At 38.7% G+C, this 72,089-nt stretch overlaps 3 protein-coding genes across 6 annotated transcripts in view; all 3 read right to left on the bottom strand.

The window, feature by feature from the left end:
• DRGX (dorsal root ganglia homeobox) overlaps positions 1-409 on the bottom strand; it is a 16,034-nt gene extending 15,625 nt beyond the window's left edge. The window contains exon 1 of the mRNA XM_051618730.1: positions 376-409. Coding sequence (XP_051474690.1) covers positions 376-409 — 34 coding nt within the window. The remainder of the gene's footprint in view (positions 1-375) is intronic.
• A 13,517-nt stretch (positions 410-13,926) lies between these two features.
• Positions 13,927-18,718, bottom strand: LOC127383638 (bone morphogenetic protein 2-like). Its single transcript, XM_051616859.1, has 5 exons — positions 18,214-18,718; positions 17,879-18,018; positions 17,001-17,117; positions 16,034-16,235; positions 13,927-14,402 (listed from the first exon to the last, which is right to left on the bottom strand). Exons 1-5 carry the CDS (start codon positions 18,716-18,718, stop codon positions 13,960-13,962), a joined length of 1,407 nt encoding a protein of 468 aa, XP_051472819.1. The 3' UTR covers positions 13,927-13,959.
• Positions 18,719-24,009: 5,291 nt separating this feature from the next.
• ERCC6 (ERCC excision repair 6, chromatin remodeling factor) lies at positions 24,010-70,147 on the bottom strand. Of its 4 annotated transcripts, none has more exons than XM_051618745.1 (21): positions 70,109-70,147; positions 68,684-69,114; positions 66,032-66,152; positions 63,505-63,613; positions 61,565-62,291; positions 53,350-53,475; positions 49,703-49,861; positions 45,273-45,408; positions 38,258-38,428; positions 37,665-37,841; positions 36,196-36,312; positions 34,678-34,773; positions 33,507-33,725; positions 32,611-32,721; positions 32,079-32,198; positions 31,039-31,133; positions 29,026-29,171; positions 28,209-28,943; positions 27,394-27,595; positions 26,980-27,058; positions 24,010-26,534 (listed from the first exon to the last, which is right to left on the bottom strand). In XM_051618745.1, the coding sequence occupies exons 2-21, from the start codon at positions 69,106-69,108 to the stop codon at positions 26,106-26,108; spliced, it is 4,500 nt and encodes a 1,499-aa protein (XP_051474705.1). In that variant the 5' UTR covers positions 69,109-69,114; positions 70,109-70,147; the 3' UTR covers positions 24,010-26,105. The 4 variants fall into 4 exon arrangements, with proteins under 4 accessions (XP_051474705.1, XP_051474704.1, XP_051474706.1 ...); XM_051618744.1 differs by having other exon boundaries at positions 68,684-69,111; positions 70,109-70,143; XM_051618746.1 differs by lacking the exon at positions 70,109-70,147 and adding an exon at positions 69,658-69,721 and having other exon boundaries at positions 68,684-69,111.
• Positions 70,148-72,089: the final 1,942 nt, after the last annotated feature.

Genomic DNA, 72,089 nt, shown 5'->3' with positions numbered 1-72,089 from the left:
GGATCGCTATCCACAGAGGGGAGGCAGGTGGCAAAATTACGGGGGTGGGGGTGTAAAAACAAGGCCTTTCCAACAAGAACGAAATTAAAAATAAATAAATAAATAATGCAATCCTTTCCATCCTGACAAGAGGCAAATCTGAGCGCGGAGAGGGAGATTTAGGCTGTGTGTTGTCAAGGAAAAAAGATTATGAGCTTTTATATTCAGCTGTTTCTATAGATCTGAATCTTACCTCAGCACACATCTGTACCCCGACAGACCTCTCTTGGAGCAGGTCAGAGCTCAGTTTCCCCCTCCATCCCCCGGCGCACCACCCGCCCCCGCACTTTGAAGTTCAATTCTTGTACTTACACGTCTCTATGCGAAAACACTCACCCTCTAGCTGCGGGGGGCAGTGGAAGTAGAACATGGCCCTGCGGCTGGGCGGGCGCCCGCTGCCCGCCGCTGCGAGGCCGACGGCGGCCGGGGCCGGGGCCAGTCCGCAGGGCGCGGAGCTGCCGCGCACCCTCGCACGGACACCGGCTCCCCAGCCGGGCACCGCCAAGCAAGCACCGCCGAGGTATCTTCTGCCGACCTGAAGCCAGAGAGAGGGAGAAAGAACAGAATAGGTGAATAACCAGAAGAAAGCACCGGGAGAAACTCAATCATAGTCCGAAATCCCATCCCAGAGGAAGCAGAGAAAGTGGTGCCTAACACTGTGCAACGAACTGAAACAGCCAAAGGCAGAAAACTCCGTGGTAGGTGCACAGTAATCAGAATCAGTAAAACTTTGTTGCTTCTGTGTGCTTCTCCTTTTTTTTTGTTGTTTTTTTTTTTTCTTTCCCCCCGCCTCGAACTGCAGAATATTTACCTCTTGTTCTTCTTTCTTTCTTTCTATCTGTCTGTCTGTCTATCTATCTATCTATCTATCTATCTATCTATCTATCTATCTATCTATCTATCTATCTATCTGTCTATCTATCTATCTATCTATCCATTCATCTGTACAACCACCTATAAATTCATGTATCTATCTATCTATCTATCTATCTATCTATCTATCTATCTATCTATCTAATCTATCAATTATCTCAAGTTTCCTTTCCGGAGCAAATCATGACATAAAAAAAAAAAAAAAAAAAAAAGCTTATAGCTAAGAATGAACCCTTTAAAAATATTTTGTCTAAATGAAACATCAACAAAATCTAAAAGCTGTCTTCTTTTTAAAGCATCCAGCACACTGGGAGCTGTGTTTGCATTGGAAACCAATGTCCTCAGCAAGAAACTAAAAGAAAAAAAAATAGGAAAAACACCACCAAAACAAAACAAACACCAAAAAAATACTATTCAAATTTATATGCAGTCACATGAAAAAATCCAGAAGGCAAATAAAAATAATCCATACCTAAACCGAACAGAAGTAAAAATCACCCGTAAGGTTTGGGGGTATATTTGACTGGAATAAGGCGCTGTGAGTTGTTGGCTGCAGAGACAGAAGGGCTCTGTGGAGTTCTGGAAGTGGCCAGATGTCTTTATATCTGTCTACAGCATGCTCTGCCTCTCAGCACTTGCCTTTATAATCTCACGCATAATTGGCCTTAATCTGATTATTTCCAGCGCTGTCTACAGTGAGTAACTTGGATAGGTCTATTGGGTCCTACAAATGGCCCACGTGGTGCGCAGCGCAGGGAAAAAAAGAAAAGAAAAGAAAAAAAAGAAAAAAAGAAAAATATTTAAAAAAAGAACCCGTCATTTCTCAGCAAACACCAGGAATGTGAACAGCAGCAGCAAAATCCCGTTATTTTCTGAGCGCTTATCCTCCGAAGCTCGGCAGTCCCCGTGTCCCCCCGGGGGGCCCCGGCCAAACCCCGCCGGGCGAGCCCTGCCCTGCCGCCTGCACCCCCGCGTTGAAAGAGCGCCGGCTAATTGCTGCCGGATGGGTTTTGGGGGGCCGCTCTGCACACGCCTTGCCTTTCCAAGCGATCGTACCACGGCAAAGTTTGATTTTGTTCACAGCGAGGGGTCTCTGGATTTATGCTCGCTTCCCGTCTGCAAATGATATGCGGCGGGACCCTTTGCAATTACTTTTAAAATGCATCCGAGACACAGGCTCAGCGGAGAGACATGGCCCTTGCCTCAGCCCGGGTGAAAATTAGACTTTAAAGTACCCAGATGAAATTTTCAAGTCAGGGACGCGGGATTGGATCAAATCACATAAACTGCAAAAAAAGCAAGTATAATGGCGCATAATTGGTTCTGTAATAGCATTACACAAGGATAATAGCCTGTTATGGCCCCCTGCACATTAAGTGCTTCCCTGGCGTAAAGCCTTTATGATATTAAAGGGGGAATATAATGATATTTTGGTTATTAAATGCGTGTAATTAATTTATGCACCACTGAAAATAAAGTTGGTATTATGACCCACTCAAGATGCATCAGAAGATGTAAGTCAGACAACTGTTGATAAGTTCTGGTGTCTATGTTTCGTCTAGACTGCTGATTTTATTTTGGAACAATTGCTTCTCCGGCAGACTACATAAATTTAATATTTTATAAACATTGTAATGTTCTGTGCAGGAAGGGCGAGCAAATCTACACAGGCTCTCTTAGATCTGATGAGAATTTAAAGACATAGCATGTTCACACAGGAGCAAAGGAGATGGATGCGGGTGCAAAAATAGATAGAAATTAAAAAGAAGCAATATCTCTGCAAAGTTATTCTGCAAATATAATCCCATTAAATAAACACTAATAAGACTTAGAAATATCACCTGCTCAATCTGCCATCTATGCCACTAGGCATAGATGTGGAAATTCCCCCAATGTGTATTCAAGCTGATGTTATGTTTCAGTCCTGTAAAGAATTATCTCAGCAAAGCAAGGCAAAAATTAATTGTAACCAAGATACAGATTGATTCAGCCTGATCTTAACCACTCAACAATAATTTAGCATACTGGTGACAGATTTAGAAAACTGCATTCAAACATGTTTATATACATTTACATGTATACAGATACACATATATGTATATTGACATGTATACACACACACTAACACTTTAAGGGTTATCTGTCTTTGACAACAGATACTGACTTACCATCCAGGCAACTGTCTGAACAGCAAAGTATAATACGAATTGAAATGGCTTTTACAGTACCGTGCAAAATGCAAGACTGATGTTTTGAATCTGACTGCAGTCCTTAAAACAGCAGCACAAGCTTTAGGTCAATTAACCTTAAAAAGAGGAACATAAAAAAGAGGTGCTGTCTGGATCTGCCCTGCCAGTTTTTCCATCCCAAACTTTAAAATCCGTGCAGGACCAGTACTGCCGGATCCATTTGCACAGAGACAGATGTGTCTTTTTCTCTGATGTTGGGAACAGAGTGAGAGTGAGTGTTTTATCATAAGAACCCCTGATAAAATAATAATAATAACTTCTTTATGGTGCTCTCAGGCCTTCCTCTAGTCAGGGGGCTGCATTGCTGTTTTGGCTTCAAGATTCACTCTTCCCAGCATTTTTAAGCCTGCAAGTTCAGCGTATTGCAGGGGACAGAGGGTGAGATGGAGCAGGGGGAAGTGATTCAAGTTGTTTCCTTTTAAATAGAAGCAGAAGAACCCTGAGTGGGACGAGGCTGAACTTTCTCTGAAGGAGCAGCAGCTGCAAAACAAGGAGATAACTAAGCAATTATAGTCTCCCACCCCTTGCCAGTTGGATACCTGTTTAATTTTAATGCGCGGAACGCGGAGTTGACATAGTTAAAAGTTCCCGCTTTCAAGTCGCGGGTGCCGCTCTGGGGCGGCTGCAGAAGTTCAGCACCACGGAGAGCGCCCGCTGCTCCGCGCCCCCGCGCCGCGCCGCCCCGCACCGCCCCGCACCGCCCCGCACCGCCCCGCCGGGCACCGCACCACCGGCACCTCGCTGCCCACCGCCCCGCGCCCCGCTCACAGCACCGCCCGGCACCGCGTGGCAGGGCCCAGCCAGCTGGGGTGGAGTGCGGGCTCAGTCCCTTCCCCGGGGGAAGGCTGTTGTCAGGGCTGTTTCTACGTCTCTCCAAGTCCCCCTGACTTAAGTTCTTTCCTGCAAAGCTGAGACCACAGGGAAAAAAAACAAACCACAACAAGACAAAACAAAACAAACAAACAAACAAACAAACAGTAAATTGTTTTGGATCATGGCTAATACTTCTCTGGTAGTCCCTCTATCTAGCTAGCAAAGGCAAACACTAAAAACAAGCTGTAGTATCAAATTGCCTATGGAGGTGAGCTACAATATTTCAGAAAAAAATCCCTTTTTGTGCAAAGCCCTTAAAGCCTCTCTCACATACACTTATTATTATTGGTTTTGTTACTATTGCTACTGTTACTATTATTACATCCTTAGTAGTTCCTAGGTCTGCAAGGAAAAGTCTAAGTCATTAGAGATAGATGTGTGGCTTATTGTGTCTGTCTTAAAGCAGAACTGTTCCTGTGCTACACACACAAACACACCTCTGCTCATTTTTTTGGCATGACAAGAAAACCTAAGACTGAACTGACAAGCAAAACCACTGAATGGAGATTTCCTAGAGAGTGCTCTGCTTTGAAGGGAACATTTGTAAACTCAATAAAGTCTGAATGGCTCGAGTTTGATGAAACAGCTCTCTTTTCTTTCCACATACAAACACTGCCTTTCCCATCATTCTCCATACCTGACCACGAAAAAAAGGCTAGCAGCTAAAAGGTTATTTTACCCTAATTCATGTGCAGTAAAATGTATTTTCCAATTAACCAAATTTGCCGATTTGTCCCGCTTGGACACTCTTATAATTTATAATGTAAAAGTGTTCTTTCTTTATCTAAAGACCAAGGTGACTGCTTTTAATTTTCTGTAACCTCTTTACACTTGATGTTCACCAGACTCATAATGTTAATTGGCTTCATATACGGATCATCAGTTTAATGAAGGAATAAATCCTATGTTGCTTTATGTCCCTCTGTTTTAACAATGATTGCTTTAATGAAGAATGTGACGTGTTTGAAATCAAAGCTGCAGGAGACATTAGGGGGTTGGGTTGGTGGTTTGTTTTTGTTTTTGTTTTTGTTTTAATGACTGAAATGCTTATTTAAAGATAAAATAATGAGGTTTCCATATTTCAAAGCTTTTTAAAAATAATTTTCCATCACAAATAATGACACATTCTTCTGCAAATAACTTTTTTTTTTTCCTCATTGTGAGCAGAGAGTGAGAGTAACACAGTTTTGTAATATAGACAACCCAATTAGGTTATGAAAATACCTCTGAGCTGATTTTATACCACTGCCGTTTTCATGCAGAGTTTAAGTAACACTCTTAGTGAGTTTAGAAGAACTTATGCCTGCCTAAATAAAAGTATTTTGGGGTAACTAACACATCTCTTTGTCAGCTCACTGCATTTTCATTGTTCATGGTGTAGATGAAGAAAAGCATAGGAGAGAAAAAATTGTCAGCTCACACACAAAAGCTCTGCATTGCTGTAATCTATTTGTCCCCATGGGGATTTTAGGATTTCGGAAGCAAGAGTAAAATGTAATGAAACATGGGCTTGTAGAGGTAGGTGACTGCAAATCAGAGCATCAATTAGGCCAAGCTGGAAAGCAGCAATTAGACCCAACTGTATGTGCTGGTTATACTAGCTGCAGCAAGTTTAAAATGTACAAAGCAAATGCGTTCTGGTAATTGAACTTTTACATTGCCAGCCCCACTTACAATGAAAGTAAGTTTCTCCCCACCTCCTCTTTTTTTTTTTCTTTTTGTTTTCTTTTTTTTTTTCCCCCCCCCTCTCTAATGGGGACTACATATACTGAATTTAATTTTTATTCTTATTTGAGAGCTGCTATCTGCACTGAAATTACATGATCCTTAGATATGGGAACATGCAACACAGAAGAGGAAAGTCTCTAACCAAAGCCTGAGCAAGCAATGGATCTGGACAGAAATTTCAGGACATGGCAGAGAAATTGCTTGGGAGGGGAAGGATTTAGCTAAAATTACATACCACTGAGAAGTCACACAATGTGCCAGGCCTGATCCCATGACCTCTTGTGCTTATGTCCCCACAAATACTATATTTATTCAACCCATGCCACACCCAGCTTCAGCTAGATAAACCCACACCTTCTTTCCCCATCCACCATACAGCATTGTGCCTAAGAGAACTCTGTGTCTCCTTTCAGATCTGGCCGGGACTATAGTCTGGTAGGCAGAAATGGATGAACACCCAAAACACAGTCTATACACCATACTTTGTTTTCCCTCTCCACGGAGAATGGGAAGATACCCTGCAGCACCTCTAGTGGCACAGAGGATTAGACTGTCAGGAACCTTATACAGTAGCAACCGTTCTCTACCTGGAGCTATGCCTTTACCAAAGCTGTACCTAGCCCAAGGCTGCTTACCTTTGAAGTGACTCAAAGTGCAGGCTAGGACTATGCCAGGATTAGCTGAGGCAAAACAACTCTGTTTTTCAGGGGGATTGTCTGGGTTTTCTAGTGTTATCATATAAATATGCTTCTTCCCAGATGTGCTCTTTCCCAGTAAAATTAGTCCTCTAATCAAGATTTGTGAGAAAACACTTCCAAAGGAGCAGCTGTAAGAGTGAGAAAAAGTAGTAGCATTACATGAAAGTAGGAAAATGAGATGCTGAAAGACTAAAATATTTGCTTTAGAAGAGGTACTAATCTCAAGAGTGTGTAAGTTAATAACTTAACAATTTGACTTTGCCTTTGGAGATTTATTTTTTTTCCAGAAGCAGCTACTCTGGCTTACCAGAATCCAATGTTTTTGAAAACCAAACAGATCTCACATAAATGTTGATTATATGATTATTAATTTTATTTACTCTGGTCAAAGGCAGAAAAGTGATTTCCTATGGCCTAAAAGGTACCCAGGGCTACTAGGAGATTAAGAGCAATAGAGGTCAAAGTTAAAATTTGAAAGACATGGTATCTCAGACTTAGGTTTGTGCTTTATTTAGGTGGTCCTTATTCTCCCATGGACTTAACCAGTTTATTTGGTATTTTTTAGATGCTTGGAAGTCTGCAGAAACTGGCCTTTGAAATATACATTAGTTGTAATACTGCTTATACCTCATTTGTCCTAAGGGAACATATTTGGGAACAATGGAATATTCTCAAATATCCCTGCCCAACTTTAGGTTCCTGATTCATATAGAACCCCTAAAAAAATTACTTCCTTTTCAAACATGTTGACTCTTATCTGGAATTAACATCTGAAATACTGAAAACAGGTCACCTTTTCCAGAGACATGGTCTCTTGACTTTTCTGTAACTTCTTGTGTTAAGACAGTGGCATTGGCTTTCTGGCAGAATAAACTTGTCTCAAATCTCTGAACACAGAGTTTATTCAATTTATGCTAGTTAGATAGATATCTAAATGCTGTCATGGTCTTGTTCTTTGTCAAGTAGGATAAAGTAAAATATTTATTTTAGTATCAACAAGGTAGACTCTTGTGCTTTTTCTGTGAAAGAAAGGATTAAAACCTTCCTTTCCCCCTTTTCTTTTCCTCATGATGGGTGGATGACACAGTTTATGTGTAATACTTCCTCATTTCTCTGACCCATACTTCTAAGCATTCGTAAGTTCAAGCCCATTCCTGTTCCACCTCTTTATATTTTATTTAACAGGAAACTAGAACTAGGCCTTTTTCCATCCAAATCCCTCTGGAGTTATTTCCAAGGATCTGGATGCTCTGTGCTAGAGTATTTCTAAGAAAAGGCATCACTGAAACATTGATAATAAATAGTGTGCACTGATGCTCAGAGATTTGTTGATTCAGATAGTAGGATGGTACCATTTAAACAAGCTGAATATTACATAAATGAAGAAAGAATAACATTGTAATGAATACTCTGGGCTGAAGAACCAAGCAATACAGGATCATGCAAAACTTAGGGCGGGGTCCTAAAGCATTTTAAAAAAAATTAAGCCCCAGAGATGTTGTCATATCTCCATCTATTGAAATATACATGACTCACCTAGACAGGGCATTGAGCACCCTGCTCTGACACGGAAAGTTGCTTTGACCAGAAAGTTGGACAAAGATGATATCTGTGTTTCTATTCTTAAGAATCAAGAATAATAATAAAAAATAAACCAAGCACAGGAGTATTTTATGAAAGCAAACTAAATCACAGCTTCTATTCCCCCAGCATGGTGGATGGTCTTCTCTTTGTGGTACAGAAAGCAAAATTCTTGTAAGGTATTGGTTGATCTAGTTAAGTTAGATATCAAGTAAAGTATTTAACAGCTTATGTTTGTTTTGGGTTTTTTTTTCAGACAGAGACAGTATCTTAGCTCTAACAGCAAATGTTTGTTTCCACAGCCAAGACATCAAAGATTTAACTCCTACTGCTCATTTCTGTTTCTTGCAACATCATCTGTTTTAATTCTGATTTTAAAACTCTAAAACCTTGACACCTTCCAGTTATAGCCTGGTCTCCAACAGTGAAATGGGAATCCTGTGAACAGCAGTGGTAACCCAGAAAATTTTGTTCTGGAAATTGTGATAATTTATTCCCAGCAGCACTTTGGCCCATGGTGGTTTTCCTGTCAGGAAATGCTTAGCTTGATTTAAGCCCACAGAATTTCAGACATGCTTTGGGAAATTATATTTAATTTTTTGTCTATGGCTTTTAGAGAACAGAGATCCCTAGTCACCAACACTGGCTCAGCACAAACAGCAGCAAATTTGACATGGACGAACAGTGGATTCCTATGTGGATTCCTACGTGGATCAAGCACAGAGCCTATACGGATTTTTAAGTTCACATACAGGTTTTATGATGCCCGACAACTCCGTTTAACCTGATAGTTAAACAAGCAAGACTTTTGTGAGCAGATATGAACCCCAGTACTGGGATTTATGCCACAAGACCTCTTTGTCATGAGGTCTGGATTTACAGCACCATCAAATCATGGCTTCAGTTAAAGGCAAATCACTTCTCAGTAAGAGGTCATTTTCCCACTTACAGGCAAAGCTTACAGCTTTTGTTTACCAGAACCAAGAGAGGCTGTGATATAGCTCTGAATTAAGGCAGTTAGTATCTGCATGAATCTATAGCTGCACATATCCTTGTGACAACAGAAAGTTAGCTGTCTCTTTTAATCTGCTAATGGCTTATCGAAATAAACACAGTAGAAAGAAAGAAGGCACTTAATTTGCTGCTTTAAGGCACGATTGTCTCTTTCACCAAAGGTCAGTTCACACCTGCTAACTACTCTCCTTTGAGGTGAGCTACATTCAACACTACAAGGGGAGAAACGACCTAGGTGTGACATACTTTTGCACAAAGCCATTGAAATGCACCCTCTGGATGTGGCAATGTTCTCAAATTGGCCCCGAACACTCCACCTCAGTTATGGATGAGTAGCACCGTCCTTCCGGAAGCAGTTTGGAATGAACCAGGAGAGAGGCTGCTTCAAAACATGAATGCATGTACCCATAAGTATATATCAGAAATAACCCACGAGTATACAAGCATCTGCGGGTATATAATTTGCATGTGTGATCTTAAAGAGACTGGAGATAATCTGGAGGATTCTGTATCTGTGGGAAATCTCTGGATTTATGATAGGTACACAGCTTCTCTCCTCTCTTTTCAGGAGACAAGCTCCAGTGCTATGAATGGGTCTTTCAAGTAAAGTACATAAATGCCCCATTTCCTACATGTAGAACAGGAACCATATTGATTACCCCAGGCAGTCTGGAAATAACTAAGAGTTCTCCTAACTGGACTTCACATACTGAACATAATTTTCAAGCCTGAAGACATAAGAGAGCAGAGACTGCTTACAGCACTGTTGTGCTCCAGCTTCCTCAGGGCAGGCACATTTATGTTATCACTCCTCTCACAAAGAAAACCATCACAGTCCAATTTCCCCAAGCCAATTTCTTCAACTTTACCCGCCCCAGGATATCCCCAGCATATCTCTCTCCGCTTCAGAGCCAAGTAGCACTTTTCCATCATCTATACCTCGTGACAGGAGCACCACAGAAATCCCTCAAAACAAGCATTTCTACAAACAGGAGAGCATGAAAGTCTGATCTCTTATGCATTTATGCTCTTAACTGTTAGCTCTCCCCCACACCATACTCAGATCCAACTGCCATCCCACTGGAGTGTTGTGGTAGCCAGGTTTAGTGTGTCCTCCAACCTTACACCTTACAGAGTGAGTGTACATACTTCACATACCTGGACCTCTAGTTCCAAACCTGAGCCAAACCCTTTATAATGGGGTTGGTTGGATTCTTCTCCTTGATATTGTCTGTCTTTCTGCCTCTGAAATCCTGCTTTCTATGTGCCTGTGGGTACAAAAGACAAGGTGTGTTATTTACCAGAGCAGAACCACATTGATCGAGTGCTATGGGGAAGATGCAGAGACCCACGAGCTGTCAGAGAATTTAAGCCAGCAGACCATGAGTTGCAGAGCTGAGCATTGTACAGATGCACTACCGTGAATGGCTAGTTCAGGATCTCTCCCTCTGCTTCCAGCCACCAGCTGAGCTGGCTCAGAAAGCCCCACTCATGCTGTGGCTGTGCCCTCAGTGAGGTTTGGAGCTGGAGGCAGGGAAAAGACGCTGCAAGGCTCTCAGTCCTTTAATGTGGGGGTTTTCCTCTGTATACCCATGAGTTCCAGTCTCTAGGGTATCGATGCTCCTGGTGGCATCTAGCAGATAAAATGTACAGTCATTCCTTTTTGTTTCAGGAGAGCTCTTCAGGGCCAAGTGTGCTCCTCATTGGTTTCTTGAGCTGATCACAAGAGGGTTTGCTACCAGCCTTGCTTTCTTTTGCTGCTATTATGATGCAACACAGTACACCAACACAAAATGTGAGTCACCAATCCTTTTCCAGATTAACCATATTCCCTCCAAAACCTTGCTGTTGCTTTTTGATATGCCATCTTATTAAACCAAGACACTAAAGTGGAACATTCCTTATTTTGGAATTCTTACTTATTTCAGTCAATGAATAAGAAAAACAACAACAGAAAAAAAAAAAAGGTGGCACACTTGTGCTTAATTGTTATTCTAATTACAAGTTCTGGCGTACTGTAAATTTTTTCCCTTGGCATCATTATGAACCTAATTTCCTTACAAAGTCCAGGATAAACAATTCTAATATATTTTGTTTTAATTATCATGGCTTAATGGGGCATAATGAGACTAAGTTGAGTGGTGCAGAAAAAATAATTTAATGTGTGCAAAACTACTGAGTACTCCTAGCTTGACTATACATATTTCACCGACTGTAGGACAGCAAGCACTATGTTAGCTATCATGCCCATCATTTATTTATTAATCATACTTGCTTTTCAGTATAATTTTTTTTTCTTTTCCTGCATCTGAAACAAGAAACCCATTAAGATATCCTGGAAAAAACGGACAATTCTCTGAGCTGAGCAGTGAAGGATGCAGCTGATACACAGCTGATGGTACAAGAAGCATTTGTCATGTCACAGACAGAAGACTGCAGTATGTTGGACACAGAACCTGCCTCAGCCTGTATGTTCCAAATGCAGTCCTCCCACCAGCGTTATTTGGCAGTAAAAACTTCTGGCTTCAGTTCTTATGGCCCCTACCAAAATATGCACAAACAACACCAGCTGAAGTCTCCATGCAGAAGTCACTTTTTCTGGACTCTCACTATAGACATATTTTCCCACTCTAAAGGTATGGTTCCTACAGATTTGAAACACCACAGGTAATTCTGCAGTGAAAACAGAAAAATGCAAAACAGCAGCCTGGGAAATAAGCCAGTAAAGTGAGATTACAACCTTTTATGCTTTCCGAGGTCTCCTTGCCAATGGCACTGAATCCAATGGCTGGGCGTGGCTGATGGCAGCAGTTAGCACCAGCCTCCTACAAGATAGATTTATACTCTACTTTTCCAAGTTGATCATATACTAGGATCAAAACACACTCCTCTCCCATCACACACACCCCCACACCGAAGTTTTACACAGGCAGAGGAAGATTTTTGCCTTTTGTTTGGGAATTCTGAACACCAGGCAGTGTAGTCAGCACAGCGATGACAGGCTGTTTGTAGAAAGGACAAACACTTTTGCTCGCAGGGCACACAGAGCAGGTTTGAAACTTTCGGTCTTACTGGAGTCTCTCTGTGCCTGGACTGTACCGCTCACACACACACAGTTCAAAATGTGGTCTGCTGGACGGAAACAAACACAGGAGCCCTACACATATGGGGCACTGCCTTCTCTTCCATGTATTAGAACTGTGAATAACAATATTTCTTTTGTTCTGGCTTCCTAACTTAGGGAAAGTTTAATTAAGGCATCCCAAGATATCACAATCTACATTAAAATAAGGCTTTACACACCAAGAAAACTGAAACCATCTCAGGCATAATAAACTTAAGATCTCCATGAGACAGGTTTAGTGATGAACTCCACGAGACCAACCCTGAAGGGCTTTAATTTCTATGCCTAACTCAAATGAGAGTTACAAGAGGCTTCAATGCAAGTTTCACTTCAGGAATAATTACTGGATCTTCCCTGAAGGGAAACAGATCTATTCTGCTTATCTATTTACTACTTGACATGGAGTCAGAGGACTCGATACAGTACCCACTGAAGCTACTGGGAATGTCTTCTTTTCTGGAAAAGTATTTGATTCATAACTCTAAGAAGCAGGTTCAATTACAGCACAAAAAACCCACAAACTAATCAGCATTAAGTTATATTTATTTGAAAATTAACATTTTATAATACAGGTTAAATTAATATACTCAAAGTATTTGGGTTTTAAATAAAATAAATTTATTACAAACATCAGTATTTACAGAAAAACACATTTAAATATTTTTTTTCCAATTTCACTGGAGGAAAAAAAATCTCCATTAAGTTTCTTCCCACAGGAGTCAGCCTCCTTCAAGGATTAACGGAGACTAGAAACCTAAACAGGCTTAAATCACAACTGAGTTGGCTGAGGAACTGCAATGGGCTGGTTGCCTGCATTAAACTGTAGCAAGACTGAAAGACTTTCAGGGGACCCCTTCCAAATCTGTGTGCTGTGGTTCAAGGAAAAATGAAAGGGAACCAGTGAGTACCTTTCATTAAACTGGCCTCAGATGCGGGACTAGGCCACCATCCAGTATGTTCTCACAGACCTCCAAAGGTTATTTGTCATTTTTCTTCCTACTAAACTTATGGGAGTTCTGACTCCAGCTTTGAATCCTATTGCACAGCCACTGTATAAAACCACACACAAGGGCAATCTCTGCCTAACAGCTGCAACAGACCATGGTGGAAGAGAATGCTTTTTACAAAGAGGGGGACTAGATGACCTTCCATCATACAGAGGTGCAGCCCTGAGTCAGAAGCCAAGTTTGTTGATTCCCAGAAAAATGTTGACTTGTGTGTTCCCTCAGATTGGCTGTTAAGTGCCATGGGGACTTTCAGGAAGGTCTCTGTATTTGGTGGAGCTGCAGACAGACTAGGGGGAAGAAGCACATTTACAGGTAATGCATAAACAAGGCCTCTGGGCTAACTTTAGGCTAACACTTACCCTGAAAGCAGTCAAACCAAATAAAGTTGTGTTATTAAAGACCTGCATGCCGGTCCTGAACTGAGGTAGCATGCTATGCCCATTACCTCTTAAGAAATCCCAAGTCTCAACATGCAGAACAAGACCTTAATGTCAACGCTCATCTCCTTCACACAGAAAAGTTCTTGTTTTTAATGGTATCCTCTGGTGCACAGAGCTCTCCCTGCAGGTCAGCATATCTTCCCAGAGCTCTTTGAAAGCCAGTCTCAAATACCTTTCCACCTAGCCATGACGAGGGAAGAAGTATTTGAAGCAGAGTTGGGTTTCTGGTTCTCCAGCCTTGTAATCTGAAATGCCATTTCCCCTTGTATCTTCAGCAGAAAATGGGAAAGTGAATCCAGTGAATCTGCCAAATGCAGACAAAATAGGGCCCTGCTAATGACAACCACACCTTGTTGCCACCATGTCTTTATAATTTTTAAGGACCACATTCTCTTTGTCATCAAAGTACAGAAGATTGAGGGACTTCAATTCATCTGGCACACAGCAGGGTGTGCTGACATCTTGAGACAGTTTAAGTGTATGGACTATGGACTGAACTGTAGCATGGTTTGTTGCATTTAGACTTTCTCCCAAAGGGAAGAGACAGGTTCCTCTGCAATAAAATGCATTGTATCCACTTGGGTAAATAATCCATCCTGACCAGCCAATAGCACGGAAGTCAACGTAGAGTTCCCTTCGATGACACGTTGTTATTTGGTTTTTGGCAGAAGGGATTGCAGCAGCTCGAGGTCTCCTGCTCATGCCTGCATTGCTGTTTTCGATAACCTGAGTTTCATGAGGTACATGTGAAGCATCATTTTTGGCAGGGTTCATCTCTGGTTCTGAAAGAAAGGTGTGTGTTAATCTGTCTCAAATAACATTAATTTCCTAAGTACAGTATTCTGCATGAAATCTTCAACAAAGTCTTCAGATTAGGTATTAAATTGACACTTAAACTGTTAAAGTACGAGAAGGGATGTGCATTCAATTGCCATTTCAGCCACATTTAATAAACTGCCAGATCTTGAGTTTCACTCTGTGGCCTGGAAGGGCACAACTTACCAGAAATATGAAGGAAAAGCTCAGTGATATACTAAATACAACCTGTGAACTCCACAGGCCCTTTATAGGGCTGAATCTTGTCAGCATGGTATTTACAGTCTTACTGTGGCTACTCCACAACACACATCACACTGAGCAGTGCTAACAGAGTGTGAAGATCACAGCCTCTTTCTCTCTCCAGTATTCTCCCAGGAACACCACCCATTTACTTGCAAAACAGAGCATGTAGTTGTAGAGTAGCATTTTTTAAAAATATTTTTCAATTTTTGGATATGAAAAAATACCATCAAGTTTATGGAATTCTGCTTGAGAATGAACCTGATGGACAAGGGGTTTTCTTTCTTAAAGTATCTGCTGAGAACCCTTCAAAAATGGCCATGGAGACCTCAAGATCCAGGTACACAGGCTGAAAATCACAGATATACTGGCTAGTAGAAGAACAAACAGCACAGATTCACTGACCACAGACAACAGCTAAGTCTAGGGAGTTTCTTCATTGAAAAATGGGAATCAGTTTATCGATCCTGGCACAATTTCTCACACAAAGCTTGATGGTCATTAAACGGAGATCTAGGATTTATTGTAATAATGTTATTTGCAAAACAAAAATAAACAGGCCACCCTCATTTTTGTTTTAAATTAATTCACCACCTAGATCTTAATATTGATGCATGTCCTACCTACTTTATTTCCAAGGTGAATATGCAATAATTTACCAGAAAACCCTACAAATCCAGAACAGAATAATTTTTGCCCCTTCTCCCAGTTTTTGCTTTTTACTTTTATCAGGCTCTAAAATCCACCCTTAGCTGGTTTTACTGGAAGACCAATGGAAAAGGGTAAAACACTGGGCGTTGTCTTCGATAAAAGCAGCCTTTAGTAGCAATGCTAATTAGCCAAGGCCGTTAAATAGGTGCTTAAAATCAAGCCAAGAATGGGGAAGTATAAATCGCTTATTTAACAACCTCTTCCACTCTTGAAAGCTGCACTTAACTCTACAGTTGCTTTACCAGCATTTCCACAAAGTTTTCCAGGTCACTGAGGTTCTTTTTTTAGTCTTAATGGAATGTATCAATTTTCACACAAATTTCACCCCCCAAAAAAGTAATACGAATAGTAAATAATAGAACTCCCATGCCTTTACAAACAAAACCAGACTCCCCCTACACTTTATACAATTGTATTTCCTGCAAAGACAGGTTCTTTGAGGACAGAGGTGACAAAGATGTCAGGCAACCCACTAGCAAGAGCTATCAAAACAAACTGATCAGTGATGAAGCTGAACTTCAAACCCATTGAATGCTGAAAATGAATAGAGATTAGGTATACATGAGGCAGCAGAAGGTAACAGAAGATGAATTAGGAATTAATATTCTAAAACAGTGGCTGCATCGTGTGAACTTACTTGTGGAAGAGGCTACAAAGCTGGAAGACCTTCGTTTGTTACTTTTAGTGAAGAGGACAAGGAGAGCATTTCTACTCTCCTGCAAAGTGCCCAGGCTCTTGGCAAACTTAACCAAGTTGTGCTCAATTCTATCGTTGAATACATGTGTTGTAGTTATCAAAAATCCATGGTTGGAGCTGCTGTTTCCAACCCACTTGGAAACCTGGTAATGAAAAAAAAAAAAGTTTCAATATTCTTATTACAGCATTATGAGTAAGCAATGTTTGTATTAGAAAAAGGGAACAAGTAACAAGCTACGAGAATCTAAGAACATATTATTGTGACAAAAGTGAGGTAACTGTGTAGCTGTATTTAAAAATAGAAAATACCATATGCATTCCCCAAAGCTACATTTACAGGAAGATAATTTCATATAATTGATTAGGGAATAGATGAGTCTAGGGAGTTAAAATTAACATTAAAATGAATCCTCTCTGACTTTACCCAGGAATTTACTTTTCACTACAATCTTAGTAACAGAAAATATGAACTCTTCAGACTCCATACCATTAAGACTCATTTAAATATAACAAACATGGCATTTGAAGAAATTAACTCTCAATCAAGGAAATTTACTTAATCTAATTGTTGTAATTACAGACTAATAAGATAAGGACAGCCATTCTCAAACAGGGTTATAATGCCTTAACACAGAACTCAAGCAATCATCTATGCATGCTGTTCAGTCTGATGACAAAGCTTTGGCAATGAAAAACACTGTTCAAGATTACAGATTTATACCCAAGAAACCTTATGTTTTAAACCATGTTTGTTTTGTTGGTTTTTTTTTGCTATGGAAAGGCATCTACATACTGTTGTAATTTAAGGATATCTGCAAAATAAACCTTGAAACTAACAAACAAAGAAGTCTACAGAGGAAGTTAAATGGAGATGTAGCATGAAAATGAAGTCAGAATTCTCTGCTTACTGTCTGTGTGACATTGAATACTTCCCAGCCTTCTGTGTACAGGGACAATAATCTTGATGCAATTAGATGTTTTTTTTGTGGATTACTTCCACTCTCTAAGAGCTCATACACTTCCACCTTGATGAGAACAATACAACAAAGTAATAAGAGTTAAAACAATTGTTCTACCAAAACAATGAGAATTAATGTACATTTTTGTCACATCATAGCTGGAAAAATCTACTCTCATTCCAAATCAAGCAAAAAGTAGTTTTTAGACAGTATAACAGAAAAACAAGTTATCAGTATATACATCTACTCATCTATGTCCTGAAAGGGAGGATACTGGACTGCTTGATACCATTACCAGACTATTTGATACTATGAAATAAATACGCTGACCATTCCTTTCCATTCTCTTTTGAACATCTGACACTGCTGAAGTCTTCTGCTCCTTCACATCTTTGCCTTCAGGTTTGCGAAGTCTGATCCTACCTGATGCCAAAGGATCAAGTACTATCAAGAACAGAGTCCTCACCTGTCTTGTTTTCCTACGTATCCCAGATTGCTATTACCATTACCATTTTTTTAGAGTGGCTCAAGCAGACAATTATATTTGAATTTAAAACATTTGAAACCCCAGGAAAGTACGGCATGGTTTAAGAAAGGTCTGACACACATCTCTTTAGGGATAGCTCACTGCCACAGCGTGCAAAGGACAGCATACTGCCAAAGCTAAAAGCTCCCATCTACTTCTTTGTGCACTGCAGGCAACGAAAAAGGACAACAATCGAATAAAAATAAAGCAGGTTTATTCGGCAAATGGTTGTACTGCTCGTTTGTGCATAATTAACAATGAAATAACCAGTGTTTAAGTGCCAGAACGTTTCCCCACTTACTCTGCAAAAGTGTTTCGTGTCAGACCTTCTAGACATGTGTGTCCTTTTCAGCTTGAAGACCCTGAACTCCGCTTTCAGCATCTGCTCTCCCCTCTCCATCGCGCTGATGTCGAAGTAGAAGAGATGCTGGTCCACGTGAACTGGAAGAGAGCCTCCTTTAGCAAGGGCGCAACCCCCCGCAGGTTAAGCTGCACCCCCGCGTTCTCCATAGCAGCGGCGGGGTCTGCTCACCCTTGCCGGGGGGCAGGGAGGTGAAGGGGCTCCGCAGAGGGCTCGGGGCCGCTCGGCAAAGGCCGCCGCGGCTCCTTCACCTCCCGGCTAAGCCCCCGGCCCACCTCGGTCCTCGAAGCTGCGCACCACGTCCCCCTCCAGCAGCCCCGGGGCGCGGGTGATGCCGTTGGCGTCGGCCACCTTGTTGAAGAGATCCACCATGAACTGGGGTGGCTTCTTATGGGGTAGGACGTCGGGGGGCACCTCCTCGATGTCGAAGACCTCCCGCAGCCGCTGCAGGGCCGCCGCCAGCACCTCGTCCCGCGGGCCGGGGGCCAGGGGCAGGCCGCTGGCGGCCGGCAGGCTCAGCAGCCAGGCCAGGCTCAGCAGCCGGGTCGCCATGGCCCGCGGGGCTCGCTCGGGGAGGCGGCGGCGGGTGCCCGCGGCGGGATAAGGGGGCCGCGGGCCGCCGAGGCCGAGGGCGGCGAGGACAGTGCGCGGAGCGCTGGGCAGGGTGCTCAGCCCCGAGGGCCGCTGCCCCGGGGGGTGGGCGGCCGCGCCCCGCACCTCGCCCGGGCCATTAAGGCCCTTCCAAGGCTCAATGGGGCATCGCCGCTCGCTCGTTAACATCCGCCGGCCGCGGCTGGGGCGTGATCCACAGGGAGGGTGGACCAGGATAGCTGTTCGTTTCAGGGAAAGCCAAATGTCTGCAGAAAAAGTCGCACTTGTGAAAATTTGGGCATTGCAGATCCCAGGTGCTGTTTCGTATCATTGTCGCAGCAATAAAACGTACATTAGAAAATGAGCATGAGCCGCCGTATCTTCCATCTCCACAGCCTGCAGCGCTCCCCCTGTGCGGGCCCAGGCACCGGCGGGACCCGGGCGCTGCAGGACAGTTCCCGAGCTCGGGGTTTCTGTGATTCCAGTGTAGGGAGAGCATCCAACTTACTTCGAAGTAATTAGGGATGTGGGGAGGCATACACGTTCCGAAAAGCTATTTTAAAAGGTTTAAATAATCCCCAAACTGAACCAGTGTTCAAAAATTTGCTTCCCCCCCCTTACTCTGGCTGATGATTTTTTCCCTCAAAAAAACACCCCAAAAAACCAAACCAAAACCAAGCCCAAAACCATCTTTCATACTCGTAATTTTTAAGGCAGTCTGGCAACTTGCTGAGGAGCAATTATAGATTCCTGATGGTCATGAAGCAGGGCCTGTTTGCTTGTGCCACATGGCCCCAAGTTCCCTTTCCAGGCAGGAAAGCAAAGGGAGGTAGGTTATGGGACAGGTAGAAATGTCCTCTGGCTCCACTTCTTAGGCACACTGTTAGACAGGAGTCCTTGCTCTGAGCAAGCATGTGGGTCTGTAAGTGAATGAGGTGCTGACAAAAGAGATTACAGATCCACATGCTCCTAAAAAGAACAGTCGAAGGAAAAAAAAAAAGTTTAATCTGGATTGTTCAAACAGCTGTTTTACAGGAAGCACTCACCTTTTGCTGCTCTAAAGCTGAAGTTCCTAGTGCACGGGGCCATGCAGCTCTTTGCTCCAGACTCCCTCCTACCCTCACTTGTTCAGCCTTCAGCTATTGCAGCCACGTTTGAAAAAAAAAAACACAACAACAACAAAACAACACTTTGTTTAATGGATAGTTATTATTGCTGTGTTTTTTTTTCCACCAAGAGACAAGTTTGCCAATCTAGTTTGCCACATGAGGTGCAGAGGACTGATGGAGGAAAGTGAGAAACTATGATGGGTTAATTAGACCAGTAAAAAGTGCACTGTTGCTGCACATAAAGCTATAGACAGCTACAATCCTCAAAACTCTCCAGTTGTTTTCTAAGGACTGTAGGTATCTCAGCTCATGGCTTGCAACAGTATTGGATAAAGTAGTATCTATTCAACTACCTGCCTGAGAGTACCAAGAGACTAGAAAGACATGAGAAATCATCACTACTTTCAGTCACCCTAAAAGCTTTGCTTCCACTCCACTGCTTCTTTGCAGGCTTATCCTCGCAAACCCTACCCTGCCCTTGGGCCTCTTCATTTACTCCTGGTATCCTCCCTAGGCATATACCTCCATTTTTACTCCCATGGTGCTGCTTCCAGACATTAATGTCTGGAAACACATAGCTAGGGTTCCCAAACAACCTTAACTCTGCCCTAGAGGCAAAGATTTATGAAAAAATCCTCTCTGTTTAATATAAGCTGGGACCACAAACAACGAAATGTCTCAATCATGGTAGTACAACTTCTGAAATTCCAGCCTACTGTTAGCCAAACATAACCCACTGAGTGCTGTGTTCTTTTATTTTCATATTTCTGATTAGGCAAACAACATAATGAAAGCCTCTCTCCCTATCCTTCCGTAAGGCTGTATGACTCACCACTTATGTAAGCCTTATGCAGGAGCTGGTCATAGCTCCACTGGTGATACTACGTACTGGTTTGCAATTAGTGCAAGGCTTCAGCCTCCCTGTTCTGTACAATAAAAATAGGTTCTCTCAACTTGCATGTTGCGAGCAGTGTGGCTTTGGGAGTCCAAGAAAAGTAAGGAATCTGCAGGGAACTATGATAAATAGTTAACAAGTTAAATTTTAGGTGATTTCTTCAAAGAGTTCAGTACTGGCATCGTTTTTCCTTCTCTCAAATGACTGGATAAACAGCTCAGAGGGTCTGAAGAGTTCAAAATAATCTGGCTTTCAGGTATAGTTTACAAGTAGGAATAGTGGGATTTATTATGTAGCCTGCCACATTGATTTTAAGCCATTATAATTAATATGGGACAGCAATATTGAAAAAAAACAAAAACAACCTCACAACGTTGTTATCACATAGTATCATTAGTAGGCACAGCAAAATTTACTTAGGAGCTTTCAATAGGCATTTCAGAACCTTAGCAAGTTTGGACTTAAATGCAAGTTTGGACCTACCATTCAGAAATGAAGACCTCAGCTCAGAATATGCTCTCCCTTCTCCCATTAAATTCATGTTAGCACATCCAATAAGAAACTACTAGACAGAGCAGGCTGGAGGTTGCTTCTTTCTCAACACAGATGCCTGACCCTTAATGACAGTAGAGGCAGCAAAACCAGGGTCACTAACAAAAGTTAAGAATTACTAAGGAAAGCTTAATCTTCTAAGCCTCAGCTGACGGAACAGGACTGTACCACACCGGCAATACCATGTGAAGTAGGAGCATTGACGTCACCCCAGACCTAGAATAGCAATCCCTTGAGGGCTGAGTAGATGGAGAGAGCCACTGAGTTAGCAAGCATATATTCAGCATTTAGCTTGAATGTTGTAACAGGAAAATTATAAATGGCCTTAAGTAGCAGAGAGTGTTTTTACCATGAATATAATATATAAATACCTCTCCCAGAGGAGATTAACTCCCAAGTGCAGACTTGCTGGCACATCCTGACTCCAAAACATGAGCCCTACTGAAGCCCTTCATAAACTGGACTCTCAGCAATTTTGTATTATAGTTTTGTGTAAGCTACAGTTGTTGAATTAATGATCTAGACAATAGGATGCTCTATTATTTCTGTTTTTCTAACCAGGTTTTCTTTGCACTGGGTTTTAATTTCCTGAAGCATTTCCAAAGGATGCCTGCCTGGACACTTTTGCCACTAAGAAAGCATGGTATATAATTATATGTTACACATTGAGATCCACATTTTAAAATCTATTGGAATATTCCCTCCCTCCACACCAATCCCATTATGAAGATTCCACCCTCTCATGTTCACACTGTTACCCAGTAGTACCATTGTTTACTGAACAGATTTTTTAGAAACTGCCAAACATTCTCCCCCTGTGAAGAACATTTCCTTTACATACTAGAGATAGAGCATTACAGCCCCTGGCAGTTCACTACCAAACTGAATTAATTGGTAGGTAAGGACAAAAGCCCTGATTCAACTGCAAACTAACATCAGTCTAACCAAATGCATTTCATATATAACTTTAACTGGGGAATCTATACACAAAGATCTCTTCAGATGGCTGCTAAAATAATTGCCATCACCTACCTCCATAGTTTTTGAAAAACATCTCAAACTAGATCTGGAGTTCAGCCAAAATGGAGCCTACAAGATCATTATTTATGAAAACCAACCAAAAACCTGTGCAATAGTCTGTCATTTTCAGGGGCACAACTCACCTCTAACTATCCTTTCCATACAGCAGTATTAATAAGCACACCAAAACTGGAGAAAGGCCAATCATGTACTTGCAGCACCCCAGATAACACACTTTTTGGCTCTGATGAACACTCGTAGCAGAAGGTACGTCCTTGAGGAACAGCATCAACTCATCCATGTCAGTGAAGCTGCATCTATAACAGCAGAGACTGGAAACTTCTCCTAATGACTAAGTAGCTCAAAGAATCGACATGCTGCAGGATTTTATGAACAACAACAAAAAAATCCCATCAAGTCCTTCTGAAATTCTTGTCCCTTCTGTTGTATCTTCCTGAAAAGCAGAGAATTGCAATACTAGGAGACAGTAAAAATTACCCCAATTTAGGAATCTTGGACTCAAAAGCAAAGTCAACCATGTGACTGGAGTACAACTGTCTACAGGTGACTCACCTGAAGCCAAAACTTACAGATACAAAAGCCCAATTATCTACAGTCTTACTTGGGAGGATAACATTTATTTGATGTAGAAGACTCCATTCTCTACATGGTGTAGCCCTTAGGGAAGAGGTTGAGCCATAGTATGAGCTTCTGGGTTTAAAAATACTACTCTCAATTTTTAATCACCATTAATATCAATCTATCCATTTAGCACTTTGCTGTTGTTTCTTTTGTGGCAGGTCATTATTGTTCAGAAGAGTCAACCTTTAGCAGAATGTCTTTTCTCTGGGTCAGAATTTAGTTCTTACACCAGAGATGAGTGGGTTGGCTATACAAGACTTCAGTGTTCAGCAAAACGATGAATTAACACCTGGAAGAATATAAGAGGACAGGATAATGAGGGGGGACATCCTAATAAACAAGGCAAGAGGGTTCTTACCACCACTGCTCCCTGTTCCTTTACAAATATGGTTTGAAACCAGAAGGAACAATTACAGAAAGCTTTAACCCCTGCTGTCAAAATACCAGAGTAGCACATTTTACCCACACAGTTTACAGTCCCCATAACCACTTAGAGAACAATCCAAGTTTTTGCTTTCCAGTTTTTTGTGCATCTGCATTTGTCTTGTTGAGCTGTGTGGGTAGTAGGGTCACATCATCTACATTGGCATGACATTTTTGGAGTAGCACAGTGCTCAGCTTTTGGCATCTTTACAGGAAAAAAACCCGATTCCTAAATTAACATCTGTATTTTGATTGTTGTCTCCTTTTTACCAAGGTAAGAAAACAAATTCTAAAACCACAAACATTCCAGTTGAGTGATTTTTTTTTAATCATGCACAAATAAAGTACCAACTACTTAACTGCAGCACTGAATACCTAGAAACTGAGAAGGCTAAAATACAAGCTTGAAAAATATTACATATCTATAAACTATTTAATGTTAAACATGTTTGACTATGCAATATAATTAAGCTGGATTTGTTGCAGGTATTTTTTTAATATGTGAAAGGAATTCACTTAGCATAGGTAAAGTTAAAAAAACAAGTAACTTTTACCTATAAATCAACCTGCAGAGCTTTAATCACATACTCTTTTAAGGCTAAGTACTTATATACTTTTTTAGTATTATACTGATATTTATTCAGTCTTTTACGCATTTAAACAAAAGCTAGTACTGGAAAATATCTAGTTGTTAGGGTGCATATTTTGAAGTTGTATGAAAAATGGAAATGTACTTAAAGGTAATATGAATCATCTAGTCAAAGGCAGACAATACAGGAAAAGATGGCTCTCCCACCCCATTCTTCCCCCTGTCCCCAAAGACGACTTGTAAAACAGACTTTTGGTTTTGTTTTTTAATAAGTCCATAAAAGCTAAGGATTTATAAAAAGAACATGCAAGTCTATTTACATTAACAGATCAGTGAGAAGCTGCAAACTTCTTCTGTACAGGAACTATATCTTTGAGATTGGAAGCAGTTAACAAAAGAGGACACCAGAACTGTGGTGACAACAGCAGCTTTGCTGACAGCTGAATTCCTGGCTTGCTCCTGAGGCATAGGGATGCATGGATGCATGACACACAAAATCAATTAAAATTCCCCATAGCTTTGGAGAGAACAGTAAAATTGGTTTATTTTAACTCACTACTGAACCTTTTTAAGTCATAGCAACAGATTTACGATTTTTGAGGCGTTTTGTAATTGCAGCCTAGATTCTTGTTTTCATTTGTCTCCTGCAAGAGGGAATGCAAGTGAATATAAATGGGATCAGAAAAACAGATGTCAAGAAAAGGTGCAACAGTACCAACTTCAGATGCCATGAAGAAATGGGTTATTGGAGTGTCTGCCCTCTTCAACTCCAATTTGTGAAAAGCTAACTGACCAGTTATTGAAACAGTGAGGCAACACTTTCTGCACATCTCTGAGCAAAACCAAGAGGAAAAGCCATTGGAAGCATCTTAAAGGTTTGGGGTTTTTTAAGATAACAAAGTAACAGTTTGTACTCTTGCTTCACCATTCATCTTTCCATATTTGTACTTTCACTTGAAGTACACAAGATCCTGTTACACTGAACAAAAACCTAAAAGTACCTCAGCTTTTCCTCTTCTCAAGAGCTTAGGGATAGGAAGAAGATCAGGCATATATAACTGTTCATACCTTAATCCATACAGTAATTTAAAGTTGCTGCAAGACTGGGGTTTCCTTCTCAAAATCTAACCTTTTTTTTTTTTACCCTCCAGATTTCCTTAATGCAGCACACTAGTACCCTGGAGACAGACCCAACCTAGTACCTGGGTTTGCTACAAATAAACCAATTCTTCCTTCCTTGGAAGAAAATGGGATTAGAATTTGTCTGACTGTCAGGAAGACAGATTTTACCTAGCTACAGAATAGCTATGACCTAAAACTTCAGTATATGTTTCAATTATATCTCTGGCCAAAAGCAATTATGTTTAGTAAAAGAAGTGAAACCATTCCACATCTGACCAACTAACACCTCAGCCTTTGTCAAGGTATACAATTTTTAAATGCTAAGAGGGAACTGGAAAGTTTTTTATGTAAATTACAGTGAGATCCATGAACATCTCATGGGATTTCAATTATCAGTCGCAACCTGTGACAAATGTAACAGTTACTGTCACCTGAGTGGTAAGAAATACTGTACTAAGCAATTGCCAGTGGTGTATGGGACTGTCACTGAATTGATCATTATGGTGTAAGTGGTTTTTCTGTAATATAATAAGTTTTCAATAATTATCAACTGTCAGTCATCTCAATATCCTGCTAGGCTTTCCATTTTTTATGATTAAACCTCCATAGCAGTAGAATTATTTCCCTAGTTAATTAGTGATGTAAGTTAGGATGCAAATGTTAGATGGTGGTAACAATGAAAGCACCTTCATTAAACCAAAATTCTCACTGCTGTTAAAAATGTCATACAATCATTTTGATGCACTTGTCAGTACAAGCCAGTCTCTCAAGCTGACCACTATCATTGCCCCTGTTTTGCCTTTTTTTTTATGGTACACTGTGTGCCCCAAGATCATTCAAGTAACATACAGAAAAATTGAAAGCTAAGTTGCTGGAATTTCACAGAAATCAAATAAAAGTCTTACAACCCACGGCAATATCCATGGTTCCTCTTGCAGTAAAAAGTCATTATGTGTTGTTCATTCTATTTATATTAAGATTTCTTTCAAAGAAAAGGTGCTGATATTTTGTATTCGTTCATCTACGAGGTAGGTGGCACTTTCATATATAGTGTAAATCAGAAATTAAGTTAGCTGTGAACCTGCAACAAGTGCTGGACCACTGACTGCTCAAGTCAATTATTAAATAATGAAAATGAAATAATTCGTCATTTTAAAAGACAAACAGTGTCTTTGAAAGGAAAGCAGTGGTAGAGCACAGTCAGGTGCCTTCCCTTGACAAAAGTCAGCGGAATTCTGGCTTTAGCCTCCAAATGCCTTCACCGTTTGGGTTCCTATGGAAGGTGCAGACATTGCGGAGGAGTTCTCTGAAGACGCAGGACCGCGCTGCAGGCAGTTTGGACTCAAATTCATGCAGCAGCTCCCGAGTGCTGGCCTCGCCATCCACGTGGGCCTGGAAGGCTATGAAGTTACGCATGTCCACGAGCAGCTCATCATATTCTGTTGAACCTGGGGCTGGGGTGGGTGCTTGCTGATGATTCCCATCTTCCTCATTCGCTGTCTGTTGTGGTAAAACAAGGTGGTTTCTTGCCCTCATCTTAGCTAATAAAGATGAAGAGTCTAGTGCACTGGATGATGATTCTCCAGATTTTCCATCAAAGTGCCCATTGGAACTACACTTCTTCACATTTTCTTTCTTTATTGTATTTGCATCCTGCAAATAAACATACAGACTATGGAGAAAGTTGCATTTAGAGATCCACAGAATCGGTTAAACAAAATCTGCTTGCTGTTTAGACTTCAGCAATAAACCTGAACATGCAGAAGCTAGGAATCTGAAATCCACAATAAAGAAGTATTATGTTCTGGTCTCAACCGTAGGATGTAGGAAGTGAAAGAAAAGCAAAGCATTACTGGTGTTGAGAAAGATAACCAGACCATGTTGGAATTTTTGACTGTTGTATCAAATGAGACTTTATCATGATGCTCTATCAAATACATGAGAAATCAAATTAATAGGTGACTAAAAATTCTAGAATTTCACATCATCATGTGACCAATGGGTATGAGACACATCTACAGTACAGATTTGTTGCATACATTAGAACATTTCACATACATCAACTATTAAAAGAGAAATGTTATTTTGCATCTCTTACCTTGCACTTCTTTGCAGGTGATGCACTAATGGAATGTGAAGAAAGCAGCATGGGGTTTCTTTTTTGACCAAACCGACTCCTAAAAGCCCACAAAAAGAATTAACTCCATAAAACATCCTTCTCAAAATGATTAGGACAGTTTTGCTGAAGACACTTTCTGGGTTTGCATTTTAGGGTTCTCAAGAGCCCTCTGCCAAATTCTTTCCCCTCTACTGTGCAACAATAATGCTTTCTTTGTAATTCAGAATGGACTTCCTAGGATTGTAATACACATTCATATCTTCATTAAAAATAAAACATGAAACTCAACTTTGATACATGTTACTGCACATATCAAGTGCAAAAAAAGATAAATCCTTAGCATCCTAAGGAGCTGTTCTGTTTTTGGAAAAGCAGTGTGAGAATTGAACTTACTTAATCGCTGATGGTGCACCTGAAAGACCACTCATGCCTGTCCAGGTTGGCACACCAGAAGCAGCTCCTAAACACCTCTGTCGAGAGACTTTTAAGGCTCTTAAGGCATCCTGTGCCACTCTGTTTGCTTCTGCTTCCACCAGCACATAATCTGCACTAGAAGCTTCCATAATGGCATCATGCTTCATAACACTGTGTACTCCTAAAAACAAGAAGATACAAGAAAAGGTGAAGGAGGACATCCATTAATTTACATGGCTATCTGTAAAATTAAATATTCACCATTTAAGTGAATGCCACTACCACATTTCCTCTTTCAGGTTGATTACATTCAGCACTTCAGCATAATAATTTCTAAGAGAAACCCGTTCTATCAGCTAGGCAATCAGTTTGACAGCAAACCACTTCTGGTGTGCTGATGAGATCATTATTCACAACAGACTCTGCAATTATGTGGGTAAATTGATCATTCCTATCGTTAGGGACAGGACAGACAGAAGTGAAATCCTTGTGCAAATGAAGGTTTGTTACATCCTTATTTACAGAATACACACTGTATTACTTCCATATCCAGAAGTGCTTCTGGAAGGTTACAGCTCTGTGAAACGTCTGTGCCAAGTTACTTAGCACATTCAGAACCAGAGCACTTCAATGATAACATTTTAATGTTTCACCATAGCAAGAGAATAAACACATTTTCTATTGTAGCTCTAACCATCAGAGTAGTTGAACTGTTCCTTCCCTCACCTGCTTAAGTTTTATATACCTCTGTTTAAATAGTCCAACACTGTTGGTGGCCAAATAACAACTGTTACCTGATTTTTTGAAAAGTTTCTCCAAGACGTAATCATCATTTTTTTTCGAGTCTTCCTCCTTCTCTTCACTGTTCTCCCTTCTGTATCGCTTTTGTTTCACTAGATGAGAAATGCGCTCTCCTTCAAATCTGGCATCTTTGTGATGTTTCTTCTTAGGCTTATCTTTGTGGCTCTCACGTGACAACATATTCACGCTGTGCTTTGTTTTTGAGGTACACTTATAATGATTACTATTTAACTGCCTATCTTCAGTTTTATCAGCCTGCTTTTCCCATGAGGCAGCTGCGCCACATGTAAAACTAAAATCTCCCTTGACGTTTACATTAGCTGCTCCATGTACTTCAGCAGCTGTAACAGTGTTCAGACATTTGGCATTCTCTGAAGATCTTGCATCATCTGGCAATGTCTGGGGCACAGATTTGTCAGCTCTTTCCAAGCTTTCCTCCTTGCTTTTATTCAATGAATTTATATTAGTATCAGCTTGTACATTATCATCTTTTGCAAAGCTATTTTGGTCAAAGTCTTCCAAATTTCCCTTGGTTTCCTCACTTGTCTCTATTGCTTTAGAAGAAGAATCTGTCATGTAGGCAGCTGAATAGGAATTGGATGACTTGCTGTACTTAGGTGAGCTGCCTTCTGTAAGATGGAGATCACCTTTAGAAGTGTTGTTATCAGGTGGCTTTTCCAGTTTCCGTTTCAGCTGGTGTTTTGAAACTTGAACATCTGAACCAGTACCTGAAGGATGAATGCAATTAGTATCCATTTATAAAACACTTCAAACATTTTTTCTATTAAACAAATAGAAAAAAAATTGTACCTGCAAAAATTGCACTCGTTTCTGTCCCCTGAGACACATCTGGGCTGCTCAGAGTAAAAAGTTCATAAAGGTCATTGGATTTGAAAAAGCGCCTCTGCTTAGGGTCTTTCAGCACTCTGTTTGTTAAAAACTGCTTGAAGATTTGTCTAAAAAAGGAAAAAAAAGTAACTTTGTGCATGAAACAACATCTAACAATGTTTAAGTACTGAATACAGTACTTTAACAGCAAACTGTATAAGCAAAAATGTTACCCTGCTGAACAATTAAGCAGTGGGAAGATGATGTTAGTTTCCAAAACACAATCTTGAGTTTGTAATTTTCAAACAGCCAACTAAATTGTTAAACACAGGGATATATTGTTTTGCAACAGCCCCATAACACAACAGGTAACCACCATCCTGAAGTGTCCTATGAGGCATCCCTTAACTAAGCAATAAATAACTTCACAGCTGTTTTTTTTTTTTTTTTTTTTTAATCCATTACAGTTGTAAAGCTTGCATATGTAACAATAAAACTATCATAAACCTCCTTGAAAGAAAAACAAGAACTTGTTAAAATGACAACATTTTAATGGTTCAACTGGCTGGAGGAACCAAAAGCAGCAAAGCAGCTCAGTCTGATGGTGGTGAATGGATGACAACCAGCCACCAGACTTGTTGAGGAGAAGGGAAAAGAAGAGCCCAACCACAGAAGACTGAGAGGAACAAATCTGGGGGAGAACTAGGCTCCAAAAAATCTACTATTGGTAAATCTACTTCTATGCTGCGTTTTTACTACATAGCTGTTGACTGCAAGTTCCAGACACATTTTCCTGTACAAAAACACATCCCTTAACAGAGCTGGAAATCAGTTCTCAGGAAGTGCTTTTACCATGGTTTTGGTGCCACTGGCATTAAGCACCAAATTTTTTAAATCTAATTTGCAAAAAACTAAGTTTAAACATAGGGTGCAGCTACTATACTGCATCCATCAGAAGACTGTTTAGTTTTTCAGAATTAACTGAGCTTCATATCTTCCTGCAAGGATGATCATCTATTTGCAGGGAAAAAAACACATGCAAAGTGAAAGACAACTTTAGCTTAAACTTCAAAGTCTGTGGCACTGTTCTGGAAATAAATTTATTTCTGATGGCTGTCCTGACCCTTAGAGCCCACTTCCTTGATGTGGTCAGTGTTGTTCAAACAGAAGCATGCCAAAGGGACAAAAGCCAAGCACCAGCAGATGCTGTGTCTATGTGGTAAAAGAAATTTTAAAAGGCACTCAATAAGTGTTGGTATTTCATTATTTAGAGCTTTTCATTCATCTGTACTTTCAAAGTTCTAAAGAGTAATGCCTAGAGAGAGAATTCCCCTGTTACATTAATTTGGGATTCACGTGAATGAAGCTAACTACTGAGAAAACGGAATGATTTAATTGATTTCAAAATACAAGCACTTTAAAGCTTTAGCTACATTTTGGAATAAATAACATGAATATGCCTTGTGGTTCTTGGGATTTAATCCTCTCACTTTGGAATGACTTGGAAATAAATTAAAATTGGGTTTGCAGAGTAGTAAATGGATGTATGTACCACATACATCTGTATATATCCTAAGGATAATATACAGAACTTCTTGATTTCAATTTACATTTCAGACTTGTTGAGTTTCACGGTCTTAGTAAGAGCCTCATTTTTTTTCCTGTCTGGACCTCATACTCTCTCATTTACAGTGAATTCTGGATGTGCTGGACACAGATGCTGGAACAGACTAATGGGGTATTACTGAGCCTGTGGATCTTGGAGCTGGAAAGGCAGCACAGCCCTGTAGCTGGGAGTGTAATATTAGAAGAAAGGCCACATCTCACCAGAAATTTTAGGAAGTTTTCCACGATGTGCCCATCATGACCAAAATTGGAGGTTTCAAGCCGTGTGTGCACATGCACAGGTATGTTCCTGTTACACTATCTCAGATTTGCTACAAACATTTTCTTGAGCATATGGCTGTATCCAAGGAAGCATTCTGACTGACTGACCTGTGGTATATCTTCTCTTCTATAGTACCTGCAGTGAGAAGCCTATACACAGTCACCTGCTTCTTTTGGCCTATTCTCCAAGCACGTTCCCGCGCCTGGAACAGAAAAGGTTTGGTTACTGGACATTTAACATAGAGTTCAATAAGTTACATGGCTGTGCTATTTCTTTAGCATTAGGACAACTAACTCAGCAGGAGAGAGGAACAGTTTTGAAAGTTTATGTATGTGCAAAGACAAGTCTACAACTGTATCCAGAAATCTATGCAAAAAATCAATTATATTAAAATCAGAACTCATATCTAGAATATGTCTTTTATATTGACTTATTCCAAAAGGGATCTATTTCATAATGCAGCTTGAACATACACACTTCCTTTGAACTTTTTTCTTGACTGAAAGCTTTACTACAAACATCTTGAACCATGTGCTAAAACAGAGCACTCTAGGTCAGACTACACACTTGCAGATCTCAGAGTTATACAGGATTTCCATGATTTTTTTTTTTTTTCCATATACTGTTAAAGGACCTGATATCCCAGAGTCTCATCACATTACAAAAAACCACTTTTTTAAGGTACTGGCTTAACATCTGTTTCTAAGGGCATAGCTACATATCATTATTTAGTGACAAAGCCAATTTAAGCAACACTTGTTCTCCTTTTCTTACCCTGTATTGCAACCATTGAGTCATGCCTGTTCAAGAGTTTGCACAGCTATACCCTCCCTTCAGCTACACAAAAAAATCCCAGGCCATTTCAACTGTTTGTTTGGCTACACTCTAAACGGAGTATGTGAATTGACAATATCGAAGAGCGGTAAGGTATAACAGCATAAAGGGGGTGTGGTGGGAACCACTTAAATTGGCTTTGCCACAAGAGTAATCATGATGTGAAACTGCACTCTAAGCAGCCATTGCTGGGAACAGCAACTTAGGGAAGGGCAACATAATGCTTTAACACTATTTGAGGCAATAAATGTCATTTCATCTTCAGTTTTATTTCAACTTAGCTGGTAAATGGAATGTTATGAACCAAACCCACCTGCGTGTCTGTACTGGGATTCCAGTCAGGATCATAAATAATAACTCTGTCAGCACCAGTCAAGTTAACTCCAATGCCACCAACACGAGTTGTCAGAAGAAAAATAAATATGGATTTGTCCTATAAAACAATAGAGAATTTACCAAAGCAGGAATTACCAAAGTCAAGATTTATTTATTTATTTATTTTTTATTTCCTGGATACTTCTATTACTGGCATTATTTGCAAAGATGCAAAGGAAGACAAGAGAAGGAATATATTTTTAACAAATAAAAGTGATCTAAATTTCATTTACTGTTAGCCAACAGAATTTCTTTTCCCCATCTGCAACTGTGCTTTCCTACCAGAAAATCCAGCTTAAGTGTGAAAGAAAATTACTTTTTCCCCACAAAGAAAGTGGTTTAATTTGACTGAACTCACTAGATTTGTGTCTAAAACCTGAAGCAGTATATTTTAAAACAAACCGAAAGAGAATGCAAGAAGTCTGCCATAATCACTAATAGGCAATAGTGTGTGGGATATGACATCTCACCTCATTATATCTTGTTATAAGGGGCTGTCTGGAAGCTATTGTTGTGGTTCCATCCATCCTGAGGTAGGAATAGTTTCTGTCTCTCACAAAGACTTCAAGTATCTGCAGCATCTGTTGTAAAAGAAAACCAGATGTGAAAACTAAGCAACCTGATCGAGTCATAAGGATTTCAGGTGCTAACTGCAGTGCCGAGCAAACAAACAAGATCACAGAATCATCCTGGTTGGAAAGAACCTTGAAGGTCATCAAGTCCAACTATACCTAGATCCAAGACGATGATCAAGAACTTGTGAATCTTAAATGAGCAGAAAATTAATGAATTTATGGAATTGGGGTGTGTGTTGGGGAAAGTAGCTTCCATTGCAGAATGCAAAAGTGGAGTGTTTGTGCTTGGTTTGGAAAGTCCAGAGCCATGGTTGCAAGACCAGGTGAATACTGCAGAATTCCAGGGAATCCACATAAGATAAGATTGTGAATACACAGGGAAAACAAATGAAGGTCACAGTGTGCTACTGATCCGAAGAACACAATTCTGGGAATTAGATGTGCATGTGAACTAATCAGAGTGAACTACTAATTTTATCCTGAAACTACACCATAGAGACAGTAAATACATCACCACTGCTTCAGCCTAGTATTATACGGATACAGCTCATACAAGCTTTGACCTGGTATATTGCATTTGGGCAAAATTTCCGTAACACTGTCATTCCAGTAAAGCTCACTGACACTGCGAACCGGTCTCCAAGGACATTAGTAATTTTGGTATTTTTGTCAATAAGATGTTAATTTTCTGAGAAGGACACTATAAAAGGTGGTTCTAATTACGTCTTGTTGGGATGCACACACACACTTTTTAGTTTTAGTAAAAAGTAAAATGAATTAGCTCATCTTACCTGTCTTGACTGAGTAAAAAACAATACTCTGTGACCTTGCTTGTGCCATATTTTCAGCAAGGATTCTACCACTATCATTTTTCCAGAACGTTTCCAATATCCAAACTGATCTACTTCCTCCACTTCAGTGTCTGGTACACCCTTCAAGATTCTGGGACCACCAGAGAAGAGGTCAGGGTGGTTGCAAATCTTTCTCAAAGCTACCAGTCCTGAGAAAATCTAAAGAATATGGGAGAAAAAAAAAATAATTATTGACTAATACTCGTGTCCATATGCGTTGTGGTTGAGAAAAATATATTAATTCAGTCACATTTCTTTTTAATAGTGGTTTGCTATTTAGAGAAGCCAATGGAAGCTAATACTGGTTTCATGGAAAGTCAAAAAAAGAAAATCAGTACAAGAGAAGGTCAGTGGAATTTTTCGTTGTTGTGAACCTGTTCTGGTGACAATGTTAATGTAATTCTGCAACCATTTCCCCATTAGTAAAAACTGTCTCTATTTTTAACTCAGTCAGATTTTTCCTATTCAAAATGAAGAATTCCAACCAAGTTTGTTACTTGAATTTACTGTGTTCCACCTTCCAATCCCCACCATGTTAGCAGATAACTTTAGACAGACCTTGAGTATACCCACCTGAATGCATGACAACAAAGAACAGATGAATAAACTTATCTGAACTTTATATATAAAGCTGAAAATTACCACTTTTGATGCCATATAGTAAGACAATGAAAAGGATGTTTGCAGTTTGCTCTGCCATACGTTAAGACTGTGAAATCATCAACTGTTGCACCACAAAGTTATCATACTAAACTACTCTCAGAACAAGTTACTTTTCCTTTGCTTCACTTTTTCAATCAGTTAAAAGTATATATACAGTTACCTACAGTAGGTCATCTAATAGGCCATAATTTGTTCCCAACATATATTGTGAAGCTCATTCCATTTCTACTTTTATCTGGTTATGCCACTGCACAGGGATCACTACCTCTACAAATTCTCATAAAACATTTATGCGATAAAAAAATTAAAAAAAATGCAGAAAAGCAGAACTGGGATCAGTGTGTTTGCTTTCCTTTCTGCTCAGTATCCTGCTAGAATAAAGCAAAGGTCACTCCATGCCTTTATCCATCAAACTCATTACATGCCATTAACCTTATTTAATGCCAACCTGCATTTCTCCATTGAGAATCTGGTAAACTTCTTTAGAGTTGATGAAATCTTGATAGACTTGACGCTGCTCTTCAGTCAAACGGCAAAAGAGAACCTACCAAAACAAACAAACTGCTCAAGCCCAACCTGTTAACTCCAAATACAGTAAATTCTGAAGTTTTACTATGTGCTACGATGAAGCTTCACAAACGTCTAACATTCTGAAATACTAAGCTAAAAGTTACTGTATAGGAATAATGAGAAATAAAAACCTTACAATTTTTAGAGAATGAACACAATAATTAAGATGGGTTTAATGAGTTTTTCTGCATTCTTTTCCAGTTATTTTTTCTCCTCAACTTGCTTTATTTTTTGAAGTGCTGCCATTTTCCAGTTTTAATGAGGTAACTGTGCAATGTTAGCATTCTCTCAAAGCTTTGTTTACAGGAATCACTTTCCACTATGTGTCTTATGTCCCTTATCACTTGCAAATTCTTAGTACTTCATGGGAAAACTAGGTTAGCAAATGCAAACTGTTCTGTCAGCATTTGAGTGTGAGCAAAAAATAATTTTTCAGATGGTCTGATGGGCTAAAATGGAACAAAAAAAACTTCCTTTCATCCTGCAAGGCACCCAATATTATGCCTTAAGTAAAACTTCTGTAGTAACCTTTGATTGACAAGAACAAAAAGAGATATTGTTAATTTGTTTATGACTGCATTCTTTAAATAGCCCAGAATCTTTAAATTATATAGAAATTCAAAATTTGAGTAAAGAAAAAATAATTAGACTACACAGCAGAAATTGAGTATGGCCTACTCATTTATTATGCAACTTTCATCACTGTCTTTCAAAGACTAGCACATCTACTTCTGTTTTAGAGGGAGGAAACAAGAAGGAAAAGAGCAAGGAGAGGACAGAAAAAGCCTGGAGAACTGAAACGTGAGTGGCAGAAGACTCCAATAATTACTACAGGTATTTGTAGGAATTTCAGTTGCGTAAGTAATACTTTCAACCTCTTCTACGTTGAATCAAAATGTTTCCTAAAAAATATCTCACCTCTTTGTTAGAGCAAAGAAGTTTCAAGGCTAGTATTTTGGAAATTTATTAGAATGTAGAGGCCTAGCTAGCTTGCAGTATGTAAAACCTACCATCAACTATTTCTCTACTATCTGCTGCCCAAATTAACCTTTTTACATCAGTTATAGTTACAGTTTACAGTGTTACAGTGTCCAAGAGTATGCACTATAGGAAATGCCCGCAGACAACTCATTTGTCTGCATCTGTAACCTAGGACAGGATTAGACAGGCCTGACTGCACTTCAGCTATCCTTTGTTTATTAGATGGGAGTGTACTTGCATAGACCCTGCAAGACAATGACCATTTAATACTCAGAAACAGGTGAAAAGAATAAGCAACTTGAAAGCTCTTAATCTTAAGTTAAAACAGCATTACCACAAATTATTTCCAAATGTCCATGAAATAATGATACAGGGGAGGAAGATGGCTCAGATCTAATAGTAAAGATAATCAAACCTGTTCATTTTTATCTGGAAGTGAAAGGCTCATTTTCACATCAGCCTTCATTCTTCGCAGCAAGTAGGGATTTATGGTGTCCCGTAACACACAGGCACATTTGTATGCAGTTTTTACCTGAAGAAGGAAGAAAAAACCCAACTTGTATTTTAGGTCTTGCTACTGATTTTTAGGAACAAGCAAAATTCCATGATTAGTAATAGGAAAATCCAAATGGCTTGGTTTATGATTTATGAGGATCTACAGTTACATATTCAATACACCATGAATTGCAATTAAAATTCTTGTTCGCAACAATAACATTGATGATGTAAGTCCTCCTCAGATACCACTAATTTATCTTTCCTCATTTAGTGGAATTTAAGAGACCAGAAACACAAGATTTCTTTTAGAAACCAGTCTAAGCAGCGAGTATAAGCTTGCACAGAGCCAAAACCCACAGGACAAATGGCTAATACATATACTGAAGATCAAAAAAGAAGCCTGCAGCAATGGTGGTTACTAGACAATAAGTGAAGATCAGTGCCCACTTGAGACTATTAAAAAATCAGTACAAGAAAATCCCCATGATCACAGAAACAAAAGGTCACTCTGGCCTTAAATGGAGCATATGGTTCTATAATGGGTAATGGATGTGTGAGATGGGTATTAACTGTACATAATGGCTAAAAATACCTTTGTTTCTCTTAAAGCAAACCAAAGAATATAATAAATTATTGATATTTAAAAAACCAAACTGTCCAGTTTAGTAAATTACTAGTCTTTAGACAAGGAAAATACTTAAATTCAAGTAGAAAAAACTTTAGAAATATACGCGGGCAAAACATTATAAAGAATATTTAAAAGCTTATTAGCATTTATATGAAACTTAGTCTGCAGATTCTTATGCAGATAATTTATCAGCTAATTTGAAAAATGTTTAAGTTGTCACAAATACTGAGAAACAGAACTACCAAGATTAATAGACATACTTATTCAAAATAATATTAAAAATATTTTTCGCTTTCAAACTTAAATAGTTTCTCTACTTTCAGACTTCTAATACCTATATTAGCTTTTAAAAATAAAAAGCATTTTTTTAGTTTGGATTTAAGGATTCCTCTGCGTAATTTGCCAAAGCTTGATATCAAAACCAGGAAACTTCTATTTAAATAGATAAAAATATGAGATAAGCCATCTCCCACCCCAACTTGCTTATCTTTATATCAGAGAATACTTCTAATGATTTAAACATTTAAATATAAGGGCTTCTGACAAGTAAACATTGTGTATAAGCTATATCCTTCTATAAATGAAACACACTCATTTAGTTTAACAGTCCTTTTCACATACATAGCAGTAAGATGCTGTTGCACATGCAACTCTTTTAGGTTAGTGTCTAGAACACACAATGTGAAGCACATTTAAAAGTCAGTTTTGGAACAACATAACAGTTTCCTCAAGCAAAATGGTAATTTTGATGCATTTACCTGGACAGGAGACGCGTTGGAATATCCTCCCATGGTTATTGGAACAGAAAATTGTTCCATGAACACAGGTAGCGTTCCCAGTTTCCCTGGGAATACAAAGTCAAAGAGGGACCAGAGCTCCTTTAGGTTATTTTGCATAGGGGAGCCAGAGAGGATGATTCGATGGGGTGTGCGGAACTATTGACAAAAAAAACACACAGGAAAAAAAAAAAAAAATTCATGGTTCATGATGTAGCCTGTCACCTGTCTCAGAGAATAAAATATATGGCTTCATATTTCTAAAAAATCCCAGCTTTCTGCAATATACTTTCCACAAACTGTAAGCAGCAAATGAACAGCAGCAATCTAACACTTATCCCCGATGGTATGTTACTAGGCAATTTAACATTTGATTTTTTTTCTCGCCTACTTCTGTAAATTTACTTCTGCAAATACATTTAAAATGTTAAGTTAAATTCAGGCCTTGTGATTTATGCTTTTATTCTTTAGTAATGGTCAAATGTTTATTTTAATGCTAAAGTAATACAGGCTATTGGACTTACGTACGTCCCCCCCCAGCCCTCAAAAGCTTTCATTTATTTTTTGTGAGGTACCTGCTTGCATGCAAGTGTCACTGCAGCATTTGGGTTTCGGATTTTGTGACCCTCATCCAGAATCACATAATGCCAGTCATATCTGTGGATGTTATCCTGCATCAGTCGAATGTATGAATAGGACGTAATTAAAATTCCATGGCATGAAGCAATTTCATGAATTAGTTTCACCTAAAAGCAGAAGGTGCGTGTTGTCAGTAATAGTAAGACAGAAAATGCAGACCTACTCAGCTACAGGTTTGCTGTCCAAAGAACATACAAAAAGTTTTGAAAAAGCAGATTTATAGTTTACTTTGCAAAGAAACTAAGTATAGGCAAAACTTTGATTATATGATTCTTAGTTCATGTGTAAGAGAACGAACCATTTGAATACTGTAGTATAACAGATTAGACTTTGACCTGAAGCCTGGCCAGAAAGAAAAAAGTGTTCTGTTTTGTTTTTAAAGGCAATATCTGAACAAACAAACATTAGATTTGATTAAAGTAACTGGTTTCTTCAAGTTCTCCTACATTCACCTCCTCAACCCAGCTTCGTGTACAGCATGGAAGATCTAGGATGTTAGAGGGAAATTAAAACAAGTGAAAAAACAAAAAACAGTCACAAAAACCTGCTTGGTTAATTCTAGACTCTGCTCAAACTTTCTCATTAGAAGGATTAATATATTTGCTATTAATTTTCAAATTTTGTGCTTCTTTTGTAAGCTAGGTCCTTTCCATCAGTTTTTACCTGCCTTTTTAGCTGTAAATTATGTGGGGCAGGGACAGTCTGTCACCTTCCACAGGATTCACAGTATGTGGGACTCATCTTGCATTTATCCTCTACATATTCATCTAAAAGTCTTAAACACAAGATGATGGGCTGGGAGGTGATTCTGGATGAATCAAACACACCCAGTGTAGAAGAAAAAAAAGTAGAACAAGGACACAATTTGCTTAAGGAAAGACAAAGCCCTTATTATGACAAATGCCTTTAAAAAAACCACAAACAAACAAACAAGCAAACAACCACAAACAAAAACCAACAGGGAAAAAAAATCCGTCTCAAAGACTCACATGGTGCTTAAGTCCATGATCTCTTATTGCAAAATTTCTTGCTCAAAGACATAGCTCAAGTTTCAAAAAAAAACCCAAAACAATTCTGCATTTAACTGTTCAAGGATTTCTACTTCCTGATTATCGTCTCCTGATAAAACCATGACACATTATGTTGACATCATGATTCTCAACAGAATATCTTGCCTTTAGAATAATTTGTATTACAGACAGTGTAGGATTTCTGGGCAGGGGTGGCATTCAAAGCTTAATTCTATCTGGTACATCACCCATAGTCTGCAATCATGTCCTAGAGTCTCAGCAATGGCTTATCATAGAATATTGTAGACATCTTTACCCAAACACTTAAGACAAATAATCTCAGGCGATTTCAAATTAAAAGCTTGTAAAATATGTAACCTCTCCTAGTTTTTGCAATTAATAGGGTATGTCTGCAATTAGCCTGACTTACAGAATGCTACACTGTTGTCATTAAAAGATGTTTCATGGAAGTGCTGCTGTTATTATGGAGGCTCCAGAGACCAATCCCTCCTAGAGGGCAAACAGTGGACTGGTAGAAAACAGCAGCCATAAATCACATTGTCAGGTAGCAGAGAGAACAGAAGTGAAACATAGGCACATGAAGGCCATTCACTGTAAACACCACAGCAGAATCCTAGTCAGGATTTACTGAACCTGTAATTAATTAAAGTTTCCTTCAAGCTAAATTTTTAATAAACAAGGATTTGTGCTGACAATGAAGAAATACAACACCACAATTTTATCAACTCACACCACAATACTTATTAACTCTAATTTTACTACACTGGGTACTTTCTCAGAGGTTGCCTTTGCTCTAGTTGTAGCTCTTGGAATAAATTTAAATATTTTAAAATACGATAAGAGATTTAAGATTAGATATACATTTTTGAAGCTGTGGCATTTCAGAATTTACACTATTTTATAATGTATTATTTAAGTCACAATTCTTGTTTGGTTAGATTAATGCATGTTTACATTTATTTTTTTCTCAGGAAATACACTTCAATGGAGACATTTCAGGGCATGTGCTGTTAAACAAAAAAAAACAAAACACAAAAAAACTCAGCTTAAGAGAGACAAATCCTACTAATGCCAGAAGATTACACAGCAGTCATCTAGCTTTGAAATTCTGAAGTCTAAGATGCTAATGAACAGTGGAACAATGCAAGTAGATTGAGTAATTCTGATCTTGTAGGTCTGTTCAGCCAAGTATTCCAGGCCTTAACAATTCAAGTACAGTATCTTCTCCTAACTTAGGGTGCTAAGTTGATTAAATTCCTTGTCTTCAATGGGACACATGCAACGTACAAAAACTGGGAGATTTTTGGCCAGCATCATTCCTTAAAGCTAAAACATTTATGATTTACTCTAAGGACACACATCTAAACAAATGCTTTTTTCCTGTTGGCACCTTGATGTAGCTACAAGTTTGTTTCTGAAGCTACAAATACAGAAACATTTTTTTTGACTGATGCTTACAGAAATAAGCTTTATCTTTTTTAGTATGAAGTAGCCTTTAAAAAATATTTAAAAGGACCTGAACTCTTCTATAATATTATATATTAAAAATGGTAATTTTCTTAAACAGAAATGCATATGTTAAGACTGAACCCAAAGAACTAGAATAGTGATAACTACAAAATTGTCTAAACATTCAAATACTTTTAAGGCAAGTGTGAACTTACAGAGTCTATCTATATCTAGTCACTTACACAACCATCTATCACTTATGAATCAAAAATGCATCCTTCAGCAGGCTTATCACTCTCACAACCAACCATTAAGTCCAGCGATCCATAAATTCAACCTATAAAACCTCTTTATTATTTCCCCACCCCCAACAAAACAATCTAAACGGCACCATGAAGAGGCTTCAAAAGAACACATTACAATGTTTAATAATGTAGAAGTTGCAATAAGTAGAGCTAAAGCACTTACTACATATTTAACAAGAATACTACTTCTTGTGGCTTGACACTAAGTTTACCTGAGTTTGGTCCTTAAATCAGAAATAGAGCCTTTGGCTAAAGTAGAGGTTCCACATGCAGGCATGCCAGTAACTGTAACCTCTGCAGCTTATTTTCTTTACATGTAGATTGTGTACTCTACAGTGAGGACAGAAAGTCTAACATATTCATTGTGCAATGTCATCTTCAAATAGATAATTCCACAGGTGCAAGCATCATGAACTGACAACTATTTTTGAGGGTTGCGTTGTATGTTCAGCATTTAATCAGAATACGGGAATGTAAAGTTACAGCTTTACAAATGGTACGTGATTGCCACCAGACAGAATTGTTCAGCTCAGTGATACCTGTTCTAAAGATCAAGACATTGAAAGTTCAGCCTTGATCTTAAAAAAATACAGCCTCCTTCCATATGCAATATGCTAAACCAAGATAACCAGCGTTCATTTTGCCTCTTACATTCTATGATGTACAAGTGCTCATGTGTGATCAGAAGTTTTGAAACAACAGGAAAAATTCTTTATACAGAAGGCTTTTTTCCTGCACTTACAGAGCTTTCCACCCCTTATCTTCTGTTCTATGCCATAAATTAGATAGTATTTATGACACACTACATTATATCTACTTTATTTTCTCTCATCCTTAGAGGTCTCAAAGCACTTGATATTTACAAGTCAGTTTAAGCTACATCAGATTTGAGTGTAAACCACAGTAGGAGGTTAATAGCATAAGACAACACCACAGGACACAGTCAGCCACAAATACTGTACCTCGTTCAAACTGACAGCTGACTTCACAGGGGAAGACTACTTAATTCTGTTTCTACTGCTTCCAACTTAAGCACATTTATCATCATAAAGGAACTAAATGATCTTTTGTGATCACAAGTAACACTAATAAAAATAAAGCAAGTTTTCCATTTCATCCAAATGCCTTAAACTAGCTCCAAGTTTTTGGAAACCTATGCAATTTGCTATTACGTCTTCCAACATCTAAAATACCAATATGTCTTCCCTTGCGGACTGCTGAAGGCCTTTAAACTATTAGTCATATTTCAAGGGGTGAAACTGGAACATTACACTTCTCTACCTTACTGCCAAAATTGTTTATCATTGTTCTTTTAGCACAGGAATGAAGAAGTCTCCCTTTTGAAGCACCACACATGCTGAAAACCTACACAAATACTAAAGCAGCAGAGATGCCTAATCTGGACACAGACTTATCTGAAAAAGGCTGACCAGATTTGCAGTCTATCTGGTGCTCACAATTCAGGCTGTTATTTTATACTATTATTGTGGAATATAGTAAAGTTGACTGCAAAGAAAATTCAAATGGACTGGGAAGAGAGAACATGCCAAGGTAATTACCAGTCAGCCTTTCACTTACCACACTGCTCAGAAAGAAGTGTCACTAATTGAAAAGACATGCAAGATGTTGCCTAGTATCAATTTATGATAAAACAGTAAAATAATCAGAACAGATGTCTTCTATACTCTTCTCTGTCAGCAAATACATCTGTGGGCAAGTCTAAAGAACTGAGAGACAGGAGCTTGCATTATTGTTTGGATAGCTTAGAAGATATAACAGAAATGCCTATTCATAAAAGCATATAATTTTACCAGTCCTGAAAGATTTAGTATTTGCCAATATTTCAGATTTCCTGACAATGTTACAGTAATAATTATGTAGATGCATCTCACTTAAAAGATCAACTTAAGTTTTATCAAATGAAACTTCAGCTGTTGTCTCTTTCCGCTAAGAAATACTGTCTTGCCTTATGGGACACCTGTCATTGCTTAAATATTTTCCTTCAAAATTATCCATCACTAGTTTTAAGATTAATCTTTTCTGTTCCTTAGAAATAATTTGTCTCTCTTTCACAGGCTGGTACAGAACAAGTTGCAACAGTGTGTTTTACCACAAACAATCTGCTGGCCAACTACTACAGGATAATGCATTCCTCAAAATCCATTAAGATCTTCACTGTCTGATGTCCAGTTAATTTGGGTGACAGTTATGTTCTTCCACCAGTCCAGAATATTCTAACCTCTGTTAGCCCAATCAGATAAAGACATTCAGTTCCTCAATCCTGTCTCCTTGCAAGTTAGCTGTCCAGAATAAAACGCTTTTCATTTATTTTGTGATAAACCCTGATGTACTAATAGAACAACAGGTGACTCCTGGAATTGTCAGTTTAATGCCAAACAGGTCTGTGCAACATTAAGATCACAGGTGCACCGCGGCTTGGCTTCTGGCCATGTAAATTTAATCTCAATAGAAGAACAAATGTATGTTCCTATACAGTCTTACCACAATTTTCTTATTTATTTCTTCAACTCATTTATACTTTATGTCTTATGCCAGAGCATAAGGGTAGAATGGTCTCTGGATGAATATTATAAAGTCAACATATGCAAAAACCAGTGTCCTGTAATGCCATAGGTTATCAGAAGATGGAATTGCCACAAGATCAGATCAGCACTAACGTATTCACAGAAAGAATGCAACAGAAAAGAAATTCTAGGTAGGAGTATCACCTGGCCTGTACTACATACAATACATCTTCAGTGTACAAGTGTCATTTATAATAAATTAGAAGTAAACTTTTAGTGAAGGCATAGACAAATAGAAGGCAAAAGTTTGGGGTGGTGGGAGTTTTTTTTTTTAATTTTAATTTATTTTAATCATAAGCTTTTCCTTCTCTGTTTAAGAGGCATCTAGGGAAAAAAAAAAACGTACATGAGGTGAAGACCACATCAGCAATGACACTAGTTTAAAGCACCCTGTTGCAGGTCTCAGAAGATAAGGCATTATGGCAGAACTAGAGAACTGAATCTATCCAAAGTGATTATACGGTATCCAAATTTTGTAATTTTAAGCTGTTGAATAGGCATTTGTTGGAGGACAACGGGAAGGTGAAGCCCAGAAAACCTGACTATTCCTCCAGATGGAAAAATTTGAGCCAGTCTGTCAAGTGCATTAATTAACAAATACCCCAAAATAAGCACACACAATTTAATTTAGGAAGACATGTGAGCATGTTATTGAGGTCAACAGACTTTTAGGGCTTGAAAATATACCAAGTTAATTGAACAACAGGAAGCTAATAGCACATGAGGGCATACTATTCCTTTTTTGCCATGTACTGTATCTGCACCAATTACCTCAGAATCCGTTTAATCAAGTGCAATTAAGCATCATATCATTTTAACGTTATTACAAGAAATTCAATAAATATTTAAAGAGAAATTTAAAAATGCTTTGCTGAATCCTGAAAATCCATTTAAACATCTGAAATGTGAGGCCAAGGGAAAATAAAAATCTAAGTTTCCCTTGTTTAATTCCTGCAAGGTACCAAGGATTAAAACTCAGGCTTGTCAACTTAAGAAATGGTATAAGAACATACATGTTAAGAGACAGGCCAAGAAAATTAAGAGACTGAGAAGGCACTGCTTGAAAACCAAAAAATACTATGAAGTAACACCGTCATTAATGAAAATGAGACTAGGTGATATCAACTGATATACTGACCAACTGAAGAGAAATTGCCTCAGCAAGCAAACTGTATTAAATATTAGATCAATGACACAGTGATGCATGGAAGTATGAGGAAAGAACTCACCAATACTACAAGCACGTATCTGGTGTACAAGCCAGTTTAGTGGTTGTCACCATTTGACTCAGTTTGACAGTGGTGAAATTCTAGCATGGACTGCAGTACAAGCAAAGCTCAAGTGAGAAACTTGCTCCTATGTTTATTTTTTTCAGGCAATGCTGGTCTGTATCATAATATAAATATACTCCATGTCATCCCCTTTTTGCCCAATTTCCTAACAAATCCAAGTGAACTTTCTGCTCCTGAAACATCCAGGAACAGGAGATTTTCCTTTATTTATTTATTTTTGCTAGCACAACAAAAGAAAAAAATAAAATAGAGAAACACCTAGAATTATAAAATGGATGTCAACCATTACCTTCTTCTCCGTGTAAGAACCAGTTTCATGGAGAACAGCAACTCTAAACGGAGGCCACCAAGTGTGGAACTCTTTCACCCACTGATGCATCACAGTGGCTGGACAAACAATCACTGTTGGACCCAATCCCTGGTACCTAGAATAAAGTATTCAAGAAAAAAAAATCTGAAATAAATGCTCTATATTAAATGGCTCATTAAAATACACACATATTAAAATTACACAATTTATAGCTCAAGTGGAATATAAGAGCTCTGGAAATTAACTGGCATTATGTTTTTCTGGAAGTCTGTTTTTTAAAGGAAGATTAAAGGGTACTGCTGTAAGAACCTATCCACTGAAAAGTTAATAGATGCATCTATCAAGATAAACACAGAAATAGAAAAGCTACAAACAATAAGGCATAAGGGAACTTCCTCCTGTGGTAATACAAATCAGGTCTGGGTGACTGCTGTTTCTATGAGAGAAAAGAAATCATTAACAAACAGATATTTTATTACTTCTATTAAAAAGAATGTGTAGCTAGAGTCTCACAAATGGACTTACACACAGGTGTTCTGCTTCATGTTAGTAATATACTGTACTATTATCCCCATAATTTACAGATAAGACAAGGACTCTAAAGCAGCAGAATATATCATGCATGGAAGTTGAGGTCTGAACTGGGCTCAAGCTGTCTTGTAAGTTTCTTATTCATAATCATATGATTGTTTCTGAGAATTACTGAGAACATTTGAAACAAAGTCTTTCTGTATATTAAGTTCAGAGCAACTCTTAAGGTTAAGAAGTGAAAAATCTCTCACACAACAGCCAAACAAGAAACATTACCATCTCAAATACCAACAACCATATAGGAAATATGTTAAGTAGTGGTTACTTGTAGTTATTTTTCAAATACATTTGCTCTTTAAAAAAACAAAATTACTTTGCAAACAAAGGCAATAAGAGTTATCACATACTGATCTGCGTGTGTCCATGTACCATTCAAGTGATAATTTACAAACGAATAAAAAGATTACAGTATATATATTCAAGATCGCATGCACATAGCAACAAAGGATTTCCCAGAAACCAGCAATACTCTGCTTTAAAAAAATCCAACCTTTAATACCCTTAGAAACCACTGACATGAAGAAATAATATTCTTTATTAAAAGCTTATACATATGCAGAATGACAACCTGGATGTTACTTATATATAGTAGTTTTTCATAATGAAAGATAAGCATCTTTCATAGTCTAATTAAGTAACTCCCAGCAATCAAGGGGAACTTAGACGCCAGAGATGAAAAAAATAGCTTCAACCTTGCTATGAACTTAAATAACCACTCTTAAAAGTATCTACAGCAAAAAAATCAACTGCTCTGAAGAATATCTATAGCAAGAAGCCAATTTTCCAGCACATACTACTTTCACATTCTTTGTGAGTAGCAGCAAATTACTTCTGTTTATTCCCCTAGTCTGTGTCAAAAAAGCTCACATGCTGGGTTTATCCAGGTTTTTCCTCTCCCCAGCTTACACAGAGAGTTCACACATTCTTTGATCAATTTTCAGAAAATCTACTCCCCCTCCACTCAGTTGTGTGAAACCTCTTATGTGTCTAGTCTGGCTCTAATCACTTTCCACTAGCCAACATTTTATTCTTCTCTTGAGAGCTTTTATTTATTTATATCTAAGAGTCCTCTAACTTCTTCGCATCTGTGCTATTTCACAAAACTAATCAAATCACACAGTTGTGCTTGCTACACTTAGAAGGCATCCTTCATTCTCCTCATAACTGCAGCAAATCTGCTCTGCTGCCAATCCAATTTATATTTGTGTTTCTTGAACAAAGGTGACACTAACAGCATCCCAAACCAAAACCTTACTGGTGCCATGTACCAGGATACTAATACTGCCCTGTTCCTACCCCAAGTAGATTGTCATAATGTATTCTGTCCCTTTGTCACAGTTGCATCGTACAAAAAGCTTAAGGTCAATATCATATATGATCAATATACCCAAATCTTTCTTCTTCTGTTGCTTCTAGTTTATATAAGCCATATTCACAGCAAGCACACTTTATTCATTCTTATTTAATTGGATGTGATTATAATTGTGAATAAGATCTATTCCTGAAACTTATTACCAAGAAAAAGGAATCTGTAGTCATACTATATTAACTTTAAGTACTCAAAAAATGAGTAGAGAAAAACATGTTGCATCATAACCAACTCTACTGCCAAGCACTGGCAAACCATGCCTTCAAAATGAAACAGAAATGACACCTAAGTATTAGTGAAAATAAGAGCAATGCTATTTTTCTGGGGGGCAATGGATTATTATTTATATGAGCACCATGGAAGTTAATCTCTCTGCCACTCATACTAGAGATAGAGCCTTAATGACTGATGCACATGTTATCTCAGTATCTTGAAGAGCACAGAGGAGTAAATAATCAGTGTATAAAATTTATGGCAGAGTTTGTCATCTGATCTCTCAAACAAATGAAACAAAGTCTGCAGTGAAAGGTAACATCTTTGTTAAACAAAATAATGCATTTGGAAAGAAGCAAACTTGTGGACTCGCAAGCCCTTCAACAGGTTTCAACAACAGATTTCAGCCTAGATACAGGATAGAGATAGGCTACTTGAAGTTTACTGCTGCTTTGGTTTTTTTGTGGGAAGGGATGATTGGTCTGAAAGCTACTGCTTGTTCCAGCTACCTCAGCTTGTCTAACACAAGAATGTTTCCCCCCCCTCGATAAATATTCTACTGATACTTCACATGACATTTGGTTTTCTCCAGCTGTATGGCTCAATAGCTGTTAAAAGGGAAACAACATTTTCGTTTTTGTAATATTTATACTCTATGTAACAGCTAGTTCTTTACTTCAGCTAGTCATTAGGCTCCATCAAAATCAGAAAGACACTGGAATCAGAAGCAGTTCACAAAAGGAAATTTCTACTCACCTTAGAGGAAAAGTTACTAATAGAAAATAAAACTGAGTATTTTGAGTATCAACAAAACTGACCCTATTGTCTTAATGCTCAAGTGCCTCCAAATATTACAAACTGCAATTCTGCACAGGAATGACAGTGTTGTCTCCATTTTACAGGAGGCCAGCTGAGGCTGGGAAGGCCCGCAGTGCCAGACTCCCGCAGCAGCGCACTAGCTCCATCTACACATCGAGGTAATGAGATACACCAGCTAGGTTGGAAAGCATTTAAACATGCTGACAAGACAACTATGTCCACTCTTTTTGCCTGCTTCTCAGCCAGACTGACCAGAAGGTCTTCTGCTTACTAGACTACATGGCTTTCAGAGAGAAGCTAGTTCACATGTCAAGGGATGTTCTTTACAGATTCCCATCTACTCGGTGGCACTCCAGCTGGAGCAGGGAATATGCCTATAGAAAATGATCTGTACAGTAGTATCCTTAAATCACACAACCATATCATAGTCAATCAACTGGCTTGAGTGATGGAGGACAGTGTTTTTTATTTGAAGGCTACAGTAGGAGGAAACTGGAAAACAGATAGCAGTATTTTCTCTTTAAAGTATTATTTTACAATTCATGTACCTGCTGAACATAATGTAAACGTGCCTCTATATCAAGTTGATTACTTTTGTTTTGTACAGTACTATGGCATTTGCTTAAATACATGTAGTAATTAACATCAGGTAAACAGGCCAACAGAACTAGAAAAATCAAGTCATATTCATGCATGCATTTGTAAATCCAAGGACAACAACAAGTTTCTTTTCTGGTAATTTCATCTGTGAAAAAGGAATTTTAAAGCATTGTTCAGTAACAAAACAAGTATAAAACATCTTGTAAAAAAGGCCAGTCACTCTTAACAATTTTTAAAAGCAACAACAACAAAAAAACAGCAGATGGAAATTCCTCTGTATAAGTTACTGTTTTTCTATTACTACCACTTTTTTGACGTGGATGATTTCCTGCCAGTCAGAAACTCTTAACTTCCACTGCAGATCAGCTTGCTGCTTCCTGTAAAGCACCTACCTGGTGGCTTGCCAGAACAAATATTTTAAGGTAAAATTTAATAAATGGAACTAAAGGTATTACATCTAATTTAAAATTCCATATTGTGTAAACTATTGATATTAATGTAATTGAGTTTGTAAACAACCCATTTGTGGAAGCTAACCTTAGACACCGTATTGACCCAAAATATCTAGTGCGGCTCATCTGCAAAATGAAGCATCAATGCCTGGAATTCATTAAAAGTGTTACATGTTTAATTTTTCCTGCCCTACAGCTCCATTGTCTCGTAAAATTTTTCCTTTGATGTCCCCCACTAAAAGAATTAAAGGAATATTGTAATTGAAATGTCATTAATAATTCACAGGACCCTCCTCCACCAGCAATCCATCTGATGAAATATTAATTGAGCTTCACAGACTGACAGTCTGCAGAGGAGCACTTGCCTGTAATTTGAACCACGAGTCCTGATCTTGCTGTAGCTCAGTCCTGCCAAGAAGGCAATTATCTGGATGGTCTTGCCCAATCCCATCTCATCTCCCAGAATTCCTCCTGCCTGCTGGCAGTGCAATTCCCAGAGCCACCTAACACCTGTCTGCTGGTACCTAAAACAAGGAAAAAGAAGATGGCAAACGTTGGATAATACAGATCATAACAGAAAGTACTCATGAAATAATCATTTGCCAAGGTTCTTATACTAGTTACAGTAACACACTGGATGTGTGTTTTACACAATTGCTGTATTTACTAGATCATGCATTTTTGATGCAGTCAGACATTACATGTGACTTTCATTCTTTATGCAACACAAACATTTCTAATTAAACTGATAGTCATGGTAATTAGAGGGTATTTTATTCCATGTATATTTTAAGTGTTAAAAGCAACTTGGAAAGCTACTTTAACAAAGCATTATGTAAAGGTCTAGTAAATTATCTTATTTGGAACATATACCTGGAACTGAAGGAAAAGTTTGACTTGTAAGGGGTACAGACTTTATACTCCACTGTGAAAACTTATCACATCTACCAAAGCATGTTATTGTTTTACATAAATTCATTTAATAGCATTTAGTTTCTTTCAATGAAGAAAAAAGCCAACAAGGTAAAATGATTTGGAAGACAATGTGGGATACAGCAGAGCATTATTTTGTGAGAATGTCAAAGCAGTTTCTACTTCCAGTCATTCACTAGAAATTGTATAAGAAACAATGTAAAACACATTCTAATAAAAAGAAACAGATTAGAAAGCAAGATTTACAGTGGCAAGTGCAAAAGGCAGAGATAAAATGCTGGACTGAGAATCACTTCAGGACATGCTTTTTGATAATACATGAAATAGTGAGATCAGTATGAATAACACGTGTGGGTTAAATTTCAGCACTTCTGTGTCTTGTAACTTGGAGGAAGAACAAAGTCACTAATACAATTTTCTTCATGGCATGCATTCCTGGAGCGTAAAGCACAGCAAAGAGCAAAGCACTTTTCTTTTTGTTAAATAGGGATTGTGCACTTCAGAGCATTGTCTTGTGTGCATTTCAAAAACCTGTTTCACTCTTTGAACAAATAGTATTTAGGACTACTGATAGTTAATGACACTAGTATTTCCAAAGTACTATTAAAAAATCAATTTATGATGAGTTCTGTATGGATTTAGAGAATACTAAATGGAGACAAAAAAACAGCTCGAGTAGTTAGAAAAAGATGATCAAAGAAAAAATCTAATGGTTCAGCCATCATACTAGCTGCTGGTGTCTCAAACACATTATGCCAAGAAGCCCTTAAAAACGCCCTTTTATTATAAATTAATTCACCTTAAAAATGCAGCAATCTAAAAGACAACTATGAAATGGCTTGCAGGATTAACTATAATTGGGTTAAGATGACACCATTACTACATTTTATGAAGACAAAACATTTTCTGATGGAAATATTAAAGAATTGGAGAGAACTTTAATTCCAGTCAGAAGCTGCTCCCCTAGACTAATGTTCAGCATGTCTCTTCAGAAGACAACTACTCAAGAACTTCCTGACATTATTCTGTATTATTTCTTAGGATTACATTCAGTGCTTAAAAGCTAGCTGCATTTATAAGCGTTCTCCCTCTTTGCCCTTCTATTGAGAAAGTTTCATAGTACACAATTAAGTTTGTGAAAAATTCTGCTCCAAGGTTATCTAGAAGTTGAACAGATGCAGGTGCTTTCTTTGTATCATCATATAAACATGTCATAATTGCAACTATATACAAGTAAAAAAACCCCACACCTGAAATAACTTTTTTGTGATTATATGGAGAGATAGTATTCTTTTTGATCTTATGCTTCTGTTGCATCAATTTTTGTTCCGTTTTTTTACTCCAAAAATACAGAGAAATTACAAAAAAAGTTGCTTTGTCTTCAAAAATAGTTACATTTGGGTTGTATTTCACATGAGCAATCATGCTATGATACATCTCTCAAAATTCACCACAGTAGAGAGCAGAGTTTAACTGCATTGTTGCTGAGACAAATTTTCCTTTTAGACATAGCAGGGAAATAACACACTGCAATAAATTTAAAAAATAAACTTGATTTCTTGTTTATACAGCCAGCATTCTCTCAGGCTAAGTGCAGACAGTACAAGGCGATGTTTGTAAGTCAGTCTTGCTCACTACGTTTCCTTTTGTTCCACAGCAGCACCAATGGCATTCTTGCTGGAAGTTCCTCAAAGCAGGCAAGTATATAGGGAAGAAGCAGACTGTCCACTTCAACAGGCTTACCAAAGGATGAGTCTACTATTTCTAGTGTGAGAGAACTTCTTTGGAATTAAATTCAACCATGCAGGAAGATCACTTACAGAATACTGCTATACATGTCCTTGGGTCAATACACTGACATGTTTTGTATTAAACTTGCTCAGAACTCAAAGTTTAATGCTTATTTACTATGGGCCTTCCTACACTGGAGATTTCAGCATGTAAGTTGTAAGTCAGATGAATCACTCATCTCAATCGATCTTTCTAACCACTTCAGAAGTTTTGCCAACCAACTCATGCTTGCAGGGATACCCTTCATTAGTGAGGCTGATATCTCCAAGATTAATTTTTAGTTGTCTGCCTTATTTCAATTCCCTTTGGGTTGCCCAGACCACATATCCGTTCTCAGGATGATGAGTACCTTTGCATAAACAACTGGAGACCACATATTGGCTGTGCATGGTCCTGGCAATCAGGTCATTAATTCAATTCCATTTCAGAGCTAGTACTTTCCTTCTGAGGAACTGCAGGACAACAGTAATAATTTCTTTGAGGTTAAGGCTAAATGGTCCTGTTGGAAAGGATATCATGCATGCCTGTTATAAACCAGGGCTTTCCACTAGAGTAATTGTAAGAGTTTAGAAAGCTAGCTTTAGAAAGAGAAGATGTTTTCCCTGCTGTGCAAAACGTTGCTGAGAAAAACTAATTCAAGCCTATTATGCATGAAAGATAAGGGAGAGATTATGGATGAAATTAGCTTCTCAGCTGCTAGCTTGTTTGGGCTGCCTTTTGTAAACAGGTTTTTTGAGATGAACTTGAGCATGTCACTGGGCATCACAGTCCCAAAACCTGCAACAGAAAGCAGCCATACCCAAATCTGTAATCCAAAATAACTAAAGAATGAGTTGTAGAGTCTTTTTCTTCTATTAAAGGCATTAAGATATTTCTTGGTTTTGTTTATCAAAACATGCCAACACTTTGTTTTTTAAAGTAAAGTGATTCTACCATTCCACACTTGAATTAAAAGAAAGCACTTATCAATAAAATAAATAATTTATAAAAGTCAATGAGAGCTTCTCATTTCATAGTTTAGCTAATACGCATTCATAATATTCATATAAGCCAGCTATTGTGTATTTTCATTTGTGGAACTTCATTTTGTGCTTGTAATAAATTAGTTTCCTCAAGGTTTGATCCTGGAGCTTTTTTTAAATAAATAATCCTACAGAAGCAATTGAAGTAAAAATTGAGGCATCATTCACTTAAGTAAAAGTTACAGCAAAGGGCATCCCAAAATCACAGACTTAATACTAATATTAACAGCATACGGTGGCATAATATTAAAATACACAATACATACTTAAAAAGCTTTTTGAAGAGAAACCCTGGTACTTTGAAACCTTCTTCAAATTCAGTGTCACTTTCTTCAGAAAGTTCCTCAGCTGTTTGATGTTCTTTGTCCTTCAATCGTTCTTTTTGCCACCTCCTAGAGTGACACAGAGAGTCAACAACATTCAATTATAGTACAGAAAATAAAGTATATGAAGACTACATTGAATTCTTCAGTCAGGTAAAAATCACAACAAAAATGCATTGTCTGATGTTATGATGTAAATAGTAATCCTCTGGAGGACAAAATTATGCAAGTAAATGCTCAAAATATTTGATATATTAGAAGGTACATGAACTGACTAGTTATAAGCCTTCAGAGTTGTATAGCTAGTTACAGTTTCTATAGAGAGAAATACTACTACAATGGAATCAACAGTTAACATCATAAAAAAATGCTAAACCTACTTAAAAGCCCCCACAAGAACATCAATGAGGCTTAGGTATTACAAAGTTATTTTATTCATTTAACCAAATACTTAAATGTTACTTATATTATTGTTCTGGATACAGCACAAAAGCAGCTGTATTTCATCCCATAAAAACGATGGAGACCTGATAGTCTAGAAGTATCTGAAATGCAAAACATGAAGACTAAAATTGTTCAGATCCCAAAGAACTGTAACACTGGTGATGGGATGAAAAGAAGCATATGGAAAATTCAGGCCAGAAATGCAAGTTAAGCTACATAGAACTGAAACCTACTGCATAAAGTGACAAGCAGCCTCCTGAGTGAGAAGCTGAAAAGCTCATCTGTCCAGTCTTTTAACTTGGCATTGAAGAAACCCTGGAAAATGCACTCTAGAACAGTCCTGCAGCAACTGGATGGAGGAGGACTGGACAAGCTGAAAGAGCTTCCCAGTGCACCTCCAGTTTCTGAATGACAAGCATTACAGGTGAGTAAATAGTCCCCTCAGGGTGATGTTTTACCATTTACCCATTACAAAATCAGGTTCTCATTAGCTTAGCTTGCCTATGTTGCAGAAAAAAAAAAAAAAAAAAAAAGGCAGGATAATGGATTTACAGCATTCTAAAAAACAAAACAATACCCCCAACCTCTTTTCCCAAAATACACTCTATATTCGGGCAAAAAGGACTTCAGAACTATTTAAAATGAGGAAATCCACATTTTCCTCTTTTTTGAAAATGTATTTTTATTTTTTAAAGTTATTTATCTGATTTTTCTGTGCAGCTCTGCATTGCTTTCAACCATTCAAAGATAAACTGCATCTAGAGGTTGACATGCTAGAGGTTGACATGTAAACTGTATTGTGTCTCCAGCCTTGCTATGCACAATTCAGTGTGCTTTAAGCTTATGGGCTGAGCACCTTATGTTTTCAAACCTACTAGCCCAATTTTATCCATGTCAGGAAAAAGAAGCACAATCATAAAAATGTTAATTTCTTGCCCAAAGTTGACAATACCATAAATCAACTACAGAAACATAACCTAAATAGCTTCATTCTCTTGATTTATATCCTGACGTAACTAGCCAAAAGGAGGGAGACAGAAGTCACTACAAACATTTACTTCAAACAACTGCTTATAAGACAGTTACCATCCCTGACATGCTGCACTTCCAACCTGGCAAAGCTGAAGACACTATAAAACATCTCAAACATTGCTCCAAGTCTTTAAGACTTCAGCCATGCTGCTGTCCAGCTAGCGATATTAATACCAGACAACTGGCACAATATCATGCACAGTACCATAATTCCTTCCAGCCTGATATGAGAATTGCCTTCTCCACCAGATAAAAAGTCCTCTCAGTTAAAACAATTTTAAATAAAATTTAATTCAACTTTATCTTGAACACATCAGTGAATTTAAAAAAAAAAAAAAAAGGGGCAATGAAGGTCTGGTGTTCCCTTTGTATTTTTAAACTATATTAGACCAACAATGCTTGTCTTCCTAGGGACACTATTCTGAATTCTCTGGTATGAAATAAGGTGAAAAGAGATTAAAAGAGATTCTTCTTGCTGTTAGATCATTCAAAACCATCTTCTACAGTGTCTGTTAACTCATAACAAGACTTCACTTCAAACTGCTTTTTCTCCAGTGGCAGCATTAAAAGAGTTTCTCTTGTCTTCCTGACCACTCACTTCATAGAAACTTGTTGAAACTTTCACTTAGAAGGTTGTTGTATCTCTTGCAAGTTTGTTTAACTTTGTTCATTTCAGGAAATAATGTATCCAGTTAAGTAGTAAAGAACTTACTAAAATATACAAAGTATCAATATTTTACCCACAGATACTTTTATATCCTAACACAAGAATGGAAATCTCTATCTTAGACTAGAAGTCTGTTAAATGTTGGATTTAGGAAAATAGCATTCATGCTCCAGAGTCTAGCAAGGAAAAAATGATACATTCTAGAGGCACAGCATAAAAATGTATTTATTTTTGCTCAATACTACAATGTTGTACCACTAGGCGCAGATGGTCAATTATTCTTCTGAGTTCCAGAAGAAGATCAACGATTCAAACTGACAAATGCTAACAGTCATTGCTTCAGACTGTGTCATTACAGGAACTGAGACATGTCAGAACTTGATTATTTTATCTGACTGGGTTATGACAAGAAACAAAGCAAGGAACTAAACTCCTACTTACTACAATAAAATCAAAACAACAGTAGATTACGAAGCTCCCCAAGTGACAGCTATGTAAAGAATTCACATTAAACTCTAGCAGGGCAATAATCTGTATAAGAGTTTACTTCTAATTCTATATTCCAATATGAATCGCCACTAGCCAACACCGGAGCTTGTCTCCCCTGGGAAGAAACAGGTTGCCCTCTAGTGTACATTAGAAAAAGTGATCCAGAAACAACCAAGAAGAAATGTTTCTGAGATTAGCTGGTAGCTGACAAGGAATTTAGGCAAGACATCTTAATATAACAACTATATTTTCCGCAAGTAATGTGATCAATGTTGGGATTTCTCTTAAAAATTATTAGACACTTAGAAAATACATGTCTACAATTTGAACTAATAAATCTCATATTTAACTTTCCTAAATAAAAGTTAATTCTATACATGCACTGTACCTGTTACTTTACTGAAGTGTATAATTATACAAGATGTAGTATGGAAAGCTCTGGTGCTCATCTCTTCCAAAGGGATGAATGGTTTTTTCCACTCAATTACCAGCATAAAGAAAAAGCAGCAATTTGTTGTTATGACTAACAACTTCCAAGGTTTGAAGAAGCTATTAAGTTTTTGAAAGACTGTGAACTGAATCTAAAGCATTGTATGAAGATATTCAGCATTAAAACTTCATTTGGCTGAAACAATGGGAAGACAAACACTATTTGCTAGACTAAATTGGTCAGTTGGTCAGTCTGGTCCTGTACTTTTCTCCAGAAGTCAAGCTTTGGAGGGAGAAAGCAGTGGCTCCTATTTGACTTTACTACACAGTAAAATACTGACCATTTGATCAATATAATCCTTATGTGTCTCCTCAGTCAAAAATCAACCGTATGCCTAATATGACTCTAGAAAATAAAAGCACAATCTTTGAGACATCTATTTTATGTTGTCCATAGTCACTGATATATATAAAATTTTACCCTGAAAGTGCAGTATGAAAGCCATATATCATACAAATAAATCTTTCTCAATATAAGAATGTATTCAGATACTAAGCCCATTTCCCAATTATTGCAATACCCTAGAAAGAAATTCTGCATCCAAAACAGTAATGAGCACAATTTGATTTTTTTTTAAAAAAACACAGGAACCAAGCTGAGTGTTTAATATAGTTTGCATTTGGAAGCACAATACGTTTTCTATTTTAGACAGCTAAGAATCCCTTACAGATTATTCTAATTTGTTAAACTGAAGCATTCAGCGTTACTTTTCTGATCTAACTTTTTAATGTTCTATATGGGTGGATTTAATTGGTATGTCCTAACAGATGAAACACATGCAGTTAGTACTATAGTCTCCATAAGTAAATTAAGACTGATGTAGACAATTACACACTTGAGCTTAGAATGAAAGGTGTATTCAGTGAGTGAGCTAAAATATATCTTCATTTGTGTCTTCTCTTTGTCATTTTAAAGCGCAGTTAGGATGCTCTAAGAAAGTATCTTTCAGGAAAGGTAATATTTAATCTTTTTTTAATTTATAACTCTGAAACACCAAGAGATTCAGTGACTCAGATGCTTCAAAGAGAATTAGCACATGAAAGCTGATCTGATTTCACAAAAACAACTTATTCTTAAGTGTATTTTTTTTATTTGATTCTTTTCATTAACTGCTTTGCGCAGTGATAGCCACAACTTCCAGATGCTTGGGCATCACCTGGGAGACATGGAAAGAAGCAGTTTTCTCAGCTTTAGCTCTGAGCACTTGACACCATTTGAATGAAGAGATATTTGAACAACTGTACTCTATAAATGTTTTTGGTTTCTTTTCACTCCAAGCTACTACCTTATGCAGATCCTGTATTAGTGACGTCAACAACGTAACATTAATTACATAGATTGATAAGCAGCAGAGATTACTTGATTATACTTAGGCTTTGTATTTTAATACATACAAAGGAAAGCTTTGATTAATATGCAAAACCCCCAAATTATTATTAATAAATTGTAGTTTCCACATCTACAGTCTTGAGAATAATACAAGAAAATCATGCAGTTTTCTTGTTGAGTACACAGAACATTTATTTCCTTATATTTCTTTATATTTAATCTGCATACAAGGTTACTTTTATTTTGTGATCCTAGGTAAAAGCTGAAAACAGGTGCATTTTCACCCATTCAACAGTCTTCAGAGAAACTGTCTCTGCCCTGACCTGACCACTCCACCTGGCAACAGGCTAAGATTCCATCAGCACCAACTCTGAACACTTCTAGACTAAGGGGGTCGCTGCTGAGCATGACAAAATATATATCAATAATATACCTGTTGATGGGGATCAAGTCTCTGAGACCTTCAGTATCATCCTAGAAACTGATTACCTAATCCTCTGAATTCAGCTCGTAATAGCCAGAATGACAGACAGCTGGAAGTGATGATATGCTGCTTTTCACTGAATCTTAAACCTACCTTTTAGCTGCCTGACATTACCCTACTTATTTACCTTGCTTTCCATAACTCTGGTATTCCTTACTACTGATCATTATTCTTGCAAACTACGATTTACTTCAGCTGTCAACTTTTTCAGAACAGAAGGTATTTCCCTTGCATGTCTGCACAGCAACAGTAACATTAACAAGAGAAAGGCAAGATCCATATAGGGGCAAAAAAATGAAGTTATTGAGAAGGTGAGCTGAATTCTCTATAGCTAACTTTTACTTTTTCATGATCACATCTTACTTTGAGTGACTAGGCTTTAGAAGGTAATGAAAACATTGAGTGCTCTCCCACCTGCCCTGTTTACTGCAGAAAACACCAGCTCCTGTTCTGAAAACAGTCTTGTTCCAGAGATGCTATGCAGTCCTGCAGCTAGCTAATTATCATGCTTTAACAGCATCACGGTATTTTCCCCTTGACACAGACCAAGCTCTTCAAGTCCCATCGCTGAAAAGTTTTAATGTAAAGGAAACTCATTTTCAATCTTTAAGAGTGTAGGACTGTATTCAGTGCCAAGCACAAGACTAGATGTTCAGAAGACTAAAGTAATCCTGAAGGATTTTCCCTTGCCTCTCTCAGGGGTAAAATATGCCATAATCTTACCCATTTGTTTGCATTCAAAAGTGAAACTGACATGAAACAAGACATAAATGTAAGCAAATGACAGCATTTCTATAGCATTCTTAATATGTTTCTTAATTCACTACATTTTATTTTCTCATGGTATTTCCCATAATGAAGATTACCTGGGGGTGTCAGCATAAAAACATCAATGCGGACAGCTGCAGCTTAACAGCCACAATAACTGTAGCTATGAAATTTTTAAGAGATGTACTGTTTTGGTAGCAATTATAGTTATTGATATTTCTAAAATTCATTTAGGCTTTTATCGTAACTTTAGTAACCATAAGAAATGTAGTCTATGATATGAGTTTGCTAAGGATAAATTGTCACAATCTTAATGTTATTAAAAAATGTGTTTGAATGAATTTAAATTGTGAGTCATATTAAAACTTTCAATCAAAATAAATTACTCTTGATGAAAACACTGAATTAAAAATGATTTAATATTGGTCTAATTTAAATGTGGAAGTACAGTTTTATTCAATAAAATAGTAAATATTTTTCCAAGTTAAGTCCAATTAATTTTTGTTAATATATCCAATTAAAAACATACTTTGCTTTGAACCTTTGGACATCGCTCAGACTAGCCTCTTGCCTAAATCTTCTATTCAAGGGTAATGAATTATGCGTTAACTTTGAAAAGCAGTGTCCTGGATTGCAAATCTATTGCCTCACATCAGCTCCTGATCTGCCTTTGTAACCTGGGATGTGAAAGTGAAGTTAGGCTCTTCTCATCAGAGGCTTTGTTACCAGTAATTCTCCATGAGCACTTCTACTATCAGAAGATACCTCTTCTTCCACAGCAGCTCAGGCTCTAGCAACTGGAAGAGATGGTGTTTGTACCTCTACTTCTTGAGCTTTTCTCTGATACATCTTCATTTAAATCCATAAGACTTTATAATTCCACAGAAGTGTAAAATTTGAGTGTCCTGAACATTAACCTAATTCCTGTGGTAGGCCTTATCGCTACATCATCCTTCATTGACAGCCCTAGTGCCTATTCTTCCTTTCACTCTAGAGCAGCTGCTTTCAGGTTGGAATCCATGATTGATGAAACTACTTGAAGGACATTCAATAAAGGTAATCAATTAAAATAAGCATGCCATTGACAAGCTGAAGTTCATTGAATTAAGGTTAACAGACTAGAAAAGTGACAACATACCAGTGCTTGGAGAACAGTTAAAACAAACAAAATAACCATTTTAGTGATCCAGATCTTTTGACTCCTACTATATGAAGAAATATATCTGGCATGACTGGCATGTCTGGTTAGCATTTTAAGAGCTTGAGAAATTACATGTCACTTTGTTGCCCCTTCAAAACATTTTCTGAGCAGTTGCAAAAATGGAAAACTTTCTCAGTATTACTGTCGGGAATTCAACAGCTGTGCTATCAGTAGAGAAAGCATCTCAACAGCACACTGTAGCCACAGAGAGATCATCAACACACAGGTTACACAAACTTCACAAAGTACAGGTGTTTCAACTGCCATTTTCAAAACCAACTTCCGTTCTTAGCTGTATTTTCCAACCTAACATAGTTTGTTTATTCGAAGACAGTTTACAACCTTAGGTCATCGTAACAACAGAAAATACTGCTACTACCCCACTGTCACTGTCTCTCTAGATAAGGATATTTTCACCCTCACTCTCATCAAGAACAAAGGAGGAAAATCACTGTTAAACAGAGTTGCTTCTTTTAGACTTGACTAACAGCAGTATAAATGTCCAGTCTTCATTACTTCTGTCTTCTAATATAACTTATGCAAGAGATAACATATGCTAATAATAAAATAATACCAATATTGTCCTTTCCTGTATAATTCTTTTACAAGCGTAAATTCAAAAAGATCCTTTTAATATTGAATTTCAAATAAACTTGTTAGTCATATAAATTATATGCAATTGCCTTGAATTTCAATAAGCTATCAGATTCTACAGTAACAGTATATAACTATTATTTATCCAAATGATTTCTTCTTGACTATCAGCTAATTATTTAAAGCTGAAAACTAAGCATCTCACTCCATCACAAAACAAAGATTTCCCTCTCAGTGGAAAAGTGTCATCTCTCTGAGGACAGAGGGCATTGCCTGGCTGCACTGCAATTTTGCTTATCAAGCAAACCTACCTTTTTTGAAAGGTAGGTACATCTACAGACAAAAAAAAAAGGCTTAAATATAAGCCTGCCAAACAATATGTTGGTTTATATATACTTGACTTTGGACACATTCACAGTTCTGCAAATAGCACTCACTGATACACAGATAGCTTATTACTGAAGGACCTATAAAAATCAGAAAAATATAACAGCAAAGTCTTTGTAGTTAAGAGGTATGTCTGATTCCTTTAGAAAGGAATCATTCTAACAGTCTTGTTTGCTTTCCTTACTTCAGTTCCTAGCAGTGTATTATCGACCTTGCCCTTTCCATGTTCAACGTTATTTTTTAATGTTACTAATAAGGACAACCAAGACTAACCTTAGTCTCTGATTATAATAGGCTTCATCTCCATCGTCTCTCCATCGCTTTACTTTGCGCTTCCCCAGTATAGGCTCTTCTTCCTCAGAGCTTGGAATGAAGTCAACATCATCTTCAGCTTCTTTAAAATCTCTGTTCACTAAATGTTTTCCTTTTCTTGACAAATTCCTGAGTTCGTAATCAGAATCATTCTCAGCATGAGAAGATGTCTGCTCCTCCTCCTCATCCACTGCTTCTGGGTTGAAGAGCTCTTCATCAGGTACATACTCAGACTCTCCACTATCATCCGCCTGTTCACACCTGAACTTCTTGGTCTCAAGATACTTCTTTTCTTTTGGAATCTTTGACTTTGACTGAATCTGAAGGGCATGTTTCTGAAGTCTTCTCATGTGTTTTTTTAAGCGCTTGTCTGTTTTTGACAGGGCTTTACCCTTTTTTTCCTTTGTAGTAGATGTGGGAGCTACACATTGAACATTTTTGGCTTGTGCTTTCTTCTTCGCTCCTTTGTGAAGGGATAACCTCTTTCTTTCAGATGACAGCTTAGCTTGGTCTGCTAAGTACTTCTCAAAATCAGATGCTTCATTTAGCATTAATCGTCGTGTCTTCCTCTCTGGCTTCTGACGTATTTTGGTTCCAAACGGAGTCATCTGGCCTGTACGAATAAGCTCTTCCCATTCTGTTTCCTGAACAGGCATAAGCATACTGCCAAGACTGGATGGACCAGGTTCTACAACAAAAATCAGAATATGCAGCATGCCTTTAACCCCTTCTGAACATCTCAAACACAGGAACAAGGGTGTTTTGTTTCAGTTTTCCTCCCCAAGCATTATATGGAATCAGTTTTCATATACAAATTAAAAGTCTAAATTACTGTCATGCATAATACCTGAAGTTAAAAAAAGGCAAAACCCAACAAAAGGCACAGCATGCTACTGTGTATCACCAAAACAGGTTTAACAAGTAACCAGGATGCATCAGGCATGAAACCCCTCCCTCTCCACCCTCTCAAACTCCTGTAACTGCTCGACACCATCTCTTCTCTCTCAGGCTTCATTCACTTCCAAGTTACATTTCACCACACTAGGTGCCTGAATTTTACTGCACAACCCCATTTAAAGAAAAAGAATTAAAGATGCTTGTCTACTAAGAAAATTTTACTGAGGTTTTGACTCCCTTAAGTTTTTTTGAATCAGGAGAGAAGCATGAGCTCCATAAGATCTAGAATCCACTCCAGCCACATCTGCAATGGACAAATAGCATAAGAAGTTTACATCTCTGTAAACAAAAATATAACCCAAAGGTGATGTGTAGACATCAATGGGGTCCAAACATGCCCTGCAGAAACCTGAGGACGAGTGATTGTGGTCACCATCTGGAGTACAAAACCCACCCTCATGTTGCAGACAGTAAGAACAAACACCTAGTGAAACACTGAAATAACAAATATCTTGCTTTGAAGAAGCCTTATTTTTAGTAGTTGTTTGTTTGGTTTTTTTTGAACCACAGTGCAGCCTGTAAAAAAGAAGCACTTCCCCTTCCATTTGTACTGATACTTCCCAACAGTAAGAAAACACAATTTTGTTAATGCTGATTGATAGCATCCAGCATATAAAATGTAATTCAATCATAATGTTAGTAATCTTTATCAAATTAGCTGTGAAAAAATGTTAGGAATTCCAATTTATTAAGCCCAATACTCTAATGTGCCTCAGCCGTCCCTACTGAGCTGAACACGGATTAACATCCGTTTACTAAAACTTCCCACATGAATATGCCATGATCTACAGTTATGCAGGTGCAGAAAATGTGTTCTTAACTCTCTCTTTAAAGGCAAACCACTGAAGTTTATTTCCTTATTGGCAAAGATCTTGCAAACAAGCTTCAAACAAAAAAAAGGCATTACATCAAAATAGAACAGAACTTTCAGCCTTCTCCCATACCTTCATCTTCCTCAAATTCAATCTCATGTACTTTATCAAGAATCTCTGTTCCACCAAGAACTGCTTGAAGACGTTTTTGTTTTGCTTTGATCTTCTTTAGCTGTTGCTCCTGGAACGAAAAATAAATACAAAATTCACTTTTTAATCTGGTTTGTAAACTTGCTATCCTTTCAAACAAGACTTAAATTACTTTATTTGTAGTATTTTCCACCAGAATCTCATTTGAAACAACAACAAAAAAAGACATGCAAAACAGTGTCACCACAATATGTGTAGGGCTCCAACACACAGAACCCACATGTGTGTACAAGCATCTTACAACGTGCATAGTAAGATCATATTATTTATACATACACATTTAATGTGCACATTATGCATTTTCATAAACATTTTTTGAGGTCATTTTATGAATGTGTTGATTCTAGTGAAGGAAGCCCATCAAGCAGATTAGTGAGGTGCACAGAGAACACCAGAGGATTTGTTCATAATTTTCAAGACTGGGTTAATGGTTAGTAAGCCACTAAGAACAGCTATAATATTTAATAAGACTTATCATCTCAGAAGTTATATAATGTTTTGTTAGAAAGAAACTGAAATTGTAAATCAGTCCATCATCCTAATTTTTTTTACACAGTTAATTCAGGAGTGGTCACAGATAATTTAACAGCAAAAACTGTAACGTGAAATCACTTTAAAAAAAAATAAGTGAAAAAAAATCAACATTACAGATGCTGTAATAAGTGTAGCTCATTACTGATACGAAAATAATTCACAGCTGGCTCTTCTGTTACATCTTTTATCTGATTTTAATATCCTCAACTGTATATCTAGTTGTGATGTTGTGATTCCTTGGTGTTGCTCACTTTCATTTATGAAACAAGAAATTCCAAGTATTAAAACAAAGACATAGGCAATGTAAATGTCCTCATTTGTCACTCCATTCTTTGGAAATATTTCCTTACGTAGAGAGGCACATACTTCAGTAAAAATCAAGTTCATGGCAAAATAAGCACATTTTTCTTTTTTGTGAAGAACAGTTCACTAGCCTGCCCATGTCTTCCTGTAGCATTTTTCAAACAGCAAAGGATAAGTATACGGATGTATAGTACAATATATTACCTACTGTGTATGCACTATTATCCTTGCTACTAGAGTACTTTGTACCATAAAACACTTTATCTGTGACAGCTCTCAGGAAATACCCATCTTGTACCAGTCATTAATTTCCCATTTGTCTCAATAAGGGAAGAATTCAGAATTATTTAACTTTTTTTTTTTTAATATTAGAAAAACAAGAGTAGTAAAAGGCCCTTCTCCATGCAAAAACTAGCTCAAGAGCAGATTTAAACACACTGCTTGCCTTCAAACAGCATCCAAAATGTTCTTGAGACTATTAGGACTACTTTTACAGATTATAGTTTTCACACAGGGATTCATTTTTATACTTTGAAGATCTTTAGAAATCGATAATAATGAATTTGCACTGAGGTGTGAACTTACTCTGCAACTAACACCTGCATAAATTGCTTCAAGTAATATGAAAACAAGCAAAATATAGTGTCCAATTGCATTATCATTTTTTAGTGGCTTGTCTGGTTTAATGCACTTATTCCCACTGTTTCCAGATACTTGTTCCTAGAGCTGTGGCCCTCCTCACTCTGTGGCCCTACTCACTCTTTTGATTGGTCAAAGTGTGAACATAGTGTCATCCAAGTTGCTGAAATGATCAAGGTTGAAAAACAAACAACTGAATGAGTCGGTGGCAAACGGCCTGAGACTGGGAAGAAGTGTCTGAGGGCAAAGGACAGTACATTTTTCAGTCAGGTTTAGCATCAGAGAATGTATTAGGGTGCATTTCCATCAGACAGTGAGCTGATATAGTGCTACATTCCTGAACAGAAGCTTCTCTTTTCTCATCTCCTCTTACTATGCACAGCTGTTCAGGTCTATTGCTTACATTACCTTAATGTCTGCTAGGATTGCTCTACAAGCTCCTTCAATTTACTACTCTGGCAGAAAAAAGCTGGAGCTGTTTCTGCCAAATCAATGAGTTAAAATGACTCACAGAAGATAATGATCTGGACTGGTACAAGAAAGACACTGACAATGAAAGAGGATTAAGGAAAGGAAGACCATGAGAGCTGAGATTGAGGTCAACATTGAATCATGCCCTAACAACGCTTTGCTAATTTTCCAAATACTACCAGGAGGGATTTAATTAAATTAATGCAAGTCAGTCTTCTGAGCAGATCCTGAATTTCAGTTTTAGCCTGTTCTGAAACTCAGAATAAAAAAAACAAAAACAAAAACAAAACACACACATAAAAATCAGCTCTTACTATCATATCTTTAAATTACCTATTTACATGCTTTGGAAGAAAATTACACCACTTAAAAAGGGAAGGAATAGCAACTGTAGACTGACTCTGAACTATATAATTAAGCAAGAACTGTATCACATAATGCAAACCTTAACACAAAGTACACAGTAAGCGTTGTCAGCAGGAAATTAATGTAATCCAATCACCTTATTATATTTTTGCCGCTTTACAGAATCTAGTTTTCTGTTTATATCTTTGTTGTTGGCAGCTTGAGGTGAAAGTTGCTCAATAATTTTATTTATTTGTTTCAGAGATGTTGCACATGATCTGAAAAAACAAGATTGCAGTGCACAAGTCAATTCTAGAAAAAAAAACCCAGCACATTCTCTATTCAGACAATTCAGAAATTCCAGAAGCTTTAAGATTAGATTAAAAAAGGTCTAAAGGTAAATTTCTAAATAAGCATCTTATATTTAAGCATCATACATATTTTTTAAACAAAATTTTGCTAGTATTACAATACCAAATGAAAGGAAACTGAAGAAATCATTGCAGTATTTAGTATTCAAAAGTTCCACATCTGGTAATGATAATAAAAAAGTGATAGTGATTGCTTTTATTAAACAAGATAGAAATAAAAAGACAAGACAAAAATCTAAATGGGAGATCTCATGGTTTATTTTTTTAAGACTGTTTTAATAGTTTGATGCCATAATAAGGAAGCCTATTTCTTTTACCTTTACACGAATAAAGACACAAATACAATTCCAAGGAAGACAGACTAGCTCAAATAACTAACATCAACCAACATTAAACTTTCTCTACTCATGCACTACCATTTTTCTTGTTTTCATTATCTAATATGAAATTCAGATTGAATCACATACTATAATCTAGCATCATCTGTTTCTGCTTTTGAATTGATTTGCAAGGAATTTGCCAGGAATTTGCCAGGAAGGAAGCACTGTTCTGCTGTCAGAAGACTCGAATCTAGCTTTGTTGATGTAACTAGCAGAATATTTCATAAGGATACACAACTTAGCCTCTCAAAGCATTATGAAAAATGTCAAAGAAAACTCTTTACAATACCTGCAAAGCAAGCATTATTTCCCTCATATGCATAGAAAAGCACTACTTGAGCCGCTTCAGTTGTCAAGAGTGGAATTGTTGGGCCTCATTTCTCTCCAGCTCTAATCTGGATTCTACCACTGCTCTCACAGGAGATATATTCTATCAGCATCCCAGCTCTCACTGCCATCTTCACTTCTCCATTATCCTTCAACACTTTTGAACCATCCTATCCCCTTTCTCAGTCTTCTGTTTTGTTGCTCTGAAGTACATAATCCTCTTGCACATCTCCTACCTTTTGGCTCTTCCTTGGCCCTAGGGTCTCTTGACACATGCCACTACTGTCCGCTTCCACAAAGCTTTATTTAACAGGACTGCAGGATTTCAACAGGATTTTACTTCACCTTCTGCTTAAATTTGTGTGTATATTATAGAATCATGCAGCTCCTACTGTGAATTCTGTGCCAACTACTCAAAACCAATATTGCACTAACAGAGACTGTCATTCTCACAACTTTGTGCCTAATTTTGCATGCATTCACTGTGTTCCAGGACTTCAACCAACTTGATCACTTTTTACTCATAAGTCTTTACTTTTTTTAGTCCCTCTGTTCAACAAACCAGCTATATCTCTGCTAATTCTCTCCAAATTAAACTTTCAGACTTGCACACTGTATCTTACACAGAAGAGGTTCTACAGGTCTTCGTAAATCATGTCGCCTCACATAAACTTCATTTTATGACTTTTAAGTGGATGGTGAAAATAGAGGGGTAAAAAATTATAAAAAAAATCACAGCATACTTCTTAAAGAAAACCAGGAACATATCAACTGACAGTACTGTACACCACTCTTACAATAACCACATAACCTAACTGCAATGGCTATGCCACTCCATTTTTCCTCTTAATGACCATCTCACTCCCTACCTCCTTCTGCTACACAACACCTGAAATTAGGTCTCAGCTTTGCAAACTTACTTAATTTCACATCTCCACACCCACATTGAAAAGTTAATGAAGTGCATGAAATTAGGCATATGCATAAGAAGAGAGCTATGCAAGAGTACACAAATACCAGATGCCTACAACCCTTTGGAGCACTAAAACCCAGTATTAATGCAATAGATCAAAAGATGCACAGGTAGAATTATTTGCCTGCAGTAGTTCACATAGTAACTCTACAACGAGACTAGAAACAGAAAGGGGGATCTAAGATCAAAATTCAAAAGATTTGTGGCTCACATCCCTCAAAGTCTTTTACTATCAATATACCATGTTAATTAAGCATTTGATTATTTTATGGTGTCATTAAGTACTTCATACAGGGATTTGTGATAAGGTTATTTTGGCTCTAGTACACTCAATTATATGGAGTCACCCAACTGACAGAAAGAACATAACCAGAAGCAGACAACCAGAAGCACAAAAAAATGAAGATGTGGCACTTTTTCCAACTATAACTTTGAATAAGAGTATAATGCAGCTCACCACTGCCAAGAAAACAGAAAAGTATTTTGAAAACATAGCAGACAAAGCAGGAAAAGGAGATGTACAGTCCTGTATTTCCTTGATGCATGACTGAATTAGTCAAATAAGAGCAATGAAGCATTGCTCTGACATGAAAAGTATTTTCTCCTTTTTTAAATGACAGGTGATGCAGAAGAGTACATGTGACCTAGTGCTTTTAAAACATCTTTTCAGCTTCCAACGTTTTTAAAAACATGAGACACCGAACCTCATTAGATAGTCAGTAACAGAAAGGAACAGTAAGGAAGGACACAAAATTTACCTTAAGTCATCCAGTACTGACTGATATTCTTTCTCTGCATCAGCTATTTTTGTTGCTTTATTAGCTTCATTAATTGCATTATCTACTTGCTGAAGAACTCCTTGCTCCAATACATCCTGGTCATAGACATCAACTCCTAAATCTTTGAGCTCAGCAGCCTGTGCACTATACGAGACAGACTGAATCTGCTGCCTGTTGATCTGTAAAAGGGGCTGTGCTCTTCTGGGCACCTCCACGGGGACAGCCATGGAAGTGGAAGACTGGCTGGCAGAGCTGGGAACTCTGTTACCCAAGTCACTGTTACAAATGCCATTTTCTTGCTCAGTTTCCAATTCCGCAGCATTATGCTGGCAATTATTGCTTGAAGTAGTAATGGGGTCTTGTTCTTGGATACTGTCTGGCAGGTGGCTGTTGTCTGTTGGCATCCTCTGCTCAAAGGCAACAAAGAAGAACCACATGATCATAACAACATTCAGATGCAAAGTTCCTCATAAAGACTGTGCCCAAATAAAAGTAAGCTAAACAACAAGCAAGTTGCTTTATGAGAAATTCTTGTTTCAAAACACCCAGTGGTCTCTTCCTCCGTAAGTCCTCCCCCCAAAGGCTTCTCCACAGGAATTTCCTCAATCAAAAGGAAAAAGTGTCCAAAACTTCTTAAAGACAACTATACAGGATAATCCTGGAAGACACTGATATCATGACAAACAAAACAACCAGCAAAAATTACTGTCCTTGCCAGACAGCAAACTCAGTCTTGTGTGTAAATGGTCATGCTTCAGAAGACTGTGAACAACGAAAACATATGCAACTTAACATATCCAAAATAACAAAACCACAAGTTGTTGAAACAGTGTAAGACTTGCCAGTGAAAGCACTGATGACAAGAGCTGGCTGTAGACTTTAGTATGACAGCTGAGCTCTGAGGTAGAATATAAAGCACCCTAGTTATTGGGAAATTAATGAGATTGACTTACCAAGGCAAGCCTGGAGCTAGTACTATTGAGAGCCTTCAGAGCGAGATGTGTTCTGAAAGGATGTACTTTTTAAATTAAATTCGGCGAGAAACAAGTGCTACTAACTTGCAGGAAGACATTAATAAGGCAGGTGCGCTTCATCGGTAGCCTCTCCTAGCATGGCAGCCCGTGGATCTATCCCAGCTCGCGGTTTTCTTCCATCGGCTTCCACGCACGCCTGGTCCCGCATTCAGGCAGCAGGTCCCATGACAACCTCGCGCACCGCCCGGTTGCCCCCCGGGCCTCCATCCACCCGCGGCCTGCACCGCTCCCCAAGCCGCCCCGCCTCCCCACCCCTCTCGGCAGCACGCCGGCTGCGGGGCAGGCCTGCCGGCCGAAGCCCATCCCTAGCGACCGGCGACAAGCCCCGGCCGAGAGCGGAACCCCCGGCCCACCACAGAGCTGAGCTCACCTCGCCGCGCGGCACCGGCACCGGGACCCGCTCCCGCCTCCGCCGCTCGCTGCCCGCCCACGCCGGGCGCCGAAACGTCACTTCCGCAGCGCGGGTGACGTCATGTGCACATGCGGCGCGGACCGGGGGTGGGGCGGGGCGGTGGCGCCGCTGGTGCCGTGCCGGGCTGCGGGGCGAGGGGCCGGGCTGCGGGGCGAGGGGCCGGGCTGCGGGGGAGGGGCCGGGATGCGGGAGAAGGGGCCGGGCTGCGGGGGAGAGGCCGGGCTGCGGGGCGAGGGGCCGGGCTGCGGGGGAGGAGCCGGGATGCGGGAGAAGGGGCCGGGCTGCGGGGGGAGGAGCCGGGCTGCGGGGCGAGGGGCCGGGCTGCAGGGGAGGAGCCGGGCTGCGGGGGAGGAGCCGGGATGCGGGAGAAGGGGCCGGGCTGCGGGGGAGGAAAGGGGCCGGGCTGCGGGAGAAGGGGCCGGGCTGCGGCGGAGGGGCTGGGCTGCAGGGCGAGGGGCCGGGCTGCGGGGGAGGGGCCGGGCTGCGGGGGAGGGGCTGGGCTGCGGGGCGAGGGGCCGGGCTGCGGGAGAGGGGGCCGGGCTGCGGGAGAAGGGGCCGGGCTGCGGGGGAGGGGCTGGGCTGCGGGGCGAGGGGCCGGGCTGCGGGAGAGGGGGCCGGGCTGCGGGAGAAGGGGCCGGGCTGCGGCGGAGGGGCCGGGCTGCGGGGCGAGGGGCCGGGCTGCGGGGGTAGCGGCCGCTGCCGTCAGGCTGCGGGGCGGTGCGGTTTTACCTGGCAGTGCTCGGGCTCGGCCGGGGCCGCTGTCACGCAAGCGGTGCTGGTGGCAAAGGTGCCTGTAGACCGGAGCCACGGAGGATCTGCTTGCAGGGACCACTTCTGAAGTTCAGTTTCCCCCCCTTGTCACGCCTTCACATCAGGTGTTTGTCCTTAGCAAGACCGGGGAAAGGAAACGCGATCTGGTGGTTCCAAAATAAGCCCAGGACTCGAAAAACAGGTGGTGTTGAGCAAATGTATAATTTGATTGCATTAAGGTTCCTTCAAGGCAAAAAAAGGGAAGGATGCTACACAGCTAGGGATGGAGCAGCAGGATTCCTTCTAGGCTTCCTAATCAGTGGGTGGGAGGAGCAGTCTTAAGGACTACAGGTCTCCTGCATGCTGGGCTCTGTAGCATCAGTGTGCTCTATTTTCTACATTCCTTTTCATTTTGTCCCTAATTTTCTGGTAGTAAGAAAAACAGAAAACAAGATTTTCTCCAGGGTTCCTTTCAGTTTGTTTGCCTTCTTTCTCCTTCCTTCTGTGTCCCTGTTCCAGTGGCATGGGAGTGCTGGACTCATCCAGAAGCTTCTGCTTAGAGCAGCAGAACTATTTATTGGCTGACAGCTTTGGGCCAACTGTGAGAGGATATGATATACATGGAAGTGGTTTGCTAATTAAATGATGAGGCAGATAGAGTTTAACAGGGACAATTTGTAATTCATTTTGACCACAGAGTTGCTTTCTTCAGTTGTCTTCTAGTTGTCCTGCTCCAGGCATTGTTAATGCCATCTTTTTGCAGTGACTGGCTTGAAACAAGATACAGATTTAAAACTATGTACTGGTTTTTTGTAAATTATTCAGGGGTGGAGACAAGGCATATATAAGTAAGTAGCAGTCATGATACCTTATCCTTCACACTTAATTTTGACAAAATGCTACAGACCAAGAGAAAAAAAAAGCTTGCCCAGTAATAATACTTTTATAGTACACCTTTGATCCAAGGAAATCCCAGATCCTACTCAGCAGTCACTCTGCATATAGCAAATTATGATTGTAGCTGCAGAAATGTCAGCGTTGTTTAACAGAAGAATAGCAGAGATGGTGTTTGTGTATGACTAGATGTAATGTTTTAATCATGAAAGTTGAAGGACCTAGGTTGGGTGCATAAGGAGAGAAGACAACTTGCATTAGATTTTGGGCTTTGTCTTTACACTCTGCTCTCTTG

Source organism: Apus apus, chromosome 4, assembly GCF_020740795.1.
Source record: "Apus apus isolate bApuApu2 chromosome 4, bApuApu2.pri.cur, whole genome shotgun sequence".
NCBI classification, from domain to species: domain Eukaryota; kingdom Metazoa; phylum Chordata; class Aves; order Apodiformes; family Apodidae; genus Apus; species Apus apus.
Note: the sequence above shows the minus strand (reverse complement) of the source record. Positions and strands in the feature narration are given on the sequence as shown.

Excerpts from the sequence above, each read along its gene's own strand:
- ERCC6 (XM_051618743.1), bottom strand. The coding sequence starts at position 69,147 with ATGATCATGTGGTTCTTCTTTGTTGCCTTTGAGCAGAGGATGCCAACA. Across the intron at positions 29,172-31,038 it reads GAAGAGAAGATATACCACAG|ACAAATCTTCAAGCAGTTTT; the intron begins GTCAGTCAGTCA and ends TTCCTTTTTTAG. Across the intron at positions 28,944-29,025 it reads AACGAGTGCAATTTTTGCAG|GTACTGGTTCAGATGTTCAA; the intron begins GTACAATTTTTT and ends TTCATCCTTCAG.
- LOC127383638 (XM_051616859.1), bottom strand. The coding sequence starts at position 18,718 with ATGTTAACGAGCGAGCGGCGATGCCCCATTGAGCCTTGGAAGGGCCTT. Across the intron at positions 18,019-18,213 it reads GCGCAGCTTCGAGGACCGAG|TTCACGTGGACCAGCATCTC; the intron begins GTGGGCCGGGGG and ends GCTCTCTTCCAG. Across the intron at positions 16,236-17,000 it reads TATTCAATGTCACACAGACA|GTTTCCAAGTGGGTTGGAAA; the intron begins GTAAGCAGAGAA and ends TTTCATTACCAG.